The sequence below is a fragment of the Coregonus lavaretus genome (assembly GCF_964263955.1).
Source record: "Coregonus lavaretus genome assembly, chromosome: 10".
Classification (NCBI taxonomy): domain Eukaryota; kingdom Metazoa; phylum Chordata; class Actinopteri; order Salmoniformes; family Salmonidae; genus Coregonus; species Coregonus lavaretus.
Genome location: NC_139997.1, coordinates 25,352,145 through 25,424,233, shown reverse-complemented (window position 1 = coordinate 25,424,233; position 72,089 = coordinate 25,352,145). Strand labels below are relative to the sequence as shown.

The 72,089-nt window shown below is 43.3% G+C and overlaps 2 long non-coding RNA genes across 2 annotated transcripts; both read right to left on the bottom strand.

Moving 5' to 3' along the window:
• Positions 1-25,267: 25,267 nt before the first annotated feature.
• On the bottom strand, positions 25,268-28,289 carry LOC311135642. The gene is made up of 3 exons (XR_014613796.1): positions 28,168-28,289; positions 26,509-26,656; positions 25,268-26,255 (listed from the first exon to the last, which is right to left on the bottom strand). It is a non-coding gene; the product is annotated as an uncharacterized lncRNA (long non-coding RNA).
• A 39,415-nt stretch (positions 28,290-67,704) lies between these two features.
• On the bottom strand, positions 67,705-69,174 carry LOC311135529. The gene is made up of 2 exons (XR_014613776.1): positions 68,946-69,174; positions 67,705-68,692 (listed from the first exon to the last, which is right to left on the bottom strand). It is a non-coding gene; the product is annotated as an uncharacterized lncRNA (long non-coding RNA).
• Positions 69,175-72,089: the final 2,915 nt, after the last annotated feature.

The window sequence follows — 72,089 nt, the reverse complement described above, 5'->3', positions numbered from 1 at the left end:
CGTCTGGGAGTCTGCTGCACCTGCCTCAGTAACCAGCCCTGCTGGCACCGCCACAGAGTGGCCTGGCGCTGGCCATGGTGAACACGGTCTGTCTCCCTCTCCTAATTAAACTTTATACATTACAAACATCTATAGTTGGTTGTCCTGATGGATACTTGCTAGTAATTTAATGCAGGCAGTGACATGCGGTCAGGGTAGGCAATGCTTACCCTGTGGTAATCGATATATATATTTTTTTAAAGTATGAAAAGCCCCCCCAAAACTATCACACGTACATATTATTCAGACCCTTTCCTCAGTACTTTGTTGAAGCATCTTTGGCAGCGATTACAGACTCGAGTCTTCTTGGGTATGATGCTACAAGCCTGGCACACCTGTATTTGGGGAGTTTCTCCCATTTTTCTCTGCAGATCCTCTCAAGTTCTGTAAGGTTGGATGGGGATGGGGAGCGTTGCTGCACAGCTGTTTTCAGGTCTTTTCAGAGATGTTCGATCGGGTTCAAGTCTGGGCTCTGGCTGGGCCACTCAAGGACATTCAGAGGCTTGTCCCGAAGCCACTCCTGCATTGTCCTGGCTGTGTGCTTTGTGTCGTTGACCTGTTGGAAGGTGAACCTTCGCCGAGGTCCTGAGTGCTCTGGAGATGTTTTCATCAAGGATCTCTCTATACTTCGCGCCATTCATCTGTCCCTCGATCCTGATTAGTTTCCCAGTCCTTGCCACTGAGAAACATCCCCACAGCATGATGCTGCCACCACCATGCTTCACCGTAGGGATGGTGCCAGGTTTCCTCCAGACTTGACGCTTGGCATTCAGGCCAAAGAGTTCAATCTTGATTTCATCAGACCAGAAAATCTTGTTTCTCATGGTCTGAGAGTCTTTTAGCTGCCTTTTGGCAAACTCCAAGCGGGCTGTCATGTGCCTTTTACTGAGGAGTGGCTTCTGTCGGGCCACTCTACCATAAAGGCCTGATTGGTGGAGTGCTGCAGAGATGGTTGTCCTTCTGGTAGGTTCTCCCATCTCCACAGAGAAAATCTGGAGCTCTGTCAGAGTGACCATCGGGTTCTTGGTCACCTCTTTGACCCTTCTCCCCCGATTGCTCAGTTTGGCCGGGCGGCCAGCTCTAGGACGATTCTTGGTGGTTTCAAACTTCTTCCATTTAAGAATGATGGAGGCCACTGTCTCCTTGTGGACCTTCAATGCTGCAGACATTTTTTGGTACCCTTCCCCAGATCTGTGCCTCGAAACAATCCTGTCTCGGAGCTCTACGGACAATTCCTTCATCCTCATGGCTTTTTTTCAGACATGCACAGTCAACTGTGGGACCTTATATAGACAGGTGTGTGCCTTTCCAAATCATGTCCAATCAATTGAATTTACCACAGGTGGACTCCAATCAAGTTGTAGAAAAATCTTCAGGATGATCAATGGAAACAGGATGCACCTGAGCTCAATTTCGAGTCTCATAGCAAAGGGTCTAAATACTAATGTAAATAAGGTATTTCAATTTTTTTTATTTTTAATAAATGTGGAATAAAGTCTATGTGTCCATATATTGGTCTTTTAGTGCCACCTATCAGTTCTAACTGTGGATGCTACATCGATTTATGGCTGAGCTTAACAGTGTGTCATTTTATCGGGTGATATGAAATATGCCGCCATCAGAGGCTATCGCTTGTGTAGCTTGGCTACATTGTTATTTACATTTGGTTAAAATTGTTTGTCAATTTCAGTTAATAGCCTATGTCACTCTGGTTGTTGGAGCTACTGTAACCTATTCTACGGTGAACTTGGGCTTCATCAAGGTTTATTTGTGAGTAAATCTGGCTTTGATAATAGCCACCGACCTCAACGCATGTCACTGAGCGTAAGGTTAAGTCAGAGTGAAATCTATTTCGGTTTTCTTTTTTTATGTGTATAGTTGTATTATTGTTAATAGATTAGATGTGCCTCTCACTGTAATAAGGGGTTTGGAATGTTTTATTATTGTTCGCTTTATTCATTCCCTAGCCTGAGGTGGTGTATTGCACGGCATTTAGGCAATGCAATATGTGTTGGTTGTATGTGCACTTGCAGTACAACATGAATACGTCTATTAACTGTCATTTATGTGTGTTCTGATAATCACTAATTCTGGGATGTGTACAGTATACACTGAGTGTACAAAACATTAGGAACACCTTCCTAATATTGAGTTCCACCCGCCCCCTTTTGCCTTCAGAACAGCCTCAATTCGTCGGGGCATGGACTCTACAAGGTGTCGAAAGCATTCCACAGGGATGCTGGCCCATGTTGACTCCAATGCTTCCCACAGTTGTCAAGTTGTCTGGATGTCCTTTGGGTGGTGGACCATTCTTGATACACGGGAAACTGTTGAGCGTGAAAAACCCAGCAGCGTTGCAGTTCTTGACACACTCAACCCGGTGTATCACACGCACCTGTAACCTACTACCATACCCCGTTTAAAGGCACTTCAATCTTTTGTCTTCCCCATTTACCTTCTGAATGGCACACACACACAATCCATGTCTCAATTGTAGCAAGACTTAAAAATCCTCCTTTAATGTGTCTCCTGCCCTTCATCTACACTAATTGAAGTGGATTTAACAAGTGACATCAACAAGGGATCATAGACAGACCAGGTAAATCCAGGTGAAAGCTACAGTGGGGAAAAAAGTATTTAGTCAGCCACCAATTGTGCAAGTTCTCCCACTTAAAAAGATGAGAGAGGCCTGTAATTTTCATCATAGGTACACGTCAACTATGACAGACAAATTGAGGGGAAAAATCCAGAAAATCACATTGTAGGATTTTTTATGAATTTATTTGCAAATTATGGTGGAAAATAAGTATTTGGTCACCTACAAACAAGCAAGATTTCTGGCTCTCACAGACCTGTAACTTCTTCTTTAAGAGGCTCCTCTGTCCTCCACTCGTTACCTGTATTAATGGCACCTGTTTGAACTTGTTATCAGTATAAAAGACACCTGTCCACAACCTCAAACAGTAACACTCCAAACTCCACTATGGCCAAGACCAAAGAGCTGTCAAAGGACACCAGAAACAAAATTGTAGACCTGCACCAGGCTGGGAAGACTGAATCTGCAATAGGTAAGCAGCTTGGTTTGAAGAAATCAACTTTGGGAGCAATTATTAGGAAATGGAAGACATACAAGACCACTGATAATCTCCCTCGATCTGGGGCTCCACGCAAGATCTCACCCCGTGGGGTCAAAATGATCACAAAAATCCCAGAACCACACGGGGGGACCTAGTGAATGACCTGCAGAGAGCTGGGACCAAAGTAACAAAACCTACCATCAGTAACACACTACGCCGCCAGGGACTCAAATCCTGCAGTGCAAGACGTGTCCCCCTGCTTAAGCCAGTACATGTCCAGGCCCGTCTGAAGTTTGCTAGAGTGCATTTGGATGATCCAGAAGAGGATTGGGAGAATGTCATATGGTCAGATGAAACCAAAATATAACTTTTTGGTAAAAACTCAACTTGTCGTGTTTGGAGGACAAAGAATGCTGAGTTGCATCCAAAGAACACCATACCTACTGTGTAGCATGGGGGTGGAAACATCATGCTTTGGGGCTGTTTTTCTGCAAAGGGACCAGGACGACTGATCCGTGTAAAGGAAAGAATGAATGGGGCCATGTATCGTGAGATTTTGAGTGAAAACCTCCTTCCATCAGCAAGGGCATTGAAGATGAAACGTGGCTGGGTCTTTCAGCATGACAATGATCACAAACACACCGCCCGGGCAACGAAGGAGTGGCTTCGTAAGAAGCATTTCAAGGTCCTGGAGTGGCCTAGCCAGTCTCCAGATCTCAACCCCATAGAAAATCTTTGGAGGGCGTTGAAAGTCCGTGTTGCCCAGCGACAGCCCCAAAACATCACTGCTCTAGAGGAGATCTGCATGGAGGAATGGGCCAAAATACCAGCAACAGTGTGTGAAAACCTTGTGAAGACTTACAGAAAACGTTTGACCTGTGTCATTGCCAACAAAGGGTATATAACAAAGTATTGAGAACATTTTGTTATTGACCAAATACTTATTTTCCACCATAATTTGCAAATAAATTCATAAAAAATCCTACAATGTGATTTTCTGGATTTTTTTTCCTCATTTTGTCTGTCATAGTTGACGTGTACCTATGATGAAAATTACAGGCCTCTCTCATCTTTTTAAGTGGGAGAACTTGCACAATTGGTGGCTGACTAAATACTTTTTTCCCCCACTGTATGTCAAATCAAATCAAATCAAATCAAATGTTATTGGTCACATGCGCCGAATACAACAGGTGCAGACATTACAGTGAAATGCTTACTTACAGCCCTTAACCAACAGTGCATTTATTTTAAACAAAAAAAGTAAGAATAAAACAACAACAAAAAAAAGTGTTGATCCAATAATAATATCAGAGGATTAGAAATACAGGGCTTAAAAACAAAGGTGTCATTGTACGCAGATGATTCATGTTTTCTTTTAGATCCACAACTAGAATCCCTCCACAGCCTCATAGAGGATCTAGATACATTTTCTAACCTCTCTGGATTAAAACCAAATTATGACAAATGTACTATATTACGTATTGGATCACTAAAAAATACAATTTTTACATTACCATGTAGTTTACCAATAAAATGGTCTGATGGTGATGTGGATATACTCGGAATACATATCCCAAAGGAAATAAATGATCTCACTTCAATAAATTTTAATAGAAAGTTAGCAAAAATAGATAAGATCTTACTACCATGGAAAGGAAAATACCTGTCAATTTGTGGAAAAATCACCCTGATTAACTCTTTAGTATTATCCCAGTTTACCTATTTGCTTATGGTCTTGCCTACGCCTAGCAAACAGTTTTTTAAATTATATGAGAAAAAAATATTCAATTTTATTTGGAACGGCAAGCCAGACAAAATTAAAAGAGCATATTTATATAATGAATATGAATTCGGAGGACAGAAATTATTAAATATTAAAGCATTAGACCTATCACTAAAATCTTCAGTCATCCAAAAGTTATACTTAAATCCGAACTGGTTCTCAAGCAAATTAGTAAGATTGTCTCACCCACTGTTCAAGAAAAGCCTTTTTCCCTTTATTCAGATTACAACCTCTCACTTTCAGTTATTTGAAAAGGAAATAATCTCCCAAATGTCACTATTTCTAAAACAAGCCATAGAAAGTTGGTTGCAATTTCAATTTAATCCTCCAGAAACGACAGAACAAATAATGCAACAAATATTGTGGTTAAATTCAAATATACTAATTGACAAAAAACCTTTATTTTTTGACAGAATGTTTAAAAAAGGTATAATCTTCGTAAATGATATCATCGGTAGGACTGGTGGAGTTATGTCGCACATGCAGCTAACAAAAACATATGGAAATGTCTGCTCTACCCAAAATTACAACCAAATAATTGCAGCCTTACCGCAAAAGTGGAAGAGGAAAGTTGAAGGGGGAGAAAGTAAGGAACTTGTCTGTCGGCCTTGCATTAAAGAACATAATTGGTTAAGGAAAACTGTGATAAATAAAAAAGTATATCAGTTTCACTTAAGGACCAAAGGATTGACAGCAGTCCCATATAGATTGCAAAATAGTTGGGAAGAGATCTTTGACGTACCGATCCCATGGCATAGTGTTTATGAACTGACACGCAAAACGACACCGGATTCAAAAATTAGAATCTTTAAATTTAAATTATTATATAAAATTCTTGCTACCAATAGAATGTTATTTATATGGGGGATACAATCTTCCCAGCTCTGCAGATTTTGCTGTGAAGAGATAGAATCATTAGATCATTTGTTTTGGTTCTGTCCATTTGTAGCTTGTTTTTGGACACAGGTCCAGGAATGGCTAAAGGATTGCAATATTTACCTGGAACTAACCTTGCAGATAGCATTACTGGGTGATCTGAAAAGTCATAGTCAATCAATCAATAATATAATAATACTTTTAGCAAAAATGTTTATTTTTAATTCACAATCTGTAGAAGCAATGGGAATAGAAAGGTTCAGAACTTTTGTAAAACATCACAGTACGGTTGAAATATATATGGCAAATAGAAATCCTATATGGATGGTGTTAAGAGATAGATGGGAGGTATTGAATAGAGTTGAAGGATGGGACTAATAACAAATAACAACAAATAATAACAAAGATAGCTAATAATGTAAGCATACTGTGTCCATAATAAGTATATAGGTTGTATGTTGGGAGCTTTTGGGAAAGAGCACAGTTAGAAGGATATGGCATTTAGAAGCAAACCGGATGGACATCATGAAAATGATCGGAGAGGTTGAGAGTAGAAGAAGTTCAGGAGCAAAAAAATAAATAAATATATATTTTTTTATATATATATAGATATAGAATTATTGTAAAATTAACTCTGTCCATAAGGTGTAGATAGTAAGTATAGACCGGAAGTAGAGGCCTGGGCGTTGTTGTTCACTGATTTACTCCAAGTAGGGAAAGGATGGTGGGGTTGAAAAGTAATAAAGGGGAATATATATATAAAAAATAAAAATAAACATGGGGGATTGGAAGTGATGCAGACAATTACATTGATAGAAGATACAATCTATCTGCAATATTAAGCTGATCCATCCCCCCCAGAAAAAAAAAAAAAAAAAAAAAAAAAAGTGTTGAGAAAAAAAGAGCAGAAGTAAAATAAAGTGACAGTAGGGAGGCTATATATACAGGGGGGTACCGTTGCAGAGTCAATGTGCGGGGGCACCGGCTAGTTGAGGTAGTTGAGGTAATATGTACATGTGGGTAGAGTTAAAGTGACTATGCATAAATACTTAACAGAGTAGCAGCAGCATAAAAAGGATGGGGTGGGGGGGCAGTGCAAATAGTCCGGGTAGCCATGATTAGCTGTTCAGGAGTCTTATGGCTTGGGGGTAGAAGCTGTTGAGAAGTCTTTTGGACCTAGACTTGGCACTCCGGTACCGCTTGCCGTGCGGTAGCAGAGAGAACAGTCTATGACTAGGGTGGCTGGAGTCTTTGACAATTTTGAGGGCCTTCCTCTGACACCGCCTGGTATAGAGGTCCTGGATGGCAGGAAGCTTTGCCCCAGTGATGTACTGGGCCGTACGCACTACCCTCTGTAGTGCCTTGCGGTCAGAGGCCAAGCAGTTGCCATACCAGGCGGTGATGCAACCAGTCAGGATGCTCTCGATGGTGCAGCTGTAGAATTTTTTGAGGATCTGAGGACCCATGCCAAATCATTTTAGTCTCCTGAGGGGGAATAGGCTTTGTCGTGCCCTCTTCACGACTGTCTTGGTGTGTTTGGACCATGATAGTTCGTTGGTGATGTGGACACCAAGGAACTTGAAGCTCTCAACCTGTTCCACTACAGCCCCGTCGATGAGAATGGGGGCGTGCTCAGTCCTCTTTTTTTTCCTGTAGTCCACAATCATCTCCTTTGTCTTGGTCACGTTGAGGGAGAGGTTGTTGTCCTGGCACCACACGGCCAGATGTCTGACCTCCTCCCTATAGGCTGTCTCATCGTTGTCGGTGATCAGGCCTACCACTGTTGTGTCGTCGGCAAACTTAATGATGGTGTTGGAGTCGTGCCTGGCCATGCAGTCATGGGTGAACAGAGAGTACAGGAGGGGACTGAGCACGCACCCCTGAGGGGCCCCCGTGTTGAGGATCAGTGTGGCAGATGTGTTGTTACCTACCCTTACCGCCTGGGGGCGGCCCGTCAGGAAGTCCAGGATCCAGTTGCAGAGGGAGATGTTTAGTCCCAGGATCCTTAGCTTAGTGATGAGCTTAGAGGGCACTATGGTGTTGAATGCTGAGCTGTAGTCAATGAATAGCATTCTCACGTAGGTGTTCCTCTTGTCCAGGTGGGAAAGGGCAGTGTGGAGTGCGATAGAGATTGCATCATCTGTGGATCTGTTGGGGCGGTATGCAAATTGGAGTGGGTCTAGGGTTTCTGGGATTATGCTGTTGATGTGAGCCATGACCAGTCTTTCAAAGCACTTCATGGCTACAGACGTCAGTGCTACGGGTCGGTAGTCATTTAGGCAGGTTATCTTAGAGTTCTTGGGCACGGGGACTATGGTGGTCTGCTTGAAACATGTTGGTATTACAGACTCAGTCAGGGACATGTTGAAAATGTCAGTGAAGACACTTGCCAGTTGGTCAGCACATGCTCGGAGTACACGTCCTGGTAATCCGTCTGGCCCTGCGGCCTTGTGAATGTTGACCTGCTTAAAAGTCTTACTCACATCGGCTACGGAGAGCGTGATCACATAGTCATCCGGAACAGCTGGTGCTCTCATGCATGCTTCAGTGTTGCTTGCCTCGAAGCGAGCATAGAAGTGGTTTAGCTCGTCTGGTAGGCTTGTGTCACTGGGCAGCTCGCGGCTGTGCTTCCCTTTGTAGTCTGTAATAGTTTTCAAGCCCTGCCACATCCGACGAGCGTCAGAGCCAGTGTAGTATGATTCAATCTTAGACCTGTATTGACTCTTTGCCTGTTTGATGGTTCGTCGGAGGTCATAGCGGGATTTCTTATAAGCGTCCGGGTTAGAGTCCCGTTCCTTGAAAGCGGCAGCTCTACCCTTTAGCTCAGTGCGGATGTTTCCTGTAATCCATGGCTTCTGGTTGGGGTATGTACGTACTGTCACTGTGGGGACGACATCATCGATGCACTTATTGATGAAGCCAGTGACTGATGTGGTGTACTCCTCAATGCTGTCTGAAGAATCCCGGAACATGTTCCAGTCTGTGCTAGCAAAACAGTCCTGTAGCTTAGCATCTGCGTCATCTGACCACTTTTTTATTAACCGAATCACTGGTGCTTCCTGCTTCAGTTTTTGCTTATAAGCAGGAATCAGGAGGATAGAGTTATGGTCAGATTTGCCAAATGGAGGGCGAGGGAGAGCTTTGTATGCGTCTCTGTGTGTGGAGTAAAGGTGGTCTAGAGTTTTTTTCCCTCTGGTTGCACATTTAACATGCTGGTAGAAATTAGGTAGAACGGATTTAAGTTTCCCTGCATTAAAGTCCCCGGCCACTAGGAGCGCTGCATCTGGATGAGCGTTTTCCTGTTGATTAATGGCCTTGTACAACTCATTCAGTGCAATCTTAATGCCAGCATTGGTTTGTGGTGGTAAATAGACAGCTATGAAAAATATAGATGAAAACTCTCTTGGTAAATAGTGTGGTCTACAGCTTATCATAAGATACTCTACCTCAGGCGAGCAAAACCTCGAGACTTCCTTAGTATTTGATTTTGTGCACCAGCTGTTGTTTACAAATATACACAGACCGCCACCCCTTGTCTTACCAGAGTCAGCCGTTCTGTCCTGCCGATGTAGCGTATAGCCTGCTAGCTGAATGTTATCATTGTTGTCGTTCAGCCACGACTCCGTGAAACATAAGATATTACAGTTTTTAATGTCCCGTTGGTAGGATAACCGTAATCTTAAATCGTCCATTTTATTCTCAAAAGCTTGAACGTTGGCTAATAGGATTGATGGAAGAGGCAGTTTACTCGCTCGCCGTCGGATCCTTACAAGGCACCCGGATCTGCGTCCGCGATATCTCCGTCTCTTCCTCACGCGAATGACGGGGATTTGGGCCTTGTCGGGTGTCTGTATGATATCATTCGCGGCCGCCTCGTTGAAGAAAAAATCTTCGTCCAATGCGAGGTGAGTAATCGCTGTCCTGATATCCAGAAGCTCTTTTTGGTTATAAGAGACGATGGCAGAAACATTATGTACAAAATAAATTACAAATAACGCGGAAAAACACACATAATAGTACAATTGGTTAGAGGGTTGTACTGGAAAGAGAAGGCGTTCCTAATGTTTTGTACACCCAGTAAGCATTTTATGAAGGTTTTATCTTTCTATGCTGATGGTTGAAGGTCTAATACAGAATATTTACTTCAATTTTCTGAGGTTCTGTTGAACATTAACTGTATGAAATGAAGTGGATGATATAAGGGTGATGTTCAGCTGTCCTTTTGGTGTTTCTTTTAATAGAGAAACCCCTAAACTATTGTAGTGATATGGCAGGGTTCATGTTTTCATTGAAGAATTGTGTGCCTTTTAACTTTTTCTCTTGCATTACTGATATCGAATAACGTGTTCCATCATGACCTGTTACATGACTCTTACCACTTGATCCAGTTGTATATGCAAAATAGCTATTTGTATATAAACAGTATAACTTGAAAGCATGCATTTGTAAAGAAATAATAATCATTGATTTGCTATATTTAGTCTTGGTTGTCATTTATGGCTTCTCTTTACTGTGCACAACTGCCTCATTTTCTAAAGATTACATCATAATCTGCCCTTATAGCCCACACTCTTGATAACCTCACCCACTGCTCCCTGCTCCTCAATTTACAATAATGTTGATTGCCAAACAAACTACATGTAATGGATCTAATTTACTGGTGAGGGGATGCTATTTAATTGCTGTAAGTAGTTAAGTAAAGGAAAACTGAATAAATCAGTGAAAGTGTAATATAAAATGCCTGATATATCAAGAGTGCCAAGAGATTTGTCTACAGTATGTGTAGAAAACGCAAAGTACAAGGCAAAACGAGTGGTCTTACAATCAACTGACAATCAAAACCTTCTTGTATTGATTTGACCTTGAACATTCAGAGCCTGCTTGCGTTTTCAAACCAAAATCATCAGTGAAGAAACTGTGTACCTTTAAGTACTGCCTCAAACCCCATGTCCAAGCATATTACATCTCAACGTATAACATATGAGAGCTCTGTCATTCAATGCGTTTTCTATGTCAACAATCTGTCAGTGAAGACACAGGTGCCCTTGGGTGAACCATCACAGATCCTGGCAGTTGACTCTGGCATGTTTGCTGTGAAACTCTGGGGGGCACTGACAGACACAGACAGTGGACTGAGGTGGGAATGTTGAGAATGTAGATGTTGAGCCACTGGATCCCAGTGACTAGTGGTTTGAGAGGCATATGTGTGCCCATGACTGTGTCCATGGCCGGAGCTGTGTTAGTGACTATGTCCATGACTTGGCCCAAAGCTATGCTTGAGGACATATCCATGGTTGTGACCATAATAACCTGAGAGCTGAACAGGGCTCCCCTGTGTATAGTATGAGTTGGCCCAGCCTTCAAATGTCTTTGGTGTGGTCTCGGTAGCCTGTAGATTGGAGGAAACTGGAGCGTGGGCGTGGACTGGGTAGGAGCCTGGGGATGGAATGATTCTGCAACCAATGAGAATGTGGAGAGATTAAGGGGCGCTTATCTAACTAAACAGTGATTCTCTATTGAATCATGGGGGACCACTAGGTGTCTATTGTACAGTATTCAATTACAGCTGAGGATCCTCTATTAAAACTGCACCTCATTATACTGTAGAACATCATGTTCTCTGGCTTGCACCCAAAAATCATGTTAATTTAATGACCTCTTGTCTTGTAGGATAAATAATGCGTTTAGTGCTTTCTCAGTACTCACGGTGGGTGGACCGTCTTCCTTCTCTCCTCTGTTGATGCAGGGACATACAGGACACCAATGGTCCTCAGCAGCCTGAAAGGCATCTTCTTGTCCAGCACTGATGCCCTAGCATCAGACATGTCTAGAAGTGAGAGCCAGCCCTTTCCGTCTGTTTCACCAGAGCAAGATAAAGAGAATGTGTGACGCAGTGATGCAAGATTTTCCTAACCAAACATCCCATAATGTTCAGCATGAGGACTCAACAAACATTTCAAGCATATACAACACACACAAATATTACAACTTAACTATACTACTACGCACACTTAAAGCTGTGACACACTGCAGAGTGTATCACAGTTATTTTCAACCACAATGAGGTTGGAGTAAGGATACAGATCCTGCCCTGCAATGATGACGTTGCAGAGGAAGACAGTTTGTGGGACCAAAAGTGTTACGATGAGCAGAAACAGTCAGGGCAGGGCTAACATGGATACACTGACTCCAAAAAGAAAGCCCTTAACCATACGGGAGTGCACTGTGGCCATACCCATAAGGGAGAGGGATACAGGAACTAACCCCTCCACTTGATTCTGGGAAGATGCACCAAACAGTACCAGCCCCAGGATGGTGTACAACACCCCTGTGCTGATAGAGAGCAGCTGAAACATGAGGACACGAACAGTGCCCACACTCTTCTCAATACCACCACAGAGGGGCACCAGAACCCCAATGCTTAGGAGTAGCTGGGTCACTGTCTTGTAGCGGAAGGAATATGTGATGAGTTTGTGTACTGGAATAGGACAGGATTAAAACGGAAATTATAGGGTTGACAGACATCAGTGGCATTGATGTGTTGTGCTCTTGCTTGCCGCTGTAGCCTACTGGCACCATCTTTTACGTCTTTAACGTTAGCTACAAATTGTAGCAAGCTAGATAACGTTACAACACTCCCATTCAAAGTAGCTAGCTACCGAGCATATGACTCTTGATTCACCTAGCCCCTCCTTGCTAATTTACCATGCCCATTGCCAAAAACTGTAGTTCCAAGACTGAAGGCATCCTCTGATAAACCGAAATATGTAGTTACAGTAAACAAAACAAAGGATACTATAATGACAGAAACAATGCCACTCGTGAACTCTTGAACCTCTGAACCACATTGTTGTGGAAAATTCGATCCAAGATTAAGGCAGAGGCTATTTGACGATATAATAGAAACATATTTAATACGAGCAGCTGCAGGGGAGATCCACCTCTGATTTCATAGGGAAGAACTCAAGGAAGAAATGCTTACATGTCCCTTATATTGCGGGAGGTGATAATACAACCAATTTGTTTACACAACAGTACTTTCAATACATCAACAGTTCCGGAACACCATTGCCTTGTGTTAGGGTGCAGACATACCAGGCGTCAATGAAAGGCATAACATCACAATCCAACACAGAACATATCCCTTGAGAAGTTACAACAGCTCACCCTAAATTCTTTCAAAACTATTCGGGAGATAATTTTGATGCTCAGTGCATATTTGTCAAACTACTAGTGGATAATCAAGCACAATACAAAAATGTCAGTTACGACACCTGTCCTCCAATATTGCACAACACTTCTTACAATTTAGTCATTTAGCAGACGCTCTTATCCAGAGCGACTTACAGTTAGTACATACATTTTCATACTGGCCCCCTGTGGGAAACGAACCCTCAACCCTGGCGTTGGAAGCGCCATGCTCTACCAACTGAGCTACAGGGGACATTTTAGCTAAAACTGGGGGTAGCTAGCTTGCTAAGCCAAAACAAATGTACTGGACTACCGCATTTGGATAAATCACATTCACAACCACAAAATTACTGATCTGCAGATCATGAAGTGCACTAAGGCAGTGCTGCATTTAAAGACACTGCCACCTGCTGACTTGTGCCTGAAATGTGATGATCAAAGTGTCCTCAGCAGCCCATTTGAGTTAGATAGAAAGCCAGATAGATATATTTGATTTGACACTTAAATAAAATAATTAAAACCGTTTAATAAAATAAAACGTGTCAGGGACAACACAATAAAACCAAATACTTCCATTGTGGTCCCTTAATGATTGTTTCTCCAAGTGCAAAAAAAATAAAAATATATATATATATATTGGCAAGGAATGGTTAATTCCTAATGATTTCCTGTTGGCCTATGTAAAACGTCGAACCAACCATCCACACAACCATTTCTCAGTCAGTAGGATATATGCACATCACTTTCGTTATTCAGTTAGCTACAACCAGTGGGAAGGTAGCTTAGTGGGTAAGAGCGTTGTGCCAGTATCCGAAAGGTCGCTGGTTCCAATCCCCGAGCCGAATAGGTGAAAAATCTGTCGATGTACCCTTGAGCAAGGCACTTAACCCTAATTGCTCCTGTAAGTCGCTCTGGATAAGAGCGTCTGCTAAATGACCAAAAAAATACAAACAGACCGTATCCAAACAAGCCTTTTGCTTGTGACGTTTATGCTTGGTTACATTTTATGACGTGCCAAGCATTAATTCACTACATAAATGTGTTCAGATGTGATTTCATCTGTACAATCGCTTTCTTCACTCAGGTTGCTGCAGGTAACCTTTGGCCTTTTGATGCACAGCCTTCCCAACCTGTATAATATATACAGGGTGCCTTATATATATATATATATATATATATATATATATATATATATATATATATAGATAGATATATATTATATAGATAGATAGATAGATAGATAGATAGATAGATAGATAGATAGATAGATAGGGAATAGGGTGCCATTGTGGATGCCATCTTTGTGTGTGTGTGTGTGTGTGTGTGTGTCAGGATATGCTTTATGTTTTGTGTCAATCAATTGATGGAAATGTTTCCCTCAGAAAGCAAGATGGATCGTAATGATGAGAGAATCAAAAGAGCTTTAAGGCGCCGCCCTTATGTGGTAAATATAACATATTTATTTATTTGTTCTGTTTTTGTTATATTATCACATTTTAAAGTGAGTGTTGTGTTGACAGTTGAATCCAGTGAGGGTGAACACCCCTGATTCTGTGTTGTGGCCAACCGGCAAGGTGCGCAGAAGGCCAAAGCCTGTAAGTAATATCTGACCTGAAAACAATAACACATACGCATTAGTTATACATGCTGCACGTACAAACTGCAGTTATCACAATAAAAGCAAATGCAGATATCCCTCCCTATCTAACCACATTGAATGCTGTCTTGACAGTCTACTTCAGTGCAGACCACTAAGATCCACAAAAGGCCTGTAAGTCACATTCAAATTCAACCACATAACAGTACTTTTGATATTTATTGATACATAATTCAAGTTATTTCCATGGCCAAAATGAGCAAAGCAGTGTTTAATTCATTTTTTACTGTTAACAGCCAATCATTGTGAGCTGTGGGCAGGACCAGACATCTGGGGATGGATGGAATATCAATCCAGAGCCTCTCAGCCAGGTCACACATCTATGCTGTTCCCACAGAGACAACAGATAGATCAATCTTTTGATTCATATGGCCATTTTGGTTGGCTTAGTTGAATTGATAATCATCCATTCGACATTTTAAAGATTCCTATACTATGGAAGGTCTTTATCTCCATCCCTAATGTTATTGGAGTTGCATTTATTGCATTTCAATACACTTGCATTTTCAGTTACCCATGTATTACTCACTACTTGTAAACCATGTTGGTGCCAGTGTATTCTATGGCTGCCATGAGTACATGCCTTTCGCTGTCTCCTCAGTCTGGAAGGGTGACTCGGCTGATAGAGAAAAATTATGATGAGGTGATCTCGTCCTCCAACTCCGATGACTTTTCCATCGACTCCTTTACTGACTGTGAATCTGAGGTAAGAGAGTTGTACCGTACCGTCCATGTCTTTGTTGAGTGACATCACTGTGAGGAGGATGGTCTCTGACTAGCTGACTGATACACAGTGTGATGATGAGGATCATGGAAGGAGGACACCACTGCTGAAAGTTAAGGATGAGGAGTATGGAAAGGTGACAAAGCTTGAAGTGAGGGATATGGTAGAGGACGACGATCTGTCTCTCCACTCCTTCGATGAGTCAGACTTCCTGGTAAGTTCTGCATACAAAAAAATATATAATAATATATATATATATGGCGGATTGGAAATTATGCAGACAATTACATTGATAGAGCCCATAAGTTCTGCACCATGTATTTGAGTAACTCTTTCACTGAATGTGGAGAATGGACTATGACCAGCTAGCTCTCTGACACACAGCGTGATGATGGCAATGATGCCTCTACTGACGACTTTCCAGAGCCTCCAAAGGAACCACAAGTTCCACTGAAGGACCATCAACTGGTAGGCGTCTCTTACATTTGTTTGTGTGTGTGTCACATCTCAATGGTTTGACCCTTTGTCTGTACAGATTATTCGCCTGGCCCCCATCACCAACCTGAGTGAGACTGGCAGGAAGCTGCTCCAAGAAATGGCGCAGGAAATGGCAGGAGTGGCCCCACAGGTGAGAGGAAATACAAGAAGGGAATCTTGTCCGTATGTCCTTCTACAGTATAGCATATCTCTAGATATAGTAGCTCAAGAGAAGAGAAAACCCATAAGCTTACATTACTTTTTCTCCTTGTCCAAAATATTCAGGAAGGGAAGATCAATAAGAAAAAGAAGGGCAAGGCCAAAAAACGAGTGAAGCAAGAGAAGGCCAATAAGATGCAACAGATAGAAAATGTTGGAGAAAGTAAGGAGGAGGACAAGAAAGAGGAAAAGAAGAGTCTGAGGAAGAGGTGAGGAAATAAATGAGGGAGAAGTGGAATATAAACAGGGAATACTAGACTAGAGAATTAGAGAAATAGAATGAGGTAGCAGAGAAAGAGCAGCTGTCTGATGTGTTAATGCAAACTTAAGCAATAAGGCACGAGGGGGTGTTGTATATGGCCAACCTACCACGTCTAAGGGCTGTTCTTAAGCACGACGCAGAGCGTCGTGCCTGGATACAGCCCTTAGCCGTGGTAAATTGGCCATATTCCACATACCCCCGAGTTCCCTTATTGCTATGATAAACTGGTTACCAATGTAATTAGAGCAGTAAAAATAAATGTTTTGTCATACCTGTGGTATACGGTCTGACATACCACGGCTGTCAGCCAATCAGCATTCAGGGCTGGAATCAACCAGTTTATAATACTATTTATTCTCCTGTTGTTTTTGATTGACAGGTTTCTTCAGTGGCTGCTGCCCAAACTGAGATGTTCAAAGAAATAATGGCCAACTATTACTCCTACTACCACACACACACACATTATTTTGCTAATTTTCACCCCAGTATCTCTATTTGCACATCATCTTTTGCACATCTATCATTCCAGTGTTAATACGAAATTGTAACTATTTTGCACTATGGCCTATTTATTGCCTTACCTCCATAATTTACTACATTCGCACACACTGTATATATATTTTCTGTTGTATTTTTGACTTTATGTTTTGTTTACCCCATATGTAACTCTGTGTTGTTGTTTTTATCGCACTGCTTTGCTTTATCTTGGCCAGGTCGCAGTTGTAAATGAGAACTTGTTCTCAACTGGCTTACCTGGTTAAATAAAGGTTAAATAAAAAATTAATAAAAAATGTGCAAAATACATATATTGGTCTCATTCTTATATTTTGCGACATGCACCATTCTTACAAAACAAATACGATATTGGTCCCCATACATCCTACCCAGGTGGCGTATGATAATGAGTTGGATTTACATAGTGCGTAGAAGCGCTTTCCCATGCTTAGGCTTGGAAATATAGCCAGGAGAAGCAGGGTCAACACCCCTACTCATGCCATAAGTGCCATGAGATGTTTAGTAACAACAGAGAGATAAGACCTCTGTCTACGCGGTCTCATCCAAAGGACAGCACCGGCCGCAGGGCAGTGTCACTGGTATTGGGGTCTTATGTCTCCTTTGGCCAAAGGGAAGAGAAGAGGGCCCCTTACTGGCCTCCTTGCAATATCTGGTCTCCCACACAGAGACGGAAACCTACACCTGTTTAGACCCTGGAGGATATGGCTTCAGATGAAAGACAGCTGAGAGATGCAGAATGCATAAGCTTGAAACACTGTGATGTATGCAAGTTCATGAACATTGTGCACAGAAGTGGAGCATGCATCTGGTCTGAAGCATGTCAAAAGTGTGCATATGAACTGGGACTGGAGGACTGCATCAGATTTAAACTAAATTAGCATTTATCTGATGTAGCTACACCCATCTGTACTTGACTTGTGCTGTTTGAAACATGTATTTCCAATAAAACTTTAGAAATTGCAATTATTTGTGTCAGACAGATATTTTTCTTAATTACATCAATGGTTCTTAAACCTTTTACAGCACGGGAACAATTATTGTTCTGACATTACACTGGCTAAGTTGAATGCACCAATTTGTAAGTCGCTCTGGATAAGAGCGTCTGCTAAATGACTTAAATGTAAATGTAAAATGTAAACGTTACATATTATCAGTGGGTGTTTTTTATTCTGCTGTCCTGGACTGGATCCAACGATAGGTGGCAGTAGTGCACCAATAAATAGTTGTCCATTAATGTCCTTGTGTAATGTGATATTGTACCACCTAGCGCAAATGTCCTTTGTATTTTCTTTATATACATTTGTGTTCCCCATGTACTTTTTGTATTGATTTGTTGTTAATAAAAATAAAATAAAATAATAATAACAACAAAAACAAAATTAATCAATATAAACAATTTAATGAAAAATACATTTAAAATATATATATTTTTAGAAATACACACACAAAAAAAAGACTGTTGTTCCTATGCAAAGAGCAGACGCTTGTGAAAAGTACTAGCTAGCTGCAAAATTGGCTAGCTAGCGAATTGGCTAAATATCCTGCTGGTAACCATCTTGCTGCTTTATACAGAGCGCGCGTGTGTGTCCGTTGCTACTAACCTAGCTAGCCATCAAAAAGGTTCCTAACGTTACAACATGGCAGACGGCTGGAGCACTGACACCCGGGATACTGTGAAATACCTTACAATTAAGTAAGTTGCAGTTGGCCTTTGTGTGGCTTTTATTCCTTGTATTGCCATAAAGTTAGCTCTAAAAGCAGATGACGATGAACACCCATTATATTGTTTGACCTGAACCCTGACTGAGTTTGCCAGGGAAACATGGCAAATAGTTAGCTAGAATGTTGTTTACTTTGTTTATATTTACAATGGTGTTTACAGGATCCGTATTCAGAGAGTCACCTCTACAGCAGCCCTCTCCCAACACCTTCAGCAAAAGGTTTTGGCTCAACCGGAGAGGGAAGGCATTGAGCTGGACACCCTCAACTCACCGGCTCAATCAGGTATTAACACTGTTTTGAAACAGCAAGATGAAGTTAGATGCATCTTAGTTGAGTAGATGTTATTTTCGAAGTGGCTAGATATGGGCCAGAACATCGTCAGACAGGATGAGATAGAGGGTGAGTGTATATTGTATTAATATTTATTTCAATATAAATATTTAGTTTATATTGTATTCCTGATAACAGTTATCATAAAATGGAATTTGTAACATGCATTATTATTAATTATTTTATAATAGAATCCCTCCCCCAATGGCCAGTTCTGTACTTCTGGCAGCACTACAGAAATGAAGGCTATGGCTACCTGGTCATTCCTTCCACCCCTGGTAAGGTGTGTATATGTGTATAATGACAGTCAGAATTGTTTTCTGAAAGTAGCGTAAATGATGATCTACTCTGACTGTGTGTGTCTGTATCCCATAGGGAAGCATACAATAATGTGTCATACGTGGAGACCACAGGAACAGTGTCAGAACTGAGACGCTTCTTCATTGGTGGATCCCCTGAGCTTGAGGACTACATTTACATCAGAGTCCCAGGGGGGTCCACGGTATTATGTTCTTTTAGTATGGGGTGAAGCAGCAGAATGAAAAAGGTTCTGACTTTTAGAGATCTGGATTCTTTCCATTTGGGCCATATTTTCTCTGTTGTTTGTTTGACGTCACCGTGCTTGTCTTGTGTGCAGGGTATTTGTTGATGCCAGCACCCTGAAGAAGAGGAGGCAGAGTGTTCTGGACCAGCTGGGAGGCTTCAGTCAGCAAGGGGCTGTCTATAATGTCCTGGGTAAGGAGTGTCATGTCCAAATACAAATAATTGAGAAAGAATTACAAAATGTCAAGATGCTCGTACACAATATGCTGAGCGAAAAACATATTACAGTAGTCTGGTAAACAATGGATTTGTTCTCTAATTGGAAAAGTGTTTGTGAGGCTTTGTATACCTTCATTTCCCATGTTTTGTATGAAACATTACTCTGCTATCATTTGGTCTATTACATTTTTACCTTTGGGAGAAATGAGATGAGCACAGGTCTACCTAGTAAAGTCCAGGTTGTATCAAGCCTGTTCTTGGGTAAGATGAGACTCCTCACTCTTTTCCTCTAATCTCTCCTCTTTTCCCCCTAAGGTGTGTGCAGCTCACTCACTGCTGAGCGCGTCTCAATCGCATGTATAGTAAAGTGTCCGAGAGGAGTGAGGTTGCCAGGAAACTGTCAGTGCTTGCGCTCCCCTCTGCCCGTCTGGGAGTCTGCTGCACCTGCCTCAGTAACCAGCCCTGCTGGCACCGCCACAGAGTGGCCTGGCGCTGGCCATGGTGAACACGGTCTGTCTCCCTCTCCTAATTAAACTTTATACATTACAAACATCTATAGTTGGTTGTCCTGATGGATACTTGCTAGTAATTTAATGCAGGCAGTGACATGCAGTCAGGGTAGGCAATGCTTACCCTGTGGTAATCGATAAAAATAAAAAGTATGAAAAGCCCCCCCAAAACTGAAAATATCACACGTACATATTATTCAGACCCTTTCCTCAGTACTTTGTTCAAGCATCTTTGGCAGCGATTACAGCCTCGAGTCTTCTTGGGTATGATGCTACAAGTCTGGCACACCTGTATTTGGGGAGTTTCTCCCATTTTTCTCTGAAGATCCTCTCAAGTTCTGTAAGGTTGGATGGGGATGGGGAGCGTTGCTGCACAGCTGTTATCAGGTCTTTTCAGAGATGTTCGATCGGGTTCAAGTCTGGGCTCTGGCTGGGCCACTCAAGGACATTCAGAGGCTTGTCCCGAAGCCACTCCTGCATTGTCCTGGCTGTGTGCTTTGTGTCGTTGACCTGTTGGAAGGTGAACCTTCGCCGAAGTCTGAGGTCCTGAGTGCTCTGGAGATGTTTTCATCAAGGATCTCTCTATACTTCGCGCCATTCATCTGTCCCTCGATCCTGATTAGTTTCCCAGTCCTTGCCACTGAGAAACATCCCCACAGCATGATGCTGCCACCACCATGCTTCACCGTAGGGATGGTGCCAGGTTTCCTCCAGACTTGACGCTTGGCATTCAGGCCAAAGAGTTCAATCTTGATTTCATCAGACCAGAAAATCTTGTTTCTCATGGTCTGAGAGTCTTTTAGCTGCCTTTTGGCAAACTCCAAGCGGGCTGTCATGTGCCTTTTACTGAGGAGTGGCTTCTGTCGGGCCACTCTACCATAAAGGCCTGATTGGTGGAGTGCTGCAGAGATGGTTGTCCTTCTGGTAGGTTCTCCCATCTCCACAGAGAAAATCTGGAGCTCTGTCAGAGTGACCATCGGGTTCTTGGTCACCTCTTTGACCCTTCTCCCCCGATTGCTCAGTTTGGCCGGGCGGCCAGCTCTAGGACGATTCTTGGTGGTTTCAAACTTCTTCCATTTAAGAATGATGGAGGCCACTGTCTCCTTGGGGACCTTCAATGCTGCAGACATTTTTTGGTACCCTTCCCCAGATCTGTGCCTCGAAACAATCCTGTCTCGGAGCTCTACGGACAATTCCTTCATCCTCATGGCTTTTTTTCAGACATGCACAGTCAACTGTGGGACCTTATATAGACAGGTGTGTGCCTTTCCAAATCATGTCCAATCAATTGAATTTACCACAGGTGGACTCCAATCAAGTTGTAGAAAAATCTTCAGGATGATCAATGGAAACAGGATGCACCTGAGCTCAATTTCGAGTCTCATAGCAAAGGGTCTGAATACTAATGTAAATAAGGTATTTCCATTTTTTTATTTTAAATAAATGTGCAATAAAGTCTATGTGTCCATATATTGGTATTTTAGTGCCACCTATCAGTTATAACTGTGGATGCTACATCGATTTATGGCTGAGCTTAACAGTGTGTCATTTTATCGGATTATATGAAGTATGCCGCCATCAGAGGCTATCGCTTGTGTAGCTTGGCTACATTGTTATTTACATTTGGTTAAAATTGTTTGTCAATTTCAGTTAATAGCCTATGTCACTCTGGTTGTTGGAGCTACTGTAACCTATTCTACGGTGAACTTGGGCTTCATCAAGGTTTATTTGTGAGTAAATCTGGCTTTGATAATAGCCACCGACCTCAACGCATGTCACTGAGCGTAAGGTTAAGTCAGAGTGAAATCTATTTCGGTTTTCTTTTTTTATGTGTATAGTTGTATTATTGTTAATAGATTAGATGTGCCTCTCACTGTAATAAGGGGTTTGGAATGTTTTATTATTGTTCGCTTTATTCATTCCCTAGCCTGAGGTGGTGTAACCTCTGGTGGCTGGATAGATTTTGTAAAGTGTTGGTCCCATGTAGGCGAAAACAGAGGTGATTATGATATGAAATATTGCGTCAGGACATTTATCATGCTGTGAAGATCCCCACAAGGCGTTTTTTCTTGTATATTAACTAATTTGACGTCTAAGGCATTGAAAGCATTATATATTTGCCGTCTGTGAATGTATTTACAAATTCAACATGGCCGCCTATTCAGATGCCCTAGGAAGGTTGTGTAAATACAGAGAGCAGAGCAAGATTAGAGTAAAATACAGTTGAAGACGGAAGTTTACACTTAGGTTGGAGTCATTAAAACTCGTTTTTCAACCACTCCACAAATTTATTGTCAACAAACTATAGTTTTGGCAAGTCGGTTAGGACATCTACTTTGTGCATGACACAAGTAATTTTTCCAACAATTGTTTATAGACAGATTATTTCACTTATAATTCACTGTATCACAATTCCAGTGGGTCAGAAGTTTACATACACTAAGTTGACTGTGCCTTTAAACAGCTTGGAAAATTCCAGAAAATGATATCATGGCTTTAGAAGCTTCTGACAGGCTAATTGACATCATTTGAGTCAACTGGAGGTGTACCTGTGGATGTATTTCAAGGCCTACCTTCAAACTCAGTGTCTCTTTGCTTGACATCATGGGAAAATCAAAAGAAATCTGCCAAGACCTCAGAAAAAAACTGTAGACCTCCACAAGTCTGGTTCATCCTAGGGAGCAATTTCCAAACGCCTGAAGGTACCACGTTCATCTGGACAAACAATAGTAGGCAAGTATAAACACCATGGGACCACGCAGCCATCATACCGCTCAGGAAGGAGACGCGTTCTGTCTCCTAGAGATGAACGTACTTTGCAAATCAATCCCAGAACAACAGCAAAGGACCTTGTGAAGATGCTGGAGTTAACGGGTACAAAAGTATCTATATCCACAGTAAAACGAGTCCTATATTGACATAACCTGAAAGGTCGCTCAGCAAGGAAGAAGCCACTGCTCCAAAACCGCCATAAAAAAGCCAGACTACGGTTTGCAACTGCACATGGGGACAAAGATCGTACTTTTTGGAGAAATGTCCTCTAGTCTGATTAAACAAAAATGGAACTGTTTGGCCATTATGACCATCGTTATGTTTGGAGGAAAAAGGGGGAAGCTTGCAAGCCGAAGAACACCATCCCAACCGTGAAGCACGGGGGTGGCAGCATCATGCTGTTGGGGTGCTTTGCTGCAGGAGGGACTGGTGCACTTCACAAAATAGATGGCATCATGAGGAAGGAAAATGATGTGGATATATTGAAGCAACATCTCAAGACATCAGTCAGGAAGTTAAAGCTTGGTCGCAAATGGGTCTTCCAAATGGACAATGACCCCAAGCATACTTCCAAAGTTGTGGTAAAATGGCTTAAGGACAACAAAGTCAAGGTATTGGAGTGGCCATCACAAAGCCCTGACCTCAATCCTATAGAAAATGTGTGGGCAGAACTGAAAAAGCGTGTGCGAGCAAGGAGGCCTACAAACCTGACTCAGTTACACCAGCTCTGTCAGGAGGAATGGGCCAAAATTCACCCAACTTATTGTGGGAAGCTTGTGGAAGGCTACCCGAAACGTTTGACCCAAGTTAAGCAATTTAAAGTCAATGCTACCAAATACTAATTGAGTGTATGTAAACTTCTGACCCACTGGGAATGTGATGAAAGAAATAAAAGCTGAAATAAATCATTCTCTCTACTATTATTCTGACATTTCACATTCTTAAAATATAGTGGTGATCCTAACTGACCTAAGAATTTGAATTTTTACTAGGACTAAATGTCAGGAATTGTGAAAAACTGAGTTTAAATGTATTTGGCTAAGGTGTATGTAAACTTCCGACTTCCACTGTATGCATACTTGTAGCACATTCATATTGTACCATGTACTGTTAAATTTGTACATTTAAATTGCAGTAACTATTTAGTCATTGAGCCTTGTTCTTCATCGGTTCATTAAAGAATAGGTCTTAGATTCAATGGTGGTAAACTGTAAAAATGTCCAGGTGTTCTTTTCTCATGCTCTCTGACTGTAAGGCTGAGTGCCAACTAGTCACATTTAGATGAACACTACCACGGCATTTAGGCAATGCAATATGTGTTGGTTGTATGTGCACTTGCAGTACAACATGAATACGTCTATTAACTGTCATTTATGTGTGTTCTGATAATCACTAATTCTGGGATGTGTACAGTACAGTACTGAGTGTACAAAACATTAGGAACACCTTCCTAATATTGAGTTCCACCCGCCCCCTTTTGCCTTCAGAACAGCCTCAATTCGTCGGGGCATGGACTCTACAAGGTGTCGAAAGCATTCCACAGGGATGCTGGCCCATGTTGACTCCAATGCTTCCCACAGTTGTCAAGTTGTCTGGATGTCCTTTGGGTGGTGGACCATTCTTGATACACGGGAAACTGTTGAGCGTGAAAAACACAGCAGCGTTGCAGTTCTTGACACACTCAACCCGGTGCACCTGGAACCTACTACCATACCCCGTTTAAAGGCACTTCAATCTTTTGTCTTCCCCATTTACCTTCTGAATGGCACACACACACAATCCATGTCTCAATTGTAGCAAGACTTAAAAATCCTCCTTTAATGTGTCTCCTGCCCTTCATCTACACTAATTGAAGTGGATTTAACAAGTGACATCAACAAGGGATCATAGACAGACCAGGTAAATCCAGGTGAAAGCTATGTCATGGAAAGAGCAGGCGTTCCTAATGTTTTGTACACCCAGTAAGCATTTTATGTAGGTTTTATCTTTCTATGCTGATGGTTGAAGGTCTAATACAGAATATTTACTTCAATTTTCTGAGGTTCTGTTGAACATTAACTGTATGAAATGAAGTGGATGATATAAGGGTGATGTTCAGCTGTCCTTTTGGTGTTTCTTTTAATAGAGAAACCCCTAAACTATTGTAGTGATATGGCAGGGTTCATGTTTTCATTGAAGAATTGTGTGCCTTTTAACTTTTTCTCTTGCATTACTGATATCGAATAACGTGTTCCATCATGACCTGTTACATGACTCTTACCACTTGATCCAGTTGTATATGCAAAATAGCTATTTGTATATAAACAGTATAACTTGAAAGCATGCATTTGTAAAGAAATAATAATCATTGATTTGCTATATTTAGTCTTGGTTGTCATTTATGGCTTCTCTTTACTGTGCACAACTGCCTCATTTTCTAAAGATTACATCATAATCTGCCCTTATAGCCCACACTCTTGATAACCTCACCCACTGCTCCCTGCTCCTCAATTTACAATAATGTTGATTGCCAAACAAACTGCATGTAATGGATCTAATTTACTGGTGAGGGGATGCTATTTAATTGCTGTAAGTAGTTAAGTAAAGGAAAACTGAATAAATCAGTGAAAGTGTAATATAAAATGCCTGATATATCAAGAGTGCCAAGAGATTTGTCTACAGTATGTGTAGAAAAACGCAAAGTACAAGCCAAAAGGAGTGGTCTTACAATCAACTGACAATCAAAACCTTCTTGTATTGATTTGACCTTGAACATTTTGAGCCTGCTTGTTTCTTGAAACCAAAATCATCAGTGAAGAAACCGTGTACCTTTAAGTACTGCCTCAAACCCCATGTCCAAGCATATTATATCTCAACGTATAACATATGAGATAGCTCTGTCATTCAATGTGTTTTCTATGTCATCAAACGGTCAGTGAAGACACAGGTGCCCCTGGGTGAACCATCACAGATCCTGGCAGTGACTCTGGCATGTTTGCTGTGAAACTCTGGGGGGCACTGACAGACACAGACAGTGGACTGAGGTGGGAATGTTGAGAATGTAGATGTTGAGCCACTGGATCCCAGTGACTAGTGGTTTGAGAGGCATATGTGTGCCCATGACTGTGTCCATGGCCGGAGCTGTGTTAGTGACTATGTCCATGACTTGGCCCAAAGCTATGCTTGAGGACATATCCATGGTTGTGACCATAATAACCTGAGAGCTGAACAGGGCTCCCCTGTGTATAGTATGAGTTGGCCCAGCCTTCAAATGTCTTTGGTGTGGTCTCGGTAGCCTGTAGATTGGAGGAAACTGGAGCGTGGGCGTGGACTGGGTAGGAGCCTGGGGATGGAATGATTCTGCAACCAATGAGAATGTGGAGAGATTAAGGGGCGCTTATCTAACTAAACAGTGATTCTCTATTGAATCATGGGGGACCACTAGGTGTCTATTGTACAGTATTCAATTACAGCTGAGGATCCTCTATTAAAACTGCACCTCATTATACTGTAGAACATCATGTTCTCTGGCTTGCACCCAAAAATCATGTTAATTTAATGACCTCTTGTCTTGTAGGATAAATAATGCGTTTAGTGCTTTCTCAGTACTCACGGTGGGTGGACCGTCTTCCTTCTCTCCTCTGTTGATGCAGGGACATACAGGACACCAATGGTCCTCAGCAGCCTGAAAGGCATCTTCTTGTCCAGCACTGATGCCCTAGCATCAGACATGTCTAGAAGTGAGAGCCAGCCCTTTCCGTCTGTTTCACCAGAGCAAGATAAAGAGAATGTGTGACGCAGTGATGCAAGATTTTCCTAACCAAACATCCCATAATGTTCAGCATGAGGACTCAACAAACATTTCAAGCATATACAACACACACAAATATTACAACTTAACTACACTACTACGCACACTTAAAGCTGTGACACACTGCAGAGTGTATCACAGTTATTTTCAACCACAATGAGGTTGGAGTAAGGATACAGATCCTGCCCTGCAATGATGACGTTGCATTGCAGAGGAAGACAGTTTGTGGGACCAAAAGTGTTACGATGAGCAGAAACAGTCAGGGCAGGGCTAACATGGATACACTGACTCCAAAAAGAAAGCCCTTAACCATACGGGAGTGCACTGTGGCCATACCCATAAGGGAGAGGGATACAGGAACTAACCCCTCCACTTGATTCTGGGAAGATGCACCAAACAGTACCAGCCCCAGGATGGTGTACAACACCCCTGTGCTGATAGAGAGCAGCTGAAACATGAGGACCCGAACAGTGCCCACACTCTTCTCAATACCACCACAGAGGGGCACCAGAACCCCAATGCTTAGGAGTAGCTGGGTCACTGTCTTGTAGCGGAAGGAATATGTGATGAGTTTGTGTACTGGAATAGGACAGGATTAAAACGGAAATTATAGGGTTGACAGACATCAGTGGCATTGATGTGTTGTGCTCTTGCTTGCCGCTGTAGCCTACTGGCACCATCTTTTACGTCTTTAACGTTAGCTACAAATTGTAGCAAGCTAGATAACGTTACAACACTCCCATTCAAAGTAGCTAGCTACCGAGCATATGACTCTTGATTCACCTAGCCCCTCCTTGCTAATTTACCATGCCCATTGCCAAAAACTGTAGTTCCAAGACTGAAGGCATCCTCTGATAAACCGAAATATGTAGTTACAGTAAACAAAACAAAGGATACTATAATGACAGCAACAATGCCACTCGTGAACTCTTGAACCTCTGAACCACATTGTTGTGGAAAATTCGATCCAAGATTAAGGCAGAAGCTATTTGACGATATAATAGAAACATATTTAATACGAGCAGCTGCAGGGGAGATCCACCTCTGATTTCATAGGGAAGAACTCAAGGAAGAAATGCTTACATGTCCCTTATATTGCGGGAGGTGATAATACAACCAATTTGTTTACACAACAGTACTTTCAATACATCAACAGTTCCGGAACACCATTGCCTTGTGTTAGGGTGCAGACATACCAGGCGTCAATGAAAGGCATAACATCACAATCCAACACAGAACATATCCCTTGAGAAGTTACAACAGCTCACCCTAAATTCTTTCAAAACTATTCGGGAGATAATTTTGATGCTCAGTGCATATTTGTCAAACTACTAGTGGATAATCAAGCACAATACAAAAATGTCAGTTACGACACCTGTCCTCCAATATTGCACAACACTTCTTACAATTTAGTCATTTAGCAGACGCTCTTATCCAGAGCGACTTACAGTTAGTACATACATTTTCATACTGGCCCCCCGTGGGAAACGAACCCTCAACCCTGGCGTTGGAAGCGCCATGCTCTACCAACTGAGCTACAGGGGACATTTTAGCTAAAACTGGGGGTAGCTAGCTTGCTAAGCCAAAACAAATGTACTGGACTACCGCATTTGGATAAATCACATTCACAACCACAAAATTACTGATCTGCAGATCATGAAGTGCACTAAGGCAGTGCTGCATTTAAAGACACTGCCACCTGCTGACTTGTGCCTGAAATGTGATGATCAAAGTGTCCTCAGCAGCCCATTTGAGTTATATAGAAAGCCAGATAGATATATTTGATTTGACACTTAAATAAAATAATTAAAACCGTTTAATAAAATAAAACGTGTCAGGGACAACACAATAAAACCAACTACTTCCATTGTGGTCCCTTAATGATTGTTTCTCCAAGTGCAAAAAAAATAAAAAAATATATATATATATTGGCAAGGAATGGTTAATTCCTAATGATTTCCTGTTGGCCTATGTAAAACGTCGAACCAACCATCCACACAACCATTTCTCAGTCAGTAGGATATATGCACATCACTTTCGTTATTCAGTTAGCTACAACCAGTGGGAAGGTAGCTTAGTGGGTAAGAGCGTTGTGCCAGTATCCGAAAGGTCGCTGTTTCCAATCCCCGAGACGACTAGGTGAAAAATCTGTCGATGTACCCTTGAGCAAGGCACTTAACCCTAATTGCTCCTGTAAGTCGCTCTGGATAAGAGCGTCTGCTAAATGACCAAAAAAATACAAACAGACCGTATCCAAACAAGCCTTTTGCTTGTGACGTTTATGCTTGGTTACATTTTATGACGTGCCAAGCATTAATTCACTACATAAACTGTGTTCAGATGTGATTTCATCTGTACAATCGCTTTCTTCACTCAGGTTGCTGCAGGTAACCTTTGGCCTTTTGATGCACAGCCTTCCCAACCTGTATAATATATACAGGGTGCCTTATATATATATATATATATATATAGATAGATAGATAGATAGATAGATAGATAGATAGATAGATAGATAGATAGATAGATAGGGAATAGGGTGCCATTGTGGATGCCATCTTTGTGTGTGTGTGTGTGTGTGTGTGTGTGTCAGGATATGCTTTATGTTTTGTGTCAATCAATTGATGGAAATGTTTCCCTCAGAAAGCAAGATGGATCGTAATGATGAGAGAATCAAAAGAGCTTTAAGGCGCCGCCCTTATGTGGTAAATATAACATATTTATTTATTTGTTCTGTTTTTGTTATATTATCACATTTTAAAGTGAGTGTTGTGTTGACAGTTGAATCCAGTGAGGGTGAACACCCCTGATTCTGTGTTGTGGCCAACCGGCAAGGTGCGCAGAAGGCCAAAGCCTGTAAGTAATATCTGACCTGAAAACAATAACACATACGCATTAGTTATACATGCTGCCAGGGGCGGTGTGTTCAATAGGGCGATATGGGCGACGCACTGCCAAACGGGAAAAGGAAGGGATTTTTTTTCTAATCAATTATATCACGGCAACAGTAGTTATCAGTGTTGTAATCTAGACGTCTGGTCTGATCTGCCACTAAATGTCCAATCAGGCTAAAGTCGTGCTTCAAATGCCCCCCCCCCCCCCCCCTTTTGGGGCGATTTCAGTCAGGTTGAAAATCGCCCAGAAGTCTCTCATAGACTCCCATGTAAAATATATATTTTTTCAAATATCAGAGCTTTCAATACAATCTCTATGGGTTTCTGAGGGCTTGCACTTACGCGCTTTCGTCATACGTAACATAACCATGAACGTAACTAAGAAAAGAGCGGGTAGCCTCATCAATCAATTCACTATTACTGTCAAAATGGCAGTGCAACTCGATTGTCTCTTTGAAAGAAGTTCCTTTTTGTCGGCGAACAAATCAAGATAAATTGGCAACGAAACAATTAGGACCTCCCAGACCAAATTTAATAATTCAACAGGTTTCTACTAAAGGCGGAAAGTCCTACACCCGAGGATTTTCCAAAAATTGGTACGAACGAAAAAAGAACATTGCCACTCAACTGGATGAGGGATACAGGCTAGCTGTCCGCCGCCACAACGATGAGGTTAGTGTTGATAATCACAAGTTTACTGGAGAACTGAGACCAAGTAGAGACTTTGGACAGGGTGGATATGGTATAATAAAGGCAGTTTATTCAGAGGTAAAGATATCTGGAATCGCGTGCACGGACCCGTTCGTCAAACTCTTAGGGAGCTATACATTAAGCCCCATTACTTACCATATCAGATAAGAGAAATTGCTGCAGCTACATATATTTTACATCCTGGCCCTACATAGTTCACTATTTGCATCACTTACCAAAATATTACATGTGGTCATATATGCTTGGAAAGTGGAGATGCCATAGAACGTCAAAAAAGTAAACATTGCTGGAGACACATTGCCGTTTTGGAGAAGACATCGCGTTTGCTAGCGAAGAGATTTGTTGTGGCAAATGAACTTGGGCTGGGAATTGCCAGGAACCTCACGATAAGATATATGCATTGCGAGTCTCATGATTCTATACGTATTGCGATTCGATACTGTGATTTTATTGCGCACCATATGTCTGTTGCAGAGGGATCAGAAAGCCATGAGAACGAGTTTTGATCAGTCATGGAAATAAAAGTGCTGAAAACAAATTGGCTCCCAATGTGAAAAGATTGAGAACAAGCTATGAAGGAACAATAATGGTGTTTTGGTGCAGGTACAGCCAACTAGCGCTAAAATATTGCGATATTGTCAATACAGTATATCGTAAAGTATCACTATGTAACTCGATTTCTTTCACCCCAATCCCTCAAATTAACGGTAAATAACTGAATTGTTTGCCCCACATTTAGCTAAGATGATTAGCTAGCCAGCTAAAATGTTTTATTTAGTTAGCAGTCGCATCTACAATAGTTTACTGTCAATAACATGTCTCCAAAAATGACGTGGTGTCTCCAATTGTGTTGACATTTTACAATTGCGATGCGCATCCATGAGTATCCACTTTCTGTAGCTCAGCTGGTAGAGCACGGCGCTTGTAACGCCAAGGTAGTGGGTTCGATCCCCGGGACCACCCATACACAAAAATGTATGCACGCATGACTGTAAGTCGCTTTGGATAAAAGCGTCTGCTAAATGGCATATTATTATTATTATTATTATTATTATCTGAAGAGAGCCCCGAAACATTGTGTGCAGACATTTTATGCAATAAATGAAGTAGGTTGAATCTAGTAGTTCTGATCTTCTGATTGGTCCTGATGAGTTGGGCGAGGTCCCCTCCAGGCTAGTGTCACTGTTGCATTGGCTCTGAGTCGGGTTCTCTGTCTTCAAATGTTCAGCCTAAGAGAGGGGATTTTTGTGTGTGTGTGTGTGTGTGTGTGTTTAACAGTGATGATGTGTGTGTGTGTGTGTGTGTGTGTGTGTGTGTGTGTGTGTGTGTGTGTGTTTAACAGTGATGATGTGTGTGTGTGTGTGTTTGTGTGTGTGTGTGTGTGTGTCCTCAGAGCAAGAACTCGTGAGTTGGAAGAACTGAGAGGCCTATGGCGTGGGTGTTGTCCTTGGCCACCTGCTGACAAGGCTGACAAGATAGGACCCTTTTGTCCATTGTTATTGGATAGGAACAGAACTTATAACCAGCTCCTGACCTAAATAGATCTTAGCACAACATTTTACTCAACATATCATATTCCATATTCACTATAACAAATATATTTACTACGACATTAGCAAGAACCGCCACATCCTCAGCCGGCTAATCCAGTGTGTGAAGTTTTGCGGAGTGTTTGAGTTAGCTTTGCGAGGCAAAGATGAAACTGAGGGCTCCACCAACCCTGGTAAGCCAACACTTTTGAGATCAGTCAATAAATGCTTCTGGTATTGACTTATATGCTGCCCCTGTCTTCATGTTGTTGCTGGACATATCTTTTTTAAAATGTGTGTAGGTCACCTAAATCATCAGAAAAATTGCCCCCCCTGAGAATTTTTTCAGGAGCCGCCACTGCATGCTGCATGTACAAACTGCAGTTATCACAATAAAAGCAAATGCAGATATCCCTCCCTATCTAACCACATTGAATGCTGTCTTGACAGTCTACTTCAGTGCAGACCACTAAGATCCACAAAAGGCCTGTAAGTCACATTCAAATTCAACCACATAACAGTACTTTTGATATTTATTGATACATAATTCAAGTTATTTCCATGGCCAAAATGAGCAAAGCAGTGTTTAATTCATTTTTTACTGTTAACAGCCAATCATTGTGAGCTGTGGGCAGGACCAGACATCTGGGGATGGATGGAATATCAATCCAGAGCCTCTCAGCCAGGTCACACATCTATGCTGTTCCCACAGAGACAACAGATAGATCAATATTTTGATTCATATGGCCATTTTGGTTGGCTTAGTTGAATTGATAATCATCCATTCGACATTTTAAAGATTCCTATACTATGGAAGGTCTGTCACGGCCGTCTACGGAAGGAGTGGACCAAAGCGCAGCGTTTGTAGCGAACATGACTTTATTAAAGTTAAAGTGCACGAACGAGAAAACAATAAACAATGACGGATAGTGAAGTCCTCAGTACACAGACTGAAACACGGAACAAAAACCCACAACCACAAGGTGAAAACACACATATGGCTCCCAATCAGAGATAACGAGCCGACAGCTGACACTCGTTACCTCCGATTGGGAGTCATTGACCAAACAAGGAAACATAACCAAATAGACAACCAACCAAAACAGAACACAACGAAACGAACACACCCTGGCTCAACATACAAAGTCCCGGAGCCAGAGCGTGACAGTACCCCCCCCTAAAGGCGCGGACTGCGACCGCGCCTCAAAAACCCCAAACAGGGGAGGGCTGGGTGGGCATTACTCCTCGGAGGCGGCTCCGGCTCCGGGCTTGACCACCACCCTTCTTCAACCCCCCCGTAGCGCCCCCGGTCCGATCTGACCCAGCTGGTAGGATCTGGACTGACGACGCGCACCCCTGGCTTGGCGCGTGAGGCAGGAACGGACCGGACCTGGCCGACGATACGCACCCTAGGCTTGATGCGTGGATTCGGAACGGGCTGAACCAGGCTGACGACTCGCATCCCTGGCTTGGTGCGAGTAGCAGGAATGGGTTGGATCAGGCTGACGGCTCGCACCCTTGGCTTGGTGCTAGTAGCAGGGACGAGCTGAACCAGGCTGACGACTCGCACCCTTGGCTTGGTGCGAGTAGCAGGAACGGGCTGAACCAGGCTGACGACTCGCACCCTTGGCTTGGTGCGAGTAGCAGGAACGGGCTGGACCAGGCCGACGACTCGTACCCCTGGCTTGGTGCGAGTAGCAGGAACGGGCTGAACCAGGCTGACGACTCGCACCCTTGGCTTGGTGCGAGTAGCAGGAACAGGCCGGGCTGGGCTGGCGACGCACACCGTAGGCTCTGTGCGTGGAGCAGGAACAGGCCGGGCTGGGCTGACGACGCACACCGTAGGTTTTGTGCGTGGAGCAGGAACAGGCCGGGCTGGGCTGGCGACGCACCCCGTAGGCTTTGTGCGTAGAGCAGGAACAGGCCGGGCTGGGCTGGCGACGCACACCGCAGGCTTAGTGCGTGGAGCAGGAACAGGCCGGGCTGGGCTGGCGACGCACACCGTAGGTTTTGCGCGTGGAGCAGGAACAGGCCGGGCTGGGCTGGCGACGCACACCGTAGGTTTTGTGCGTGGAGCAGGAACAGGCCGGGCTGGGCTGGCGACGCACACCGTAGGTTTTGTGCGTGGAGCAGGAACAGGCCGGGCTGGGCTGGCGACGCACACCGTAAACCTAGTGCGTGGAGCAGGAACCGGCCGGGCAGGGCTGGCGACGCACACCGTAGGCTTAGTGCGTGGAGCAGGAACAGGCCGGGCTGGGCTGGCGACGCACACCGTAGGTTTTGTGCGTGGAGCAGGAACAGGCCGGGCTGGGCTGACGACGCACACCGTAAACCTAGTGCGTGGAGCCGGAACCGGCCGGGCAGGGCTGGCGACGCACACCGCAGGCTTAGTGCGTGGAACAGGAACCGGCCGGGCTGGACTGGCGACGCACACCGTGGGCTTGGTGCGTGGAGTAGGAACAGGCCGGGCAGGGCTGGCGACGCACACCGCAGGCTTAGTGCGTGGAACAGGAACCGGCCGGGCTGGACTGGCGACGCACACCGTGGGCTTGGTGCGTGGAGTAGGAACAGGCCGGTCCGTACTGGGAACACACACCACTGGCCTCAACCGGGGATCAGGAACGGGCCGGACCGGACTGGTAACACACCTCAGTCTCTCACGCCGTGCCTCAACTACTTCCCTCCCTCTACTCGCCAATGGCTCCCGTAATCCGGTAGCCTTCTCTCCACGTCTCCCTGTGGCAGCCTCCTGCTGCCCAGCCGCCCAAGCCATGTGCCCCCCCCCAAAAAACTTTTTGGGGTTGCCTCTCGTCCTTCCGACGATGGCCCTGCTGACGCCGTTGCTCCTCTCTCTGTCGCCTCTCCACTGTTTTACTCCATGGCCGGCGATCCATCCCATCCAGGATTTCCTCCCAAGTCCAAGACCCTTTTCCATCCAAAATCTCCTCCCATGTCCAGACCCTTGGCTCCTGGACACGCTGCTTGGTCCTTTGGTGGTGGGTTTTTCTGTCACGGCCGTCTACGGAAGGAGTGGACCAAAGCGCAGCGTTTGTAGCGAACATGACTTTATTAAAGTTAAAGTGCACGAACGAGAAAACAATAAACAATGACGGATAGTGAAGTCCTCAGTACACAGACTGAAACACGGAACAAAAACCCACAACCACAAGGTGAAAACACACAGTTTAAATATGGCTCCCAATCAGAGATAACGAGCCGACAGCTGACACTCGTTACCTCCGATTGGGAGTCATTGACCAAACAAGGAAACATAACCAAATAGACAACCAACCAAAACAGAACACAACGAAACGAACACACCCTGGCTCAACATACAAAGTCCCGGAGCCAGAGCGTGACAAGGTCTTTATCTCCATCCCTAATGTTATTGGAGTTGCATTTATTGCATTTCAATACACTTGCATTTTCAGTTACCCATGTATTACTCACTACTTGTAAACCATGTTGGTGCCAGTGTATTCTATGGCTGCCATGAGTACATGCCTTTCGCTGTCTCCTCAGTCTGGAAGGGTGACTCGGCTGATAGAGAAAAATTATGATGAGGTGATCTCGTCCTCCAACTCCGATGACTTTTCCATCGACTCCTTTACTGACTGTGAATCTGAGGTAAGAGAGTTGTACCGTACCGTCCATGTCTTTGTTGAGTGACATCACTGTGAGGAGGATGGTCTCTGACTAGCTGACTCTGATACACAGTGTGATGATGAGGATCATGGAAGGAGGACACCACTGCTGAAAGTTAAGGATGAGGAGGATGGAAAGGTGACAAAGCTTGAAGTGAGGGATATGGTAGAGGACGACGATCTGTCTCTCCACTCCTTCGATGAGTCAGACTTCCTGGTAAGTTCTGCATACAAAAAAATATATAATAATATATATATATATGGCGGATTGGAAATTATGCAGACAATTACATTGATAGAGCCCATAGGTTCTGCACCATGTATTTGAGTAACTCTTTCACTGAATGTGGAGAATGGACTATGACCAGCTAGCTCTCTGACACACAGCGTGATGATGGCAATGATGCCTCTACTGACGACTTTCCAGAGCCTCCAAAGGAACCACAAGTTCCACTGAAGGACCATCAACTGGTAGGCGTCTCTTACATTTGTTTGTGTGTGTGTCACATCTCAATGGTTTGACCCTTTGTCTGTACAGATTATTCGCCTGGCCCCCATCACCAACCTGAGTGAGACTGGCAGGAAGCTGCTCCAAGAAATGGCGCAGGAAATGGCAGGAGTGGCCCCACAGGTGAGAGGAAATACAAGAAGGGAATCTTGTCCGTATGTCCTTCTACAGTATAGCATATCTCTAGATATAGTAGCTCAAGAGAAGAGAAAACCCATAAGCTTACATTACTTTTTCTCCTTGTCCAAAATATTCAGGAAGGGAAGATCAATAAGAAAAAGAAGGGCAAGGCCAAAAAACGAGTGAAGCAAGAGAAGGCCAATAAGATGCAACAGATAGAAAATGTTGGAGAAAGTAAGGAGGAGGACAAGAAAGAGGAAAAGAAGAGTCTGAGGAAGAGGTGAGGAAATAAATGAGGGAGAAGTGGAATATAAACAGGGAATACTAGACTAGAGAATTAGAGAAATAGAATGAGGTAGCAGAGAAAGAGCAGCTGTCTGATGTGTTAATGCAAACTTAAGCAATAAGGCACGAGGGGGTGTTGTATATGGCCAACCTACCACGTCTAAGGGCTGTTCTTAAGCACGACGCAGAGCGTCGTGCCTGGATACAGCCCTTAGCCGTGGTAAATTGGCCATATTCCACATACCCCCGAGTTCCCTTATTGCTATGATAAACTGGTTACCAATGTAATTAGAGCAGTAAAAATAAATGTTTTGTCATACCTGTGGTATACGGTCTGACATACCACGGCTGTCAGCCAATCAGCATTCAGGGCTGGAATCAACCAGTTTATAATACTATTTATTCTCCTGTTGTTTTTGATTGACAGGTTTCTTCAGTGGCTGCTGCCCAAACTGAGATGTTCAAAGAAATAATGGCCAACTATTACTCCTACTACCACACACACACACATTATTTTGCTAATTTTCACCCCAGTATCTCTATTTGCACATCATCTTTTGCACATCTATCATTCCAGTGTTAATACGAAATTGTAACTATTTTGCACTATGGCCTATTTATTGCCTTACCTCCATAATTTACTACATTCGCACACACTGTATATATATTTTCTGTTGTATTTTTGACTTTATGTTTTGTTTACCCCATATGTAACTCTGTGTTGTTGTTTTTATCGCACTGCTTTGCTTTATCTTGGCCAGGTCGCAGTTGTAAATGAGAACTTGTTCTCAACTGGCTTACCTGGTTAAATAAAGGTTAAATAAAAAATTAATAAAAAATGTGCAAAATACATATATTGGTCTCATTCTTATATTTTGCGACATGCACCATTCTTACAAAACAAATACGATATTGGTCCCCATACATCCTACCCAGGTGGCGTATGATAATGAGTTGGATTTACATAGTGCGTAGAAGCGCTTTCCCATGCTTAGGCTTGGAAATATAGCCAGGAGAAGCAGGGTCAACACCCCTACTCATGCCATAAGTGCCATGAGATGTTTAGTAACAACAGAGAGATAAGACCTCTGTCTACGCGGTCTCATCCAAAGGACAGCACCGGCCGCAGGGCAGTGTCACTGGTATTGGGGTCTTATGTCTCCTTTGGCCAAAGGGAAGAGAAGAGGGCCCCTTACTGGCCTCCTTGCAATATCTGGTCTCCCACACAGAGACGGAAACCTACACCTGTTTAGACCCTGGAGGATATGGCTTCAGATGAAAGACAGCTGAGAGATGCAGAATGCATAAGCTTGAAACACTGTGATGTATGCAAGTTCATGAACATTGTGCACAGAAGTGGAGCATGCATCTGGTCTGAAGCATGTCAAAAGTGTGCATATGAACTGGGACTGGAGGACTGCATCACATTTAAACTAAATTAGAATTTATCTGATGTAGCTACACCCATCTGTACTTGACTTGTGCTGTTTGAAACATGTATTTCCAATAAAACTTTAGAAATTGCAATTATTTGTGTCAGACAGATATTTTTCTTAATTACATCAATGGTTCTTAAACCTTTTACAGCACGGGAACAATTATTGTTCTGACATTACACTGGCTAAGTTGAATGCACCAATTTGTAAGTCGCTCTGGATAAGAGCGTCTGCTAAATGACTTAAATGTAAATGTAAAATGTAAACGTTACATATTATCAGTGGGTGTTTTTTATTCTGCTGTCCTGGACTGGATCCAACGATAGGTGTCAGTAGTGCACCAATAAATAGTTGTCCATTAATGTCCTTGTGTAATGTGATATAGGCCCTTTTCACGTGACGTCAGACAACTTCCGTTCTGCCGCGATGCAGGTTATGTTTACATCCGGTGTCGCTTAGGAACGCTTAGCTAGTAGCACATCATTATGGAGTTCACCCAGTCCCTTTCACATCTGCCACCAATACGACTTAACGACGTAGAACGACTTGCTGACAAGTGGTCCCTTACTTCAAGATCGAAGCTTGATAAAGGCTACAAGTTCTTCGTTGAAGGTTACCTGTTTGATTATGAAGGTACGTGTTTATCTTTATTTAGCTTAAATTAGCCCTATGCTAGCGAAGGTTATGAGCTGACGAGTTTCTGTTTTGCAGCCTCTTTTTAATATTACTGCTGTTTGTATCGACCGTAAGATAAGAGTCAGTAATGTATTAATGGCTAATGCTGCGCCCTTTCTCCCAATCACTGTATTGAAACAGTCTCAAGTGTAGTTAACGGTGAGGTGACAGTGAGAGGGCGATGTTACAGGTCCATGAAGAAAAATGAGGAGGCTCATCGGCTTCAGGTTTCTCAGATAAACAGTTCTCTAACATTATGATAAGATAGGTTAAGATAGATAAGTTTTCTTTTTGTTGTGTTTTGTTGCTACAAGTAATATATTATTAGATTACAGTAGTATTACGTTTAACGCTGTCTACCTATCCTTACCCCAATCATTCCAGTGGAATCTAGACGGCACTGATCCCTGTTTAATACGGATCCGTCCACTGGCCGATGTGTATCTATCCTCAGGGGGAAAGTGCTGACTGCAAACAAAGGTGCTCCCACGAAGAATCTTAAAACTTGGTCCCTCATCTCTCCTGATCGCCCTCACCCAACGGGCACGTATTTCTCCATCAACAGGGAAATCGTGAAAACTCAGATACGGGAATTTCTGTTTGTTGTTTGAACAAAATGGTACACTGCAATAGCATCTTCTCGAAGATTGTGCCATGCTTCGGTGTTGGATGGGATACTGTTGCGATACAGACACCGGGAGAAAAGAAACAGCTAAATTAACATTCAGCTTTGACCAGGAATCAATATTTATCTAGCTATCATGCACAACAGTATTTGAATAGGTGAGTTACTATACATTCATGAATAAACTAACTGCCTAACAAAGGGTTAGATAGCTAGCTAAGTAAACTTGTTACATTACAGCCAGGCAGCAATGTAACGCTACCTTTTAACGTTATCGGTATCTGGTACTAAGTTGTTGTTAGCTAACGTTAGCCCACTTTTAAGTAACTAAGGCAGTGAACAATTATGAATTAACAATAACGTTAGCAAGTTACAAACCATTGCATATACGTAAACATTATTACTCTTAACTTTACTAATTTAACTTAAACGTACCTTTTGGAATTTCTTCAAGTAGCTAGCTTGCTAGTTAGTGGTCAACAGTTGTATTTTCGTTGAGAAGTCTCAGGTTACGGGCGAACGGAAGTGAAGTTAACCTGCTACGCGGAAAGGCGGAAGTTAGATGACGTCATCGTGAAAAGGGCCTATTGTACCACCTAGCGCAAATGTCCTTTGTATTTTCTTTAGATACATTTGTGTTCCCCATGTACTTTTTGTATTGATTTGTTGTTAATAAAAATAAAATAAAATAATAATAACAACAAAAACAAAATTAATCAATATAAACAATTTAATGAAAAATACATTTAAAATATATATATTTTTAGAAATACACACACACAAAAAAGACTGTTGTTCCTATGCAAAGAGCAGACGCTTGTGAAAAGTACTAGCTAGCTGCAAAATTGGCTAGCTAGCGAATTGGCTAAATATCCTGCTGGTAACCATCTTGCTGCTTTATACAGAGCGCGCGTGTGTGTCCGTTGCTACTAACCTAGCTAGCCATCAAAAAGGTTCCTAACGTTACAACATGGCAGACGGCTGGAGCACTGACACCCGGGATACTGTGAAATACCTTACAATTAAGTAAGTTGCAGTTGGCCTTTGTGTGGCTTTTATTCCTTGTATTGCCATAAAGTTAGCTCTAAAAGCAGATGACGATGAACACCCATTATATTGTTTGACCTGAACCCTGACTGAGTTTGCCAGGGAAACATGGCAAATAGTTAGCTAGAATGTTGTTTACTTTGTTTATATTTACAATGGTGTTTACAGGATCCGTATTCAGAGAGTCACCTCTACAGCAGCCCTCTCCCAACACCTTCAGCAGCAGGTTTTGGCTCAACCGGAGAGGGAAGGCATTGAGCTGGACACCCTCAACTCACCGGCTCAATCAGGTATTAACACTGTTTTGAAACAGCAAGATGAAGTTAGATGCATCTTAGTTGAGTAGATGTTATTTTCGAAGTGGCTAGATATGAGCCAGAACATCGTCAGACAGGATGAGAGAGAGGGTGAGTGTATATTGTATTAATATTTATTTCAATATAAATATTTAGTTTATATTGTATTCCTGATAACAGTTATCATAAAATGGAATTTGTAACATGCATTATTATTAATTATTTTATAATAGAATCCCTCCCCCAATGGCCAGTTCTGTACTTCTGGCAGCACTACAGAAATGAAGGCTATGGCTACCTGGTCATTCCTTCCACCCCTGGTAAGGTGTGTATATGTGTATAATGACAGTCAGAATTGTTTTCTGAAAGTAGCGTAAATGATGATCTACTCTGACTGTGTGTGTCTGTATCCCATAGGGAAGCATACAATAATGTGTCATACGTGGAGACCACAGGAACAGTGTCAGAACTGAGACGCTTCTTCATTGGTGGATCCCCTGAGCTTGAGGACTACATTTACATCAGAGTCCCAGGGGGGTCCATGGTATTATGTTCTTTTAGTATGGGGTGAAGCAGCAGAATGAAAAAGGTTCTGACTTTTAGATATCTGGATTCTTTCCATTTGGGCCATATTTTCTCTGTTGTTTGTTTGACGTCACCGTGCTTGTCTTGTGTGCAGGGTATTTGTTGATGCCAGCACCCTGAAGAAGAGGAGGCAGAGTGTTCTGGACCAGCTGGGAGGCTTCAGTCAGCAAGGGGCTGTCTATAATGTCCTGGGTAAGGAGTGTCATGTCCAAATACAAATAATTGAGAAAGAATTACAAAATGTCAAGATGCTCGTACACAATATGCTGAGCGAAAAACATATTACAGTAGTCTGGTAAACAATGGATTTGTTCTCTAATTGGAAAAGTGTTTGTGAGGCTTTGTATACCTTCATTTCCCATGTTTTGTATGAAACATTACTCTGCTATCATTTGGTCTATTACATTTTTACCTTTGGGAGAAATGAGATGAGCACAGGTCTACCTAGTAAAGTCCAGGTTGTATCAAGCCTGTTCTTGGGTAAGATGAGACTCCTCACTCTTTTCCTCTAATCTCTCCTCTTTTCCCCCTAAGGTGTGTGCAGCTCACTCACTGCTGAGCGCGTCTCAATCGCATGTATAGTAAAGTGTCCGAGAGGAGTGAGGTTGCCAGGAAACTGTCAGTGCTGGCGCTCCCCTCTGCCCGTCTGGGAGTCTGCTGCACCTGCCTCAGTAACCAGCCCTGCTGGCACCGCCACAGAGTGGCCTGGCGCTGGCCATGGTGAACACGGTCTGTCTCCCTCTCCTAATTAAACTTTATACATTACAAACATCTATAGTTGGTTGTCCTGATGGATACTTGCTAGTAATTTAATGCAGGCAGTGACATGCAGTCAGGGTAGGCAATGCTTACCCTGTGGTAATCGATAAAAATAAAAATAAAAAGTATGAAAAGCCCCCCCAAAACTGAAAATATCACACGTACATATTATTCAGACCCTTTCCTCAGTACTTTGTTCAAGCATCTTTGGCAGCGATTACAGCCTCGAGTCTTCTTGGGTATGATGCTACAAGCCTGGCACACCTGTATTTGGGGAGTTTCTCCCATTTTTCTCTGCAGATCCTCTCAAGTTCTGTAAGGTTGGATGGGGATGGGGAGCGTTGCTGCACAGCTGTTTTCAGGTCTTTTCAGAGATGTTCGATCGGGTTCAAGTCTGGGCTCTGGCTGGGCCACTCAAGGACATTCAGAGGCTTGTCCCGAAGCCGCTCCTGCATTGTCCTGGCTGTGTGCTTTGTGTCGTTGACCTGTTGGAAGGTGAACCTTCGCCGAAGTCTGAGGTCCTGAGTGCTCTGGAGATGTTTTCATCAAGGATCTCTCTATACTTCGCGCCATTCATCTGTCCCTCGATCCTGATTAGTTTCCCAGTCCTTGCCACTGAGAAACATCCCCACAGCATGATGCTGCCACCACCATGCTTCACCGTAGGGATGGTGCCAGGTTTCCTCCAGACTTGACGCTTGGCATTCAGGCCAAAGAGTTCAATCTTGATTTCATCAGACCAGAAAATCTTGTTTCTCATGGTCTGAGAGTCTTTTAGCTGCCTTTTGGCAAACTCCAAGCGGGCTGTCATGTGCCTTTTACTGAGGAGTGGCTTCTGTCGGGCCACTCTACCATAAAGGCCTGATTGGTGGAGTGCTGCAGAGATGGTTGTCCTTCTGGTAGGTTCTCCCATCTCCACAGAGAAAATCTGGAGTTTGTCAGAGTGACCATCGGGTTCTTGGTCACCTCTTTGACCCTTCTCCCCCGATTGCTCAGTTTGGCCGAGCGGCCAGCTCTAGGACGATTCTTGGTGGTTTCAAACTTCTTCCATTTAAGAATGATGGAGGCCACTGTCTCCTTGGGGACCTTCAATGCTGCAGACATTTTTTGGTACCCTTCCCCAGATCTGTGCCTCGAAACAATCCTGTCTCGGAGCTCTACGGACAATTCCTTCATCCTCATGGCTTTTTTTCAGACATGCACAGTCAACTGTGGGACCTTATATAGACAGGTGTGTGCCTTTCCAAATCATGTCCAATCAATTGAATTTACCACAGGTGGACTCCAATCAAGTTGTAGAAAAATCTTCAGGATGATCAATGGAAACAGGATGCACCTGAGCTCAATTTCGAGTCTCATAGCAAAGGGTCTAAATACTAATGTAAATAAGGTATTTCAATTTTTTTTATTTTTAATAAATGTGGAATAAAGTCTATGTGTCCATATATTGGTCTTTTAGTGCCACCTATCAGTTATAACTGTGGATGCTACATCGATTTATGGCTGAGCTTAACAGTGTGTCATTTTGTCGGATGATATGAAATATGCCGCCATCAGAGGCTATCGCTTGTGTAGCTTGGCTACATTGTTATTTACATTTGGTTAAAATTGTTTGTCAATTTCAGTTAATAGCCTATGTCACTCTGGTTGTTGGAGCTACTGTAACCTATTCTACGGTGAACTTGGGCTTCATCAAGGTTTATTTGTGAGTAAATCTGGCTTTGATAATAGCCACCGACCTCAACGCATGTCACTGAGCGTAAGGTTAAGTCAGAGTGAAATCTATTTAGGTTTTCTTTTTTTATGTGTATAGTTGTATTATTGTTAATAGATTAGATGTGCCTCTCACTGTAATAAGGGGTTTGGAATTTTTTATTATTGTTCGCTTTATTCATTCCCTAGCCTGAGGTGGTGTATTGCACGGCATTTAGGCAATGCAATATGTGTTGGTTGTATGTGCACTTGCAGTACAACATGAATACGTCTATTAACTGTCATTTATGTGTGTTCTGATAATCACTAATTCTGGGATGTGTACAGTATACACTGAGTGTACAAAACATTAGGAACACCTTCCTAATATTGAGTTCCACCCGCCCCCTTTTGCCTTCAGAACAGCCTCAATTCGTCGGGGCATGGACTCTACAAGGTGTCGAAAGCATTCCACAGGGATGCTGGCCCATGTTGACTCCAATGCTTCCCACAGTTGTCAAGTTGTCTGGATGTCCTTTGGGTGGTGGACCATTCTTGATACACGGGAAACTGTTGAGCGTGAAAAACCCAGCAGCGTTGCAGTTCTTGACACACTCAACCCGGTGTATCACACGCACCTGTAACCTACTACCATACCCCGTTTAAAGGCACTTCAATCTTTTGTCTTCCCCATTTACCTTCTGAATGGCACACACACACAATCCATGTCTCAATTGTAGCAAGACTTAAAAATCCTCCTTTAATGTGTCTCCTGCCCTTCATCTACACTAATTGAAGTGGATTTAACAAGTGACATCAACAAGGGATCATAGACAGACCAGGTAAATCCAGGTGAAAGCTACAGTGGGGAAAAAAGTATTTAGTCAGCCACCAATTGTGCAAGTTCTCCCACTTAAAAAGATGAGAGAGGCCTGTAATTTTCATCATAGGTACACGTCAACTATGACAGACAAATTGAGGGAAAAAAATCCAGAAAATCACATTGTAGGACTTTTTATGAATTTATTTGCAAATTATGGTGGAAAATAAGTATTTGGTCACCTACAAACAAGCAAGATTTCTGGCTCTCACAGACCTGTAACTTCTTCTTTAAGAGGCTCCCCTGTCCTCCACTCGTTACCTGTATTAATGGCACCTGTTTGAACTTGTTATCAGTATAAAAGACACCTGTCCACAACCTCAAACAGTAACACTCCAAACTCCACTATGGCCAAGACCAAAGAGCTGTCAAAGGACACCAGAAACAAAATTGTAGACCTGCACCAGGCTGGGAAGACTGAATCTGCAATAGGTAAGCAGCTTGGTTTGAAGAAATCAACTTTGGGAGCAATTATTAGGAAATGGAAGACATACAAGACCACTGATAATCTCCCTCGATCTGGGGCTCCACGCAAGATCTCACCCCGTGGGGTCAAAATGATCACAAAAATCCCAGAACCACACGGGGGGACCTAGTGAATGACCTGCAGAGAGCTGGGACCAAAGTAACAAAACCTACCATCAGTAACACACTACGCCGCCAGGGACTCAAATCCTGCAGTGCCAGACGTGTCCCCCTGCTTAAGCCAGTACATGTCCAGGCCCGTCTGAAGTTTGCTAGAGTGCATTTGGATGATCCAGAAGAGGATTGGGAGAATGTCATATGGTCAGATGAAACCAAAATATAACTTTTTGGTAAAAACTCAACTTGTCGTGTTTGGAGGACAAAGAATGCTGAGTTGCATCCAAAGAACACCATACCTACTGTGTAGCATGGGGGTGGAAACATCATGCTTTGGGGCTGTTTTTCTGCAAAGGGACCAGGACGACTGATCCGTGTAAAGGAAAGAATGAATGGGGCCATGTATCGTGAGATTTTGAGTGAAAACCTCCTTCCATCAGCAAGGGCATTGAAGATGAAACGTGGCTGGGTCTTTCAGCATGACAATGATCCCAAACACACCGCCCGGGCAACGAAGGAGTGGCTTTGTAAGAAGCATTTCAAGGTCCTGGAGTGGCCTAGCCAGTCTCCAGATCTCAACCCCATAGAAAATCTTTGGAGGGAGTTGAAAGTCTGTGTTGCCCAGCGACAGCCCCAAAACATCACTGCTCTAGAGGAGATCTGCATGGAGGAATGGGCCAAAATACCAGCAACAGTGTGTGAAAACCTTGTGAAGACTTACAGAAAACGTTTGACCTGTGTCATTGCCAACAAAGGGTATATAACAAAGTATTGAGAAACTTTTGTTATTGACCAAATACTTATTTTCCACCATAATTTGCAAATAAATTCATTAAAAATCCTACAATGTGATTTTCTGGATTTTTTTCCCTCATTTTGTCTGTCATAGTTGACGTGTACCTATGATGAAAATTACAGGCCTCTCTCATCTTTTTAAGTGGGAGAACTTGCACAATTGGTGGCTGACTAAATACTTTTTCCCCCCACTGTATGTCAAATCAAATCAAATCAAATCAAATTTTATTGGTCACATGCGCCGAATACAACAGGTGCAGACATTACAGTGAAATGCTTACTTACAGCCCTTAACCAACAGTGCATTTATTTTAAACAAAAAAAGTAAGAATAAAACAACAACAAAAAAAAGTGTTGAGAAAAAAAGAGCAGAAGTAAAATAAAGTGACAGTAGGGAGGCTATATATACAGGGGGGTACCGTTGCAGAGTCAATGTGCGGGGGCACCGGCTAGTTGAGGTAGTTGAGGTAATATGTACATGTGGGTAGAGTTAAAGTGACTATGCATAAATACTTAACAGAGTAGCAGCAGCATAAAAAGGATGGGGTGGGGGGGCAGTGCAAATAGTCCGGGTAGCCATGATTAGCTGTTCAGGAGTCTTATGGCTTGGGGGTAGAAGCTGTTGAGAAGTCTTTTGGACCTAGACTTGGCACTCCGGTACCGCTTGCCGTGCGGTAGCAGAGAGAACAGTCTATGACTAGGGTGGCTGGAGTCTTTGACAATTTTGAGGGCCTTCCTCTGACACCGCCTGGTATAGAGGTCCTGGATGGCAGGAAGCTTTGCCCCAGTGATGTACTGGGCCGTACGCACTACCCTCTGTAGTGCCTTGCGGTCAGAGGCCAAGCAGTTGCCATACCAGGCGGTGATGCAACCAGTCAGGATGCTCTCGATGGTGCAGCTGTAGAATTTTTTGAGGATCTGAGGACCCATGCCAAATCTTTTTAGTCTCCTGAGGGGGAATAGGCTTTGTCGTGCCCTCTTCACGACTGTCTTGGTGTGTTTGGACCATGATAGTTCGTTGGTGATGTGGACACCAAGGAACTTGAAGCTCTCAACCTGTTCCACTACAGCCCCGTCGATGAGAATGGGGGCGTGCTCAGTCCTCTTTTTTTTTCCTGTAGTCCACAATCATCTCCTTTGTCTTGGTCACGTTGAGGGAGAGGTTGTTGTCCTGGCACCACACGGCCAGATCTCTGACCTCCTCCCTATAGGCTGTCTCATCGTTGTCGGTGATCAGGCCTACCACTGTTGTGTCGTCGGCAAACTTAATGATGGTGTTGGAGTCGTGCCTGGCCATGCAGTCATGGGTGAACAGAGAGTACAGGAGGGGACTGAGCACGCACCCCTGAGGGGCCCCCGTGTTGAGGATCAGTGTGGCAGATGTGTTGTTACCTACCCTTACCACCTGGGGGCGGCCCGTCAGGAAGTCCAGGATCCAGTTGCAGAGGGAGATGTTTAGTCCCAGGATCCTTAGCTTAGTGATGAGCTTAGAGGGCACTATGGTGTTGAATGCTGAGCTGTAGTCAATGAATAGCATTCTCACGTAGGTGTTCCTCTTGTCCAGGTGGGAAAGGGCAGTGTGGAGTGCGATAGAGATTGCATCATCTGTGGATCTGTTGGGGCGGTATGCAAATTGGAGTGGGTCTAGGGTTTCTGGGATTATGCTGTTGATGTGAGCCATGACCAGTCTTTCAAAGCACTTCATGGCTACAGACGTCAGTGCTACGGGTCGGTAGTCATTTAGGCAGGTTATCTTAGAGTTCTTGGGCACGGGGACTATGGTGGTCTGCTTGAAACATGTTGGTATTACAGACTCAGTCAGGGACATGTTGAAAATGTCAGTGAAGACACTTGCCAGTTGGTCAGCACATGCTCGGAGTACACGTCCTGGTAATCCGTCTGGCCCTGCGGCCTTGTGAATGTTGACCTGCTTAAAAGTCTTACTCACATCGGCTACGGAGAGCGTGATCACATAGTCATCCGGAACAGCTGGTGCTCTCATGCATGCTTCAGTGTTGCTTGCCTCGAAGCGAGCATAGAAGTGGTTTAGCTCGTCTGGTAGGCTTGTGTCACTGGGCAGCTCGCGGCTGTGCTTCCCTTTGTAGTCTGTAATAGTTTTCAAGCCCTGCCACATCCGACGAGCGTCAGAGCCAGTGTAGTATGATTCAATCTTAGACCTGTATTGACTCTTTGCCTGTTTGATGGTTCGTCGGAGGTCATAGCGGGATTTCTTATAAGCGTCCGGGTTAGAGTCCCGTTCCTTGAAAGCGGCAGCTCTACCCTTTAGCTCAGTGCGGATGTTTCCTGTAATCCATGGCTTCTGGTTGGGGTATGTACGTACTGTCACTGTGGGGACGACATCATCGATGCACTTATTGATGAAGCCAGTGACTGATGTGGTGTACTCCTCAATGCTGTCTGAAGAATCCCGGAACATGTTCCAGTCTGTGCTAGCAAAACAGTCCTGTAGCTTAGCATCTGCGTCATCTGACCACTTTTTTATTAACCGAATCACTGGTGCTTCCTGCTTCAGTTTTTGCTTATAAGCAGGAATCAGGAGGATAGAGTTATGGTCAGATTTGCCAAATGGAGGGCGAGGGAGAGCTTTGTATGCGTCTCTGTGTGTGGAGTAAAGGTGGTCTAGAGTTTTTTTCCCTCTGGTTGCACATTTAACATGCTGGTAGAAATTAGGTAGAACGGATTTAAGTTTCCCTGCATTAAAGTCCCCGGCCACTAGGAGCGCTGCATCTGGATGAGCGTTTTCCTGTTGATTAATGGCCTTGTACAACTCATTCAGTGCAATCTTAATGCCAGCATTGGTTTGTGGTGGTAAATAGACAGCTATGAAAAATATAGATGAAAACTCTCTTGGTAAATAGTGTGGTCTACAGCTTATCATAAGATACTCTACCTCAGGCGAGCAAAACCTCGAGACTTCCTTAGTATTTGATTTTGTGCACCAGCTGTTGTTTACAAATATACACAGACCGCCACCCCTTGTCTTACCAGAGTCAGCCGTTCTGTCCTGCCGATGTAGCGTATAGCCTGCTAGCTGAATGTTATCATTGTTGTCGTTCAGCCACGACTCCGTGAAACATAAGATATTACAGTTTTTAATGTCCCGTTGGTAGGATAACCGTAATCTTAAATCGTCCATTTTATTCTCAAAAGCTTGAACGTTGGCTAATAGGATTGATGGAAGAGGCAGTTTACTCGCTCGCCGTCGGATCCTTACAAGGCACCCGGATCTGCGTCCGCGATATCTCCGTCTCTTCCTCACGCGAATGACGGGGATTTGGGCCTTGTCGGGTGTCTGTATGATATCATTCGCGGCCGCCTCGTTGAAGAAAAAATCTTCGTCCAATGCGAGGTGAGTAATCGCTGTCCTGATATCCAGAAGCTCTTTTTGGTTATAAGAGACGATGGCAGAAACATTATGTACAAAATAAATTACAAATAACGCGGAAAAACACACATAATAGTACAATTGGTTAGAGGGTTGTACTGGAAAGAGCAGGCGTTCCTAATGTTTTGTACACCCAGTAAGCATTTTATGTAGGTTTTATCTTTCTATGCTGATGGTTGAAGGTCTAATACAGAATATTTACTTCAATTTTCTGAGGTTCTGTTGAACATTAACTGTATGAAATGAAGTGGATGATATAAGGGTGATGTTCAGCTGTCCTTTTGGTGTTTCTTTTAATAGAGAAACCCCTAAACTATTGTAGTGATATGGCAGGGTTCATGTTTTCATTGAAGAATTGTGTGCCTTTTAACTTTTTCTCTTGCATTACTGATATCGAATAACGTGTTCCATCATGACCTGTTACATGACTCTTACCACTTGATCCAGTTGTATATGCAAAATAGCTATTTGTATATAAACAGTATAACTTGAAAGCATGCATTTGTAAAGAAATAATAATCATTGATTTGCTATATTTAGTCTTGGTTGTCATTTATGGCTTCTCTTTACTGTGCACAACTGCCTCATTTTCTAAAGATTACATCATAATCTGCCCTTATAGCCCACACTCTTGATAACCTCACCCACTGCTCCCTGCTCCTCAATTTACAATAATGTTGATTGCCAAACAAACTACATGTAATGGATCTAATTTACTGGTGAGGGGATGCTATTTAATTGCTGTAAGTAGTTAAGTAAAGGAAAACTGAATAAATCAGTGAAAGTGTAATATAAAATGCCTGATATATCAAGAGTGCCAAGAGATTTGTCTACAGTATGTGTAGAAAACGCAAAGTACAAGGCAAAACGAGTGGTCTTACAATCAACTGACAATCAAAACCTTCTTGTATTGATTTGACCTTGAACATTCAGAGCCTGCTTGCGTTTTCAAACCAAAATCATCAGTGAAGAAACTGTGTACCTTTAAGTACTGCCTCAAACCCCATGTCCAAGCATATTACATCTCAACGTATAACATATGAGAGCTCTGTCATTCAATGCGTTTTCTATGTCAACAATCTGTCAGTGAAGACACAGGTGCCCTTGGGTGAACCATCACAGATCCTGGCAGTTGACTCTGGCATGTTTGCTGTGAAACTCTGGGGGGCACTGACAGACACAGACAGTGGACTGAGGTGGGAATGTTGAGAATGTAGATGTTGAGCCACTGGATCCCAGTGACTAGTGGTTTGAGAGGCATATGTGTGCCCATGACTGTGTCCATGGCCGGAGCTGTGTTAGTGACTATGTCCATGACTTGGCCCAAAGCTATGCTTGAGGACATATCCATGGTTGTGACCATAATAACCTGAGAGCTGAACAGGGCTCCCCTGTGTATAGTATGAGTTGGCCCAGCCTTCAAATGTCTTTGGTGTGGTCTCGGTAGCCTGTAGATTGGAGGAAACTGGAGCGTGGGCGTGGACTGGGTAGGAGCCTGGGGATGGAATGATTCTGCAACCAATGAGAATGTGGAGAGATTACAGAGCGCTTAGTATTCAATTACAGCTGAGGATCCTCTATTAAAACTGCACCTCATTATACTGTAGAACATCATGTTCTCTGGCTTGCACCCAGAAATCATGTTAATTTAATGACCTCTTGTCTTGTAGGATAAATAATGCGTTTAGTGCTTTCTCAGTACTCACGGTGGGTGGACCGTCTTCCTTCTCTCCTCTGTTGATGCAGGGACATACAGGACACCTATGGTCCTCATTTACATTTACATTTTAGTCATTTAGCACAGCAGCCTGAAAGGCATCTTCTTGTCCAGCACTGATGCCCTAGCATCAGACATGTCTAGAAGTGAGAGCCAGCCCTTTCCGTCTGTTTCACCAGAGCAAGATAAAGAGAATGTGTGACGCAGTGATGCAAGATTTTCCTAACCAAACATCCCATAATGTTCAGCATGAGGACTCAACAAAAATTTCAAGCATATACAACTACTTCAGTGCAAACCCCTCAGATCCACAAAAGGCCTGTAAGTCACATTCAAATTCAACCACATAACAGTACTTATATTATTTATTGATACATCATTAAAGTTATTTCCATGGCCAAAATGAGCAAAGCAGTGTTTAATTCATTCTTTACTGTTAACAGCCAATCATTGTGAGCTGTGGGCAGGACCAGACATTTTTACATTTTAGTCATTTAACAGGCGCTCTTATCCAGAGCGACTTACAGTTAGTGAGTGCATACATTTTTCATACTGGCTCCCGTGGGAATCGAACCCACAACCCTGGCATTACAAGCGCCATGCTCTACCAATTGAGCTACAGGAGGCTGGGGATGGATGGAATATCAATCCAGAACCTCTCAGCCAGGTCACACATCTCTGCCGTTCCAACAGATAGATCAATCTTTTGATTCATATGGCCATTTTGGTTGGTTTAGTTGAATTGATAATCATTCAATCGAGATGCTAAAGATTCCTTTACTATGGAAGGTCTTTATCTCCACCCCTAATGTTATTGGAGTTGCATTTATTGCATTTCAATACACTTGCATTTTCAGTTACCCATGTATTACTCACTACTTGTAAACCATGTTGGTGCCAGTGTATTCTATGGCTGCCATGAGTACATGCCTTTCGCTGTCTCCTCAGTCTGGAAGGGTGACTCGGCTGATAGAGAGAAATTATGATGAGGTGATCTCGTCCTCCAACTCCGATGACTTTTCCATTGACTCCTTTACTGACTGTGAATCTGAGGTAAGAGTTGTACCCTACCGTCCATGTCTTTGTTGAGTGACATCACTGTGAGGAGGATGGTCTCTGACTAGCTGACTCTGATACACAGTGTGATGATGAGGATCATGAAAGGAGGACACCACTGCTGAAAGTTAAGGATGAGGAGGATGGAAAGGTGGCAAAGCTTGAAGTGAGGGATATGGTAGAGGACGACGATCTGTCTCTCCACTCCTTCGATGAGTCAGACTTCCTGGTAAGTTCTGCATATAAAAAATATATATAATAATATATAATAATATATAATAATATATATATATATATATATATATATATATATATATATATATGGCGGATTGGAAATCATGCAGACAATTACATTGATAGAGCCCATAAATTCTGCACCATGTATTTGAGTAACTCTTTCACTGAATGTGGAGAATGGACTATGACCACCTAGCTCTCTGACACACAGCGTGATGATGGCAATGATGCCTCTACTGACGACTTTCCAGAGCCTCCAAAGGAACCACAAGTTCCACTGAAGGACCATCAACTGGTAGGCGTCTCTTACATTTGTTTGTGTTTGTGTGTTATGTGTGTCACATCTCAATGGTTTGACCCTTTGTCTGTACAGATTATTGTGGCCAAGCACAACATCCCCCTCCCTGCCTCTGTGAGTGCCCTGAAGAAGGCGTCACGCCAGATGGAGGTGGTCCCCACTGTCCGGCCCTGCAGGGAGCAGCTGGACAAGAACACACCATGGGACCAACACCAACAAGGAGAGCCTGAGGAGGATCGAAGAAAACCTGACCTCCATAGTGCTCAACCTAGAGGAAGGCCTGAAGAATGTCAATGACGGTCAGGATATCAACCAAGAGAGGCAGAAGAAGAATGAGGGATGCTGTAGAGGATGGATTGCGAAGTGGATGGGGTGGAGGAAGAAGGAGAGACTCAGCAATGAAGACGTGGATAGGGAGGTCAAAAGGAGGATGGGCGAGGAGGTGAGGGCACTGATCCAAGTGACGAAGAGAAACTGCAGGAAAGGTGATCTTAAGGCAGTAGACCTGAACAATTGGCTGAATGACTTGGAGAGGTTGAAAGTGGCATTCAAGAAATGCACTGGAGAGATGGCCGAAATGATAGACAGCATGGCAGAAATGCAAACCAGCATAGCCAAGAACAGGCTCCTCAAGCCTGAAAAAAATAACTATGTCCAGAGCTTTGTAAGTTACTCCTACTTATTGAGTGTAGTCATGTATCTGCAATGTGTATAGAGTAGTTATAAAGTATATCTACAGATTGTGTTTAACATAGCACTTTCCTGATATTTTACTTGTTGTTTCTGGTCCTACAGAGCCCAGGGAAGGTCTCTGGTCCTGTGTCTGGCAAGACTGGCCTCTCTCCTCTTGTGACCTCAGCACCACGGACCCTGGCTGAAGCCCTACGGGCCCTTCCCTCTGCTATGGCCCCTCCCTCCCCAGAGAATGTCCCAATGCCTCTGACTCCTCTCAGCCCTGTCATTATCGCTCTGCCAGCTACAGAGAACTTCCCATACCGCCGCAGCCCTCGCCTGGCCCCCATCACCAACCTGAGTGAGACTGGCAGGAAGCTGCTCCAAGAAATGGCGCAGGAAATGGCAGGAGTGGCCCCACACGTGAGAGGAAATACAAGAAGGGAATCTTGTCCGTATGTCCTTCTACAGTATAGCATATCTCTAGATATAGTAGCTCAAGAGAAGAGAAAACCCATAAGCTTACATTACTTTTTCTCCTTGTCCAAAATATTCAAGAAGGGAAGATCAATAAGAAAAAGAAGGGCAAGGCCAAAAAACGAGTGAAGCAAGAGAAGGCCAATAAGATGCAACAGATGGAAAATGTTGGAGAAAGTAAGGAGGAGGACAAGAAAGAGGAAAAGAAGAGTCTGAGGAAGAGGTGAGGAAATAAATGAGGGAGAAGTGGAATATAAACAGGGAATACTAGACTAGAGAATTAGAGAAATAGAATGAGGTAGCAGAGAAAGAGCAGCTGTCTGATGTGTTAATGCAAACTTAAGCAATAAGGCACGAGGGGGTGTTGTATATGGCCAACCTACCACGTCTAAGGGCTGTTCTTAAGCACGACGCAGAGCGTAGTACCTGGATACAGCCCTTAGCCGTGGTAAATTGGCCATATTCCACATACCCCCGAGTTCCCTTTTTGCTATGATAAACTGGTTACCAATGTAATTAGAGCAGTAAAAATAAATGTTTTGTCATACCTGTGGTATACGGTCTGACATACCACGGCTGTCAGCCAATCAGCATTCAGGGCTCGAATCAACCAGTTTATAATACTATTTATTCTCCTGTTGTTTTTGATTGACAGGTTTCTTCAGTGGCAAGGTGCGCAGAAGGCCAAAGCCTGTAAGTAATATCTGACCTGAAAACAATAACACATACGCATTAGTTATACATGCTGCATGTACAAACTGCAGTTATCACAATAAAAGCAAATGCAGATATCCCTCCCTATCTAACCACATTGAATGCTGTCTTGACAGTCTACTTCAGTGCAGACCACTAAGATCCACAAAAGGCCTGTAAGTCACATTCAAATTCAACCACATAACAGTACTTTTGATATTTATTGATACATAATTCAAGTTATTTCCATGGCCAAAATGAGCAAAGCAGTGTTTAATTCATTTTTTACTGTTAACAGCCAATCATTGTGAGCTGTGGGCAGGACCAGACATCTGGGGATGGATGGAATATCAATCCAGAGCCTCTCAGCCAGGTCACACATCTATGCTGTTCCCACAGAGACAACAGATAGATCAATCTTTTGATTCATATGGCCATTTTGGTTGGCTTAGTTGAATTGATAATCATCCATTCGACATTTTAAAGATTCCTATACTATGGAAGGTCTTTATCTCCATCCCTAATGTTATTGGAGTTGCATTTATTGCATTTCAATACACTTGCATTTTCAGTTACCCATGTATTACTCACTACTTGTAAACCATGTTGGTGCCAGTGTATTCTATGGCTGCCATGAGTACATGCCTTTCGCTGTCTCCTCAGTCTGGAAGGGTGACTCGGCTGATAGAGAAAAATTATGATGAGGTGATCTCGTCCTCCAACTCCGATGACTTTTCCATCGACTCCTTTACTGACTGTGAATCTGAGGTAAGAGAGTTGTACCGTACCGTCCATGTCTTTGTTGAGTGACATCACTGTGAGGAGGATGGTCTCTGACTAGCTGACTCTGATACACAGTGTGATGATGAGGATCATGGAAGGAGGACACCACTGCTGAAAGTTAAGGATGAGGAGGATGGAAAGGTGACAAAGATTGAAGTGAGGGATATGGTAGAGGACGACGATCTGTCTCTCCACTCCTTCGATGAGTCAGACTTCCTGGTAAGTTCTGCATACAAAAAAATATATAATAATATATATATATATGGCGGATTGGAAATTATGCAGACAATTACATTGATAGAGCCCATAAGTTCTGCACCATGTATTTGAGTAACTCTTTCACTGAATGTGGAGAATGGACTATGACCAGCTAGCTCTCTGACACACAGCGTGATGATGGCAATGATGCCTCTACTGACGACTTTCCAGAGCCTCCAAAGGAACCACAAGTTCCACTGAAGGACCATCAACTGGTAGGCGTCTCTTACATTTGTTTGTGTGTGTGTCACATCTCAATGGTTTGACCCTTTGTCTGTACAGATTATTCGCCTGGCCCCCATCACCAACCTGAGTGAGACTGGCAGGAAGCTGCTCCAAGAAATGGCGCAGGAAATGGCAGGAGTGGCCCCACAGGTGAGAGGAAATACAAGAAGGGAATCTTGTCCGTATGTCCTTCTACAGTATAGCATATCTCTAGATATAGTAGCTCAAGAGAAGAGAAAACCCATAAGCTTACATTACTTTTTCTCCTTGTCCAAAATATTCAGGAAGGGAAGATCAATAAGAAAAAGAAGGGCAAGGCCAAAAAAGGAGTGAAGCAAGAGAAGGCCAATAAGATGCAACAGATAGAAAATGTTGGAGTGTCACGCTCTGGCTCCGGGACTTTGTATGTTGAGCCAGGGTGTGTTCGTTTTGTTGTGTTTTGGTGTGTTGTCTTGGTTTGGTCAATGACTCCCAATCGGAGGTAACGAGTGTCAGCTGTCGGCTCGTTATCTCTGATTGGGAGCCATATTTAAACTGTGTGTTTTCACATTGTGGTTGTGGGTTTTTGTTCCTTGTCAGTCTTTGTTACTGTGGACTTCACTATCGTCATTTGTTTTGTTGTTTTCGTGGTTGCTTTAATTTAATAAAGTCAACATGTTCGCTAAACACGCTGCGCCTTGGTCCGCTTCCTTAGACGATCGTGACAGAAAAACCCACCGTACCAGGACCAAGCAGCGTGTCCAGGAGCCAAGGGTCTGGACATGGGAGGTAATTTTGGATGGTAAAGGGTCTTGGACTTGGGAGGAAATCCTGGATGGGATGGATCGCCGGCCATGGAGTAGAACAGTGGAGAGGCGACTGAGAGAGGAGCAACGGCGTCAGCAGGGCCATCGTCGGAGGGACGAGAGGCAACCCCAAAAAGTTTTTTGGGGGGGGCACATGGCTTGGGCGGCTGGGCAGCAGGAGGCTGCCACAGGGAGACGTGGAGAGAAGGCTACCGGATTACGGGAGCCATTGGCGAGTAGAGGGAGGGAAGTAGTTGAGGCACGGCGTAAGAGACTGAGGTGTGTTACCAGTCCGGTCCGGCCCGTTCCTGATCCCCGGTTAAGGCCAGTGGTGTGTGTTCCCAGTACGGACCGGCCTGTTCCTACTCCACGCATCAAGCCCACGGTGTGCGTCGCCAGTCCAGCCCGGCCGGTTCCTGTTCCACGTACAAAGCCTACGGTGTGCGTGGCCAGCCCAGCCCGACCTGTTCCTGCTCCACGTACCAGACCCACGGTGTGCGTGGCCAGCCCAGCCCGACCTGTTCCTGCTCCACGTACCAGACCCACGGTGTGCGTCGCCAGTCCAGCCCGGCCGGTTCCTGCTCCACGTACTAAGCCTACGGTGTACGTGGCCAGCCCAGCCCGACCTGTTCCTGCTCCACGTACCAGACCCACGGTGTGCGTCGCCAGTCCAGCCCGGCCGGTTCCTGCTCCACGTACTAAGCCTACGGTGTACGTCGCCAGCCCGACCCGGCCTGTTCCTGCCACTCGCACCAAACCTACGGTGCGCGTCGCCAGCCCGACCCGGCCTGTTCCTGCTCCACGTAAGAAGCCTACGGTGTGCGTCGCCAGCCCAGCCCGGCCTGTTCCTGCTCCACGTAAGAAGCCTACGGGGTGCGTCGCCAGCCCAGCCCGGCCTGTTCCTGCTCCACGTACTAAGGCTAAGGTGTGCGTCGCCAGCCCAGCCCGGCCTGTTCCTGCCACTCGCACCAAACCAGGGGTGCGAGTCGCCAGCCTGGTCCAGCCCGTTCCTGCTACTCGCACCAAGACAAGGGTGCGAGTCGTCAGCCTGGTCCAGCCTGTTCCTGCTACTCGCACCAAGCCAGGGGTACGAGTCGTCAGCCTGGTCCAGCCCGTTCCTGCTACTCGCACCAAGCCAAGGGTGCGAGTCGTCAGCCTGGTTCAGCCCGTTCCTGCTACTCGCACCAAGCCAAGGGTGCGAGTCGTCAGCCTGGTTCAGCGCGTCCCTGCTACTCGCACCAAGCCAAGGGTGCGAGCCGTCAGCCGGATCCAGCCCATTCCTGCTACTCGCACCAAGCCAGGGATGCGAGTCGTCAGCCTGGTGAGGGTCGTTCCGAATCCACGCATCAACTCTAGGGTGCGTATCGTCGGCCAGGTCCGGTCCGTTCCTGCCTCACGCGCCAAGCCAGGTGTGTGCGTCGTCAGTCCAAATCCTACCAGCTGGGTCAGATCGGACTGGGGGCGCTACGGGGGGATTGAAGAGGGGTGGTGGTCAAGCCCGGAGCCGGAGCCGCCTCCGAGGAGCAACACCCACCCAGCCCTCCCCTGTTTGGGGTTTTTGAGGCGCGGTCGCAGTCCGCGCCTTTAGGGGGGGGTACTGTCACGCTCTGGCTCCGGGACTTTGTATGTTGAGCCAGGGTGTGTTCGTTTTGTTGTGTTTTGGTGTGTTGTCTTGGTTTGGTCAATGACTCCCAATCGGAGGTAACGAGTGTCAGCTGTCGGCTCGTTATCTCTGATTGGGAGCCATATTTAAACTGTGTGTTTTCACATTGTGGTTGTGGGTTTTTGTTCCTTGTCAGTCTTTGTTACTGTGGACTTTACGATTCGTCTATTTGTTTTGGTACTTTAATTAATAAAGTCTATCATGTTCGCTCAACGCGCTGCGCTTTGGTCTCCCTCATTTGACGATCGTGACATGGAGAAAGTAAGGAGGAGGACAAGAAAGAGGAAAAGAAGAGTCTGAGGAAGAGGTGAGGAAATAAATGAGGGAGAAGTGGAATATAAACAGGGAATACTAGACTAGAGAATTAGAGAAATAGAATGAGGTAGCAGAGAAAGAGCAGCTGTCTGATGTGTTAATGCAAACTTAAGCAATAAGGCACGAGGGGGTGTTGTATATGGCCAACCTACCACGTCTAAGGGCTGTTCTTAAGCACGACGCAGAGCGTCGTGCCTGGATACAGCCCTTAGCCGTGGTAAATTGGCCATATTCCACATACCCCCGAGTTCCCTTATTGCTATGATAAACTGGTTACCAATGTAATTAGAGCAGTAAAAATAAATGTTTTGTCATACCTGTGGTATACGGTCTGACATACCACGGCTGTCAGCCAATCAGCATTCAGGGCTGGAATCAACCAGTTTATAATACTATTTATTCTCCTGTTGTTTTTGATTGACAGGTTTCTTCAGTGGCTGCTGCCCAAACTGAGATGTTCAAAGAAATAATGGCCAACTATTACTCCTACTACCACACACACACACATTATTTTGCTAATTTTCACCCCAGTATCTCTATTTGCACATCATCTTTTGCACATCTATCATTCCAGTGTTAATACGAAATTGTAACTATTTTGCACTATGGCCTATTTATTGCCTTACCTCCATAATTTACTACATTCGCACACACTGTATATATATTTTCTGTTGTATTTTTGACTTTATGTTTTGTTTACCCCATATGTAACTCTGTGTTGTTGTTTTTATCGCACTGCTTTGCTTTATCTTGGCCAGGTCGCAGTTGTAAATGAGAACTTGTTCTCAACTGGCTTACCTGGTTAAATAAAGGTTAAATAAAAAATTAATAAAAAATGTGCAAAATACATATATTGGTCTCATTCTTATATTTTGCGACATGCACCATTCTTACAAAACAAATACGATATTGGTCCCCATACATCCTACCCAGGTGGCGTATGATAATGAGTTGGATTTACATAGTGCGTAGAAGCGCTTTCCCATGCTTAGGCTTGGAAATATAGCCAGGAGAAGCAGGGTCAACACCCCTACTCATGCCATAAGTGCCATGAGATGTTTAGTAACAACAGAGAGATAAGACCTCTGTCTACGCGGTCTCATCCAAAGGACAGCACCGGCCGCAGGGCAGTGTCACTGGTATTGGGGTCTTATGTCTCCTTTGGCCAAAGGGAAGAGAAGAGGGCCCCTTACTGGCCTCCTTGCAATATCTGGTCTCCCACACAGAGACGGAAACCTACACCTGTTTAGACCCTGGAGGATATGGCTTCAGATGAAAGACAGCTGAGAGATGCAGAATGCATAAGCTTGAAACACTGTGATGTATGCAAGTTCATGAACATTGTGCACAGAAGTGGAGCATGCATCTGGTCTGAAGCATGTCAAAAGTGTGCATATGAACTGGGACTGGAGGACTGCATCACATTTAAACTAAATTAGAATTTATCTGATGTAGCTACACCCATCTGTACTTGACTTGTGCTGTTTGAAACATGTATTTCCAATAAAACTTTAGAAATTGCAATTATTTGTGTCAGACAGATATTTTTCTTAATTACATCAATGGTTCTTAAACCTTTTACAGCACGGGAACAATTATTGTTCTGACATTACATTACGTTGAATGCACCAATTTGTAAGTCGCTCTGGATAAGAGCGTCTGCTAAATGACTTAAATGTAAATGTAAAATGTAAACGTTACATATTATCAGTGGGTGTTTTTTATTCTGCTGTCCTGGACTGGATCCAACGATAGGTGGCAGTAGTGCACCAATAAATAGTTGTCCATTAATGTCCTTGTGTAATGTGATATTGTACCACCTAGCGCAAATGTCCTTTGTATTTTCTTTAGATACATTTGTGTTCCCCATGTACTTTTTGTATTGATTTGTTGTTAATAAAAAATGAAATAAAATAATAATAACAACAAAAACAAAATTAATCAATATAAACAATTTAATGAAAAATACATTTAAAATATATATATTTTTAGAAATACACACACAAAAAAAAGACTGTTGTTCCTATGCAAAGAGCAGACGCTTGTGAAAAGTACTAGCTAGCTGCAAAATTGGCTAGCTAGCGAATTGGCTAAATATCCTGCTGGTAACCATCTTGCTGCTTTATACAGAGCGCGCGTGTGTGTCCGTTGCTACTAACCTAGCTAGCCATCAAAAAGGTTCCTAACGTTACAACATGGCAGACGGCTGGAGCACTGACACCCGGGATACTGTGAAATACCTTACAATTAAGTAAGTTGCAGTTGGCCTTTGTGTGGCTTTTATTCCTTGTATTGCCATAAAGTTAGCTCTAAAAGCAGATGACGATGAACACCCATTATATTGTTTGACCTGAACCCTGACTGAGTTTGCCATGGAAACATGGCAAATAGTTAGCTAGAATGTTGTTTACTTTGTTTATATTTACAATGGTGTTTACAGGATCCGTATTCAGAGAGTCACCTCTACAGCAGCCCTCTCCCAACACCTTCAGCAGCAGGTTTTGGCTCAACCGGAGAGGGAAGGCATTGAGCTGGACACCCTCGACTCACCGGCTCAATCAGGTATTAACACTGTTTTGAAACAGCAAGATGAAGTTAGATGCATCTTAGTTGAGTAGATGTTATTTTCGAAGTGGCTAGATATGAGCCAGAACATCGTCAGACAGGATGAGATAGAGGGTGAGTGTATATTGTATTAATATTTATTTCAATATAAATATTTAGTTTATATTGTATTCCTGATAACAGTTATCATAAAATGGAATTTGTAACATGCATTATTATTAATTATTTTATAATAGAATCCCTCCCCCAATGGCCAGTTCTGTACTTCTGGCAGCACTACAGAAATGAAGGCTATGGCTACCTGGTCATTCCTTCCACCCCTGGTAAGGTGTGTATATGTGTATAATGACAGTCAGAATTGTTTTCTGAAAGTAGCGTAAATGATGATCTACTCTGACTGTGTGTGTCTGTATCCCATAGGGAAGCATACAATAATGTGTCATACGTGGAGACCACAGGAACAGTGTCAGAACTGAGACGCTTCTTCATTGGTGGATCCCCTGAGCTTGAGGACTACATTTACATCAGAGTCCCAGGGGGGTCCACGGTATTATGTTCTTTTAGTATGGGGTGAAGCAGCAGAATGAAAAAGGTTCTGACTTTTAGATATCTGGATTCTTTCCATTTGGGCCATATTTTCTCTGTTGTTTGTTTGACGTCACCGTGCTTGTCTTGTGTGCAGGGTATTTGTTGATGCCAGCACCCTGAAGAAGAGGAGGCAGAGTGTTCTGGACCAGCTGGGAGGCTTCAGTCAGCAAGGGGCTGTCTATAATGTCCTGGGTAAGGAGTGTCATGTCCAAATACAAATAATTGAGAAAGAATTACAAAATGTCAAGATGCTCGTACACAATATGCTGAGTGAAAAACATATTACAGTAGTCTGGTAAACAATGGATTTGTTCTCTAATTGGAAAAGTGTTTGTGAGGCTTTGTATACCTTCATTTCCCATGTTTTGTATGAAACATTACTCTGCTATCATTTGGTCTATTACATTTTTACCTTTGGGAGAAATGAGATGAGCACAGGTCTACCTAGTAAAGTCCAGGTTGTATCAAGCCTGTTCTTGGGTAAGATGAGACTCCTCACTCTTTTCCTCTAATCTCTCCTCTTTTCCCCTTAAGGTGTGTGCAGCTCACTCACTGCTGAGCGCGTCTCAATCGCATGTATAGTAAAGTGTCCGAGAGGAGTGAGGTTGCCAGGAAACTGTCAGTGCTGGCGCTCCCCTCTGCCCGTCTGGGAGTCTGCTGCACCTGCCTCAGTAACCAGCCCTGCTGGCACCGCCACAGAGTGGCCTGGCGCTGGCCATGGTGAACACGGTCTGTCTCCCTCTCCTAATTAAACTTTATACATTACAAACATCTATAGTTGGTTGTCCTGATGGATACTTGCTAGTAATTTAATGCAGGCAGTGACATGCAGTCAGGGTAGGCAATGCTTACCCTGTGGTAATCGATAAAAATAAAAATAAAAAGTATGAAAAGCCCCCCCAAAACTGAAAATATCACACGTACATATTATTCAGACCCTTTCCTCAGTACTTTGTTCAAGCATCTTTGGCAGCGATTACAGACTCGAGTCTTCTTGGGTATGATGCTACAAGCCTGGCACACCTGTATTTGGGGAGTTTCTCCCATTTTTCTCTGCAGATCCTCTCAAGTTCTGTAAGGTTGGATGGGGATGGGGAGCGTTGCTGCACAGCTGTTTTCAGGTCTTTTCAGAGATGTTCGATCGGGTTCAAGTCTGGGCTCTGGCTGGGCCACTCAAGGACATTCAGAGGCTTGTCCCGAAGCCACTCCTGCATTGTCCTGGCTGTGTGCTTTGTGTCGTTGACCTGTTGGAAGGTGAACCTTCGCCGAAGTCTGAGGTCCTGAGTGCTCTGGAGATGTTTTCATCAAGGATCTCTCTATACTTCGCGCCATTCATCTGTCCCTCGATCCTGATTAGTTTCCCAGTCCTTGCCACTGAGAAACATCCCCACAGCATGATGCTGCCACCACCATGCTTCACCGTAGGGATGGTGCCAGGTTTCCTCCAGACTTGACGCTTGGCATTCAGGCCAAAGAGTTCAATCTTGATTTCATCAGACCAGAAAATCTTGTTTCTCATGGTCTGAGAGTCTTTTAGCTGCCTTTTGGCAAACTCCAAGCGGGCTGTCATGTGCCTTTTACTGAGGAGTGGCTTCTGTCGGGCCACTCTACCATAAAGGCCTGATTGGTGGAGTGCTGCAGAGATGGTTGTCCTTCTGGTAGGTTCTCCCATCTCCACAGAGAAAATCTGGAGTTTGTCAGAGTGACCATCGGGTTCTTGGTCACCTCTTTGACCCTTCTCCCCCGATTGCTCAGTTTGGCCGAGCGGCCAGCTCTAGGACGATTCTTGGTGGTTTCAAACTTCTTCCATTTAAGAATGATGGAGGCCACTGTCTCCTTGGGGACCTTCAATGCTGCAGACATTTTTTGGTACCCTTCCCCAGATCTGTGCCTCGAAACAATCCTGTCTCGGAGCTCTACGGACAATTCCTTCATCCTCATGGCTTTTTTTCAGACATGCACAGTCAACTGTGGGACCTTATATAGACAGGTGTGTGCCTTTCCAAATCATGTCCAATCAATTGAATTTACCACAGGTGGACTCCAATCAAGTTGTAGAAAAATCTTCAGGATGATCAATGGAAACAGGATGCACCTGAGCTCAATTTCGAGTCTCATAGCAAAGGGTCTGAATACTAATGTAAATAAGGTATTTCCATTTTTTTATTTTTAATAAATGTGCAATAAAGTCTATGTGTCCATATATTGGTCTTTTAGTGCCACCTATCAGTTATAACTGTGGATGCTACATCGATTTATGGCTGAGCTTAACAGTGTGTCATTTTATCGGATTATATGAAGTATGCCGCCATCAGAGGCTATCGCTTGTGTAGCTTGGCTACATTTACATTTACATTTTTACATTTTAGTCATTTAGCAGACGCTCTTATCCAGAGCGACTTACATTTTAGTGAATACATATATTTATTTTATTTTTATACTGGCCCCCCGTGGGAATCAAACCCACAACCCTGGCGTTGCAAACGCCATGCTCTATCAACTGAGCTACATCCCTGCCGGCCATTCCCTCCCCTACCCTGGACGACGCTGGGCCAATTGTGCGCCGCCCATGAGTCTCCCGGTCGCGGCCGGCTGCGACAGAGCCTGGATTCGAACCAGGATCTCTAGTGGCACAGTTAGCACTGCGATGCAGTGCCTTAGACCACTGCGCCACTCAGGAGGCTACATTGTTATTTACATTTGGTTAAAATTGTTTGTCAATTTCAGTTAATAGCCTATGTCACTCTGGTTGTTGGAGCTACTGTTACCTATTCTACTGTGAACTTGGGCTTCATCAAGGTTTATTTGTGAGTAAATCTGGCTTTGATAATAGCCACCGACCTCAACGCATGTCACTGAGCGTAAGGTTAAGTCAGAGTAAAATCTATTTCGGTTTTCTTTTTTTATGTGTATAGTTGTATTATTGTTAATAGATTAGATGTGCCTCTCACTGTAATAAGGGGTTTGGAATTTTTTATTATTGTTCGCTTTATTCATTCCCTAGCCTGAGGTGGTGTAACCTCTGGTGGCTGGATAGATTTTGTAAAGTGTTGGTCCCATGTAGGCGAAAACAGAGGTGATTATGATATGAAATATTGCGTCAGGACATTTATCATGCTGTGAAGATCCCCACAAGGCGTTTTTTCTTGTATATTAACTAATTTGACGTCTAAGGCATTGAAAGCATTATATATTTGCCGTCTGTGAATGTATTTACAAATTCAACATGGCCGCCTATTCAGATGCCCTAGGAAGGTTGTGTAAATACAGAGAGCAGAGCAAGATTAGAGTAAAATACAGTTGAAGACGGAAGTTTACACTTAGGTTGGAGTCATTAAAACTCGTTTTTCAACCACTCCACAAATTTATTGTCAACAAACTATAGTTTTGGCAAGTCGGTTAGGACATCTACTTTGTGCATGACACAAGTAATTTTTCCAACAATTGTTTATAGACAGATTATTTCACTTATAATTCACTGTATCACAATTCCAGTGGGTCAGAAGTTTACATACACTAAGTTGACTGTGCCTTTAAACAGCTTGGAAAATTCCAGAAAATGATATCATGGCTTTAGAAGCTTCTGACAGGCTAATTGACATCATTTGAGTCAACTGGAGGTGTACCTGTGGATGTATTTCAAGGCCTACCTTCAAACTCAGTGTCTCTTTGCTTGACATCATGGGAAAATCAAAAGAAATCTGCCAAGACCTCAGAAAAAAACTGTAGACCTCCACAAGTCTGGTTCATCCTAGGGAGCAATTTCCAAACGCCTGAAGGTACCACGTTCATCTGGACAAACAATAGTAGGCAAGTATAAACACCATGGGACCACGCAGCCATCATACCGCTCAGGAAGGAGACGCGTTCTGTCTCCTAGAGATGAACGTACTTTGCAAATCAATCCCAGAACAACAGCAAAGGACCTTGTGAAGATGCTGGAGTTAACGGGTACAAAAGTATCTATATCCACAGTAAAACGAGTCCTATATTGACATAACCTGAAAGGTCGCTCAGCAAGGAAGAAGCCACTGCTCCAAAACCGCCATAAAAAAGCCAGACTACGGTTTGCAACTGCACATGGGGACAAAGATCGTACTTTTTGGAGAAATGTCCTCTAGTCTGATTAAACAAAAATGGAACTGTTTGGCCATTATGACCATCGTTATGTTTGGAGGAAAAAGGGGGAAGCTTGCAAGCCGAAGAACACCATCCCAACCGTGAAGCACGGGGGTGGCAGCATCATGCTGTTGGGGTGCTTTGCTGCAGGAGGGACTGGTGCACTTCACAAAATAGATGGCATCATGAGGAAGGAAAATGATGTGGATATATTGAAGCAACATCTCAAGACATCAGTCAGGAAGTTAAAGCTTGGTCGCAAATGGGTCTTCCAAATGGACAATGACCCCAAGCATACTTCCAAAGTTGTGGTAAAATGGCTTAAGGACAACAAAGTCAAGGTATTGGAGTGGCCATCACAAAGCCCTGACCTCAATCCTATAGAAAATGTGTGGGCAGAACTGAAAAAGCGTGTGCGAGCAAGGAGGCCTACAAACCTGACTCAGTTACACCAGCTCTGTCAGGAGGAATGGGCCAAAATTCACCCAACTTATTGTGGGAAGCTTGTGGAAGGCTACCCGAAACGTTTGACCCAAGTTAAGCAATTTAAAGTCAATGCTACCAAATACTAATTGAGTGTATGTAAACTTCTGACCCACTGGGAATGTGATGAAAGAAATAAAAGCTGAAATAAATCATTCTCTCTACTATTATTCTGACATTTCACATTCTTAAAATATAGTGGTGATCCTAACTGACCTAAGAATTTGAATTTTTACTAGGACTAAATGTCAGGAATTGTGAAAAACTGAGTTTAAATGTATTTGGCTAAGGTGTATGTAAACTTCCGACTTCCACTGTATGCATACTTGTAGCACATTCATATTGTACCATGTACTGTTAAATTTGTACATTTAAATTGCAGTAACTATTTAGTCATTGAGCCTTGTTCTTCATCGGTTCATTAAAGAATAGGTCTTAGATTCAATGGTGGTAAACTGTAAAAATGTCCAGGTGTTCTTTTCTCATGCTCTCTGACTGTAAGGCTGAGTGCCAACTAGTCACATTTAGATGAACACTACCACGGCATTTAGGCAATGCAATATGTGTTGGTTGTATGTGCACTTGCAGTACAACATGAATACGTCTATTAACTGTCATTTATGTGTGTTCTGATAATCACTAATTCTGGGATGTGTACAGTACAGTACTGAGTGTACAAAACATTAGGAACACCTTCCTAATATTGAGTTCCACCCGCCCCCTTTTGCCTTCAGAACAGCCTCAATTCGTCGGGGCATGGACTCTACAAGGTGTCGAAAGCATTCCACAGGGATGCTGGCCCATGTTGACTCCAATGCTTCCCACAGTTGTCAAGTTGTCTGGATGTCCTTTGGGTGGTGGACCATTCTTGATACACGGGAAACTGTTGAGCGTGAAAAACACAGCAGCGTTGCAGTTCTTGACACACTCAACCCGGTGCACCTGGAACCTACTACCATACCCCGTTTAAAGGCACTTCAATCTTTTGTCTTCCCCATTTACCTTCTAAATGGCACACACACACAATCCATGTCTCAATTGTAGCAAGACTTAAAAATCCTCCTTTAATGTGTCTCCTGCCCTTCATCTACACTAATTGAAGTGGATTTAACAAGTGACATCAACAAGGGATCATAGACAGACCAGGTAAATCCAGGTGAAAGCTATGTCATGGAAAGAGCAGGCGTTCCTAATGTTTTGTTCACCCAGTAAGCATTTTATGTAGGTTTTATCTTTCTATGCTGATGGTTGAAGGTCTAATACAGAATATTTACTTCAATTTTCTGAGGTTCTGTTGAACATTAACTGTATGAAATGAAGTGGATGATATAAGGGTGATGTTCAGCTGTCCTTTTGGTGTTTCTTTTAATAGAGAAACCCCTAAACTATTGTAGTGATATGGCAGGGTTCATGTTTTCATTGAAGAATTGTGTGCCTTTTAACTTTTTCTCTTGCATTACTGATATCGAATAACGTGTTCCATCATGACCTGTTACATGACTCTTACCACTTGATCCAGTTGTATATGCAAAATAGCTATTTGTATATAAACAGTATAACTTGAAAGCATGCATTTGTAAAGAAATAATAATCATTGATTTGCTATATTTAGTCTTGGTTGTCATTTATGGCTTCTCTTTACTGTGCACAACTGCCTCATTTTCTAAAGATTACATCATAATCTGCCCTTATAGCCCACACTCTTGATAACCTCACCCACTGCTCCCTGCTCCTCAATTTACAATAATGTTGATTGCCAAACAAACTGCATGTAATGGATCTAATTTACTGGTGAGGGGATGCTATTTAATTGCTGTAAGTAGTTAAGTAAAGGAAAACTGAATAAATCAGTGAAAGTGTAATATAAAATGCCTGATATATCAAGAGTGCCAAGAGATTTGTCTACAGTATGTGTAGAAAAACGCAAAGTACAAGCCAAAAGGAGTGGTCTTACAATCAACTGACAATCAAAACCTTCTTGTATTGATTTGACCTTGAACATTTTGAGCCTGCTTGTTTCTTGAAACCAAAATCATCAGTGAAGAAACCGTGTACCTTTAAGTACTGCCTCAAACCCCATGTCCAAGCATATTATATCTCAACGTATAACATATGAGATAGCTCTGTCATTCAATGTGTTTTCTATGTCATCAAACGGTCAGTGAAGACACAGGTGCCCCTGGGTGAACCATCACAGATCCTGGCAGTGACTCTGGCATGTTTGCTGTGAAACTCTGGGGGGCACTGACAGACACAGACAGTGGACTGAGGTGGGAATGTTGAGAATGTAGATGTTGAGCCACTGGATCCCAGTGACTAGTGGTTTGAGAGGCATATGTGTGCCCATGACTGTGTCCATGGCCGGAGCTGTGTTAGTGACTATGTCCATGACTTGGCCCAAAGCTATGCTTGAGGACATATCCATGGTTGTGACCATAATAACCTGAGAGCTGAACAGGGCTCCCCTGTGTATAGTATGAGTTGGCCCAGCCTTCAAATGTCTTTGGTGTGGTCTCGGTAGCCTGTAGATTGGAGGAAACTGGAGCGTGGGCGTGGACTGGGTAGGAGCCTGGGGATGGAATGATTCTGCAACCAATGAGAATGTGGAGAGATTAAGGGGCGCTTATCTAACTAAACAGTGATTCTCTATTGAATCATGGGGGACCACTAGGTGTCTATTGTACAGTATTCAATTACAGCTGAGGATCCTCTATTAAAACTGCACCTCATTATACTGTAGAACATCATGTTCTCTGGCTTGCACCCAAAAATCATGTTAATTTAATGACCTCTTGTCTTGTAGGATAAATAATGCGTTTAGTGCTTTCTCAGTACTCACGGTGGGTGGACCGTCTTCCTTCTCTCCTCTGTTGATGCAGGGACATACAGGACACCAATGGTCCTCAGCAGCCTGAAAGGCATCTTCTTGTCCAGCACTGATGCCCTAGCATCAGACATGTCTAGAAGTGAGAGCCAGCCCTTTCCGTCTGTTTCACCAGAGCAAGATAAAGAGAATGTGTGACGCAGTGATGCAAGATTTTCCTAACCAAACATCCCATAATGTTCAGCATGAGGACTCAACAAACATTTCAAGCATATACAACACACACAAATATTACAACTTAACTACACTACTACGCACACTTAAAGCTGTGACACACTGCAGAGTGTATCACAGTTATTTTCAACCACAATGAGGTTGGAGTAAGGATACAGATCCTGCCCTGCAATGATGACGTTGCAGAGGAAGACAGTTTGTGGGACCAAAAGTGTTACGATGAGCAGAAACAGTCAGGGCAGGGCTAACATGGATACACTGACTCCAAAAAGAAAGCCCTTAACCATACGGGAGTGCACTGTGGCCATACCCATAAGGGAGAGGGATACAGGAACTAACCCCTCCACTTGATTCTGGGAAGATGCACCAAACAGTACCAGCCCCAGGATGGTGTACAACACCCCTGTGCTGATAGAGAGCAGCTGAAACATGAGGACCCGAACAGTGCCCACACTCTTCTCAATACCACCACAGAGGGGCACCAGAACCCCAATGCTGAGGAGTAGCTGGGTCACTGTCTTGTAGCGGAAGGAATATGTGATGAGTTTGTGTACTGGAATAGGACAGGATTAAAACGGAAATTATAGGGTTGACAGACATCAGTGGCATTGATGTGTTGTGCTCTTGCTTGCCGCTGTAGCCTACTGGCACCATCTTTTACGTCTTTAACGTTAGCTACAAATTGTAGCAAGCTAGATAACGTTACAACACTCCCATTCAAAGTAGCTAGCTACCGAGCATATGACTCTTGATTCACCTAGCCCCTCCTTGCTAATTTACCATGCCCATTGCCAAAAACTGTAGTTCCAAGACTGAAGGCATCCTCTGATAAACCGAAATTACTGATCTGCAGATCATGAAGTGCACTAAGGCAGTGCTGCATTTAAAGACACTGCCACCTGCTGACTTGTGCCTGAAATGTGATGATCAAAGTGTCCTCAGCAGCCCATTTGAGTTATATAGAAAGCCAGATAGATATATTTGATTTGACACTTAAATAAAATAATTAAAACCGTTTAATAAAATAAAACGTGTCAGGGACAACACAATAAAACCAACTACTTCCATTGTGGTCCCTTAATGATTGTTTCTCCAAGTGCAAAAAAAATAAAAAATTAATATATATATTGGCAAGGAATGGTTAATTCCTAATGATTTCCTGTTGGCCTATGTAAAACGTCGAACCAACCATCCACACAACCATTTCTCAGTCAGTAGGATATATGCACATCACTTTCGTTATTCAGTTAGCTACAACCAGTGGGAAGGTAGCTTAGTGGGTAAGAGCGTTGTGCCAGTATCCGAAAGGTCGCTGGTTCCAATCCCCGAGCCGACTAGGTGAAAAATCTGTCGATGTACCCTTGAGCAAGGCACTTAACCCTAATTGCTCCTGTAAGTCGCTCTGGATAAGAGCGTCTGCTAAATGACCAAAAAAATACAAACAGACCGTATCCAAACAAGCCTTTTGCTTGTGACGTTTATGCTTGGTTACATTTTATGACGTGCCAAGCATTAATTCACTACATAAACTGTGTTCAGATGTGATTTCATCTGTACAATCGCTTTCTTCACTCAGGTTGCTGCAGGTAACCTTTGGCCTTTTGATGCACAGCCTTCCCAACCTGTATAATATATACAGGGTGCCTTATATATATATATATATATATATATATATATATATATATAGATAGATAGATAGATAGATAGATAGATAGATAGATAGATAGATAGATAGATAGATAGATAGATAGATAGATAGATAGATAGATAGGGAATAGGGTGCCATTGTGGATGCCATCTTTGTGTGTGTGTGTGTGTGTGTGTGTGTCAGGATATGCTTTATGTTTTGTGTCAATCAATTGATGGAAATGTTTCCCTCAGAAAGCAAGATGGATCGTAATGATGAGAGAATCAAAAGAGCTTTATGGCGCCGCCCTTATGTGGTAAATATAACATATTTATTTATTTGTTCTGTTTTTGTTATATTATCACATTTTAAAGTGAGTGTTGTGTTGACAGTTGAATCCAGTGAGGGTGAACACCCCTGATTCTGTGTTGTGGCCAACCGGCAAGGTGCGCAGAAGGCCAAAGCCTGTAAGTAATATCTGACCTGAAAACAATAACACATATGCATTAGTTATACATGCTGCATGTACAAACTGCAGTTATCACAATAAAAGCAAATGCAGATATCCCTCCCTATCTAACCACATTGAATGCTGTCTTGACAGTCTACTTCAGTGCAGACCACTAAGATCCACAAAAGGCCTGTAAGTCACATTCAAATTCAACCACATAACAGTACTTTTGATATTTATTGATACATAATTCAAGTTATTTCCATGGCCAAAATGAGCAAAGCAGTGTTTAATTCATTTTTTACTGTTAACAGCCAATCATTGTGAGCTGTGGGCAGGACCAGACATCTGGGGATGGATGGAATATCAATCCAGAGCCTCTCAGCCAGGTCACACATCTATGCTGTTCCCACAGAGACAACAGATAGATCAATATTTTGATTCATATGGCCATTTTGGTTGGCTTAGTTGAATTGATAATCATCCATTCGACATTTTAAAGATTCCTATACTATGGAAGGTCTTTATCTCCATCCCTAATGTTATTGGAGTTGCATTTATTGCATTTCAATACACTTGCATTTTCAGTTACCCATGTATTACTCACTACTTGTAAACCATGTTGGTGCCAGTGTATTCTATGGCTGCCATGAGTACATGCCTTTCGCTGTCTCCTCAGTCTGGAAGGGTGACTCGGCTGATAGAGAAAAATTATGATGAGGTGATCTCGTCCTCCAACTCCGATGACATTTCCATCGACTCCTTTACTGACTGTGAATCTGAGGTAAGAGAGTTGTACCGTACCGTCCATGTCTTTGTTGAGTGACATCACTGTGAGGAGGATGGT